This window comes from Cyprinodon tularosa, unplaced genomic scaffold, assembly GCF_016077235.1.
Source record: "Cyprinodon tularosa strain WSP-4 unplaced genomic scaffold, ASM1607723v1 ctg318, whole genome shotgun sequence".
Classification (NCBI taxonomy): domain Eukaryota; kingdom Metazoa; phylum Chordata; class Actinopteri; order Cyprinodontiformes; family Cyprinodontidae; genus Cyprinodon; species Cyprinodon tularosa.
This window is the reverse complement of record NW_024039028.1, coordinates 1,545,108-1,617,196: the sequence shown is the minus strand read 5'-3', so window position 1 is coordinate 1,617,196 and position 72,089 is coordinate 1,545,108. Positions and strand designations below refer to the sequence as shown.

Here is a 72,089-nt window from a genome sequence, read left to right as displayed (position 1 = left end):
TGGGAAACAAAGTCCAGTGGATTGATTTGAACTTTTTAGGAACGACTCTGACCTGAATGACTGAGAATATTCACCTGCATAATGTTTACAAAAGTTTTAATGAGTCATCCTAAACTCTGCACTGATGATAACAGTCAACAAAGACTGAACGCAAGAAAAAGTGTTTAAAGCTTTATCTATCTATCTATAGCGGGTCTGTAGCAGAAAGGCGTGTATTCCTGAAGCAGGAATCCCACTCCTGGAGGACTCTATAGGGACATCAATGCTGTTCCTCCTCTCATTTGACCCATCTAACCTGTATATCTAAAACGCACGGCGATCCATCGTGGTTTTTTGGCTTTTTTACACGTGAGAAAACATTCAAATTGAACCATTCTTTATTTTTCCCTCACTTGGGCTTCAGATTGCAGCGTTTTATAGAGCAGCAGGTACAGAGCAGCTGTGCCCTACATGTATGTCACCCACAGAGGCGTGAGGACTGTGCCAGGCGATGAGCTCCCACCGCCCGGATTATCTGTCATTTAGTGGTTTATCAACGTCAGAGCATCCCGCCATGCTTGTGTGAACAGCGGATTTTTCTGTTTTATTAAGTCATTAATTTCTTGTGGGTCATTAGCTGCCGTATAGATTCTTTCTTTGATAAATGCAGCGGGGGGATTACTCACACAATGTGCTTCCTTCTAGTCCCACTGAATGATAAACAGAGACCCCCCCCCCCCCCCCCCATCACATTACCTAAATGTGCAGCGGGGGCGTCCATCACTCTCCGTTACAGGGGGAGGCGCTCAGTCACTGCAGCGAATGGATGACACATGATGGGAACAGCAACGAGCTTTTCAATGAGAGACCCCCCCACCCCACCCCCCCCGCCCCACCCCCCAACACACACAGGAAGCTAGATGGAAAATAAAATGTTGCTCTACATCCCTTCACATGTCATAAGGTTGAGTATCAACAGCGCATAATATCATGTTGTGATAAAGACCGGGACGTGACTTGAAGGACTATTTGGGGCATGGTCCGGGATGCATCAGCCTGACTCCACACTCCTTCAGGGTTATGTTTACGTACCAGAATAAAATACTAAATAAATGTAATTTCTCAGTTTCAATATGTGGCAGAAACAGCAGAGCTAAAACAATAAACAGCAGTTAAACCATCTGATTTGAAAAGTTTAAAATGTGGAGTTCAACTAGCTAGAGAGACAGTATTAACCCAGGGATTTAAACTGGCTTAAATTAACATTAAAAACTCTGTCAAGAAAAATATTTTGATCAAATGATTTAATTACTCAGCAAAATTTGCTGATTTGCAGATTTTTTGTTACTAACAGAGACTTGATGAAAATAACATAATAATAACACCACACCTCAAAATGACAATTTTCTTTATCAGAACAGACTGTTTAAAAAAGGGGAAGGACTCGTTGCTCTGATTGATGATTCACTCAAGTGTAGAGAAGTGATCCTGGGTGGCTTTGAATCTTTCTAATATCTGGCTATCCAGGTACTGGGAGCTGTGGAAGCCATGTTTGTGAATGATTACAGGCTTCCAAACTTTTTTAACATTTTGAATGAACGTTTTTCTGTTCATGAGTCTGAACCTTTTTTTTCACTTTTACCCGATGTATTCCAGCATCCAGCTGCCATGCACGTGGGCATTGTCAGTTTCACTATAGCTCTGGTGAATTTCAATGGTGAAGTCCTCTGGAAATCTTCAATAATTGTTGTTGATTGCAGATGTGTCTAGTAGTTCCCATTGATTTAGCTTGGAAAGCGGGGAGAATGGCGCTAGGCTTACCGCACCGTGACGTCACTGCTGGAAGATGGCAGGAGGGAGGGGCTACTAGATTTGGGCAAAAATGGCCGCTTCCAGACTCAGTGATCAAGACGCGCCAGCTACCGTTCATTCCTCCTGTCCGCTGAACTGCTGCTAGTTTTCCTCACATGCCTGGAAGATGTCTAGAGCTGCTACCACAGATGATCTCGCTCTCCAGATGAACGATTCAGATTAGCTAGAATGAATAGAAGGGGTAGAGTGTAGCCGCCTGGTGTAATGTATATTGGTTAAATAGTTTTATTTAAAAAAAACAAAACAACTTCCGTCCGGCGCGCGGATGACGTCATACACACTCTGCGTTGTTTTTAAAACATATAAACATAAAAAATCTAACGGCGGATGTCTGGGGGACAGTGATTGGCCTCCATGTTCTGAATGCTGGCATACCATAAAGAATAAATGATGAACAGTTTAGTTTGTGCCTTCAAGTCGTTGCCCATAGGAAGACGTTACTGGATATAACCTAACGGAATATCTTCAGAACGGCTCCAAATGACACTAAACTCATATGGGAGAGTAGAACATGATGGAATAACTGAAAATCAAGGACCCAATGTAAAAAAAACGGTGTTCCCCTTTAATACTTTGAATTTTCCATGTACTGAATTGTGCTAAAAGAAAAAAACTTTCCTTGCCTTTACAATAAAAAGATAAATTAAAAAGAAAAAGTTTTGAAAACTTCGGTATTCATTATTTACCAAAAAATTACCTGTCAGAGCCCATCCAGCCCCTCTAGGCCTCGACCTGTTAAAAGAGGGGTTTTTCCTCTCCACTGTCGCTACAAGCATGCTTAGTGTGAGGGATTGCTGAAGAGTCAATGAGTCGATGCAATCAGCTGGTTTTCCTTAGATAGAAAACTTTGATTCAATTTCACTGGATGATCTGGTGAACTGGAAAGTGACCTGAGATGACATGATGTGAATTGGAGCTATAGAAATAAACTGAATAGAATTGAAAAATGTTTTTGTTTTCATTATTTTAATCAATGATTAAAATAGGCTTCTTTCTGTTTTTTTTAATGACCATTAAGGCATATATATATATATATATATATATATATAAATGGGTCCTTGGATGTTTAAAGGGCTTGGTTTCCTAATAAATGATTCTCCTGCTTTATCAATATTTTTGTTATTCCTCTGTCTTAGATCTAATTTTCTGTGCTCCATTTGAAGCCCTGCCTTTTAATGCCGAGTGTTCAGTTCTGTTGTTTGGTCCAGAGATGGAGATCAGGGTTCTTGTTGGGGCTTTAGGAGGGATATTGATAAGCTGGACTGTCCTTTTGTACATTCGACCTTGTTCTCTGTGCCGGTTGCTTGCTCACGCTGATCCGACCTGCCCAATGCGTTGTTTGGTTTATTGACTGACACCCTGCTGCATCTGCATCGGCCTAAACAGGTTTTTATTTTTGATCGGCAGCTCGGTAACGACGGCCGTCCTGTCCAGGTTCTTTGCTCTGATTTGTTCTTTGGCTCTACTGAAACAAATGGAAGATTAAAGGGAGCTTTTATTGCCTTGCAGCATCAGTAAATATGATCTAAAGCAGACCTGCTAAATATTTCATGATTTTCGTCTCGCCTCGGTTTATTTGTTAATATTAAGATCGCAGGAAGACCTAAAGAACAAACATGGGAAGATTTCAGATTTATCTGCATGGTTCCTTTTTCACTAGAATAATATGTTCAGGAGGCATCAATTAGTTTCTAAACTCAGTTTATTCTTCCTTAGATTATTTATTAGAACCTTATTACAGTCTACCTAGAACTGCATTTAATGATTGCTGTATCTAATGCTCTTCTAGTGGCTTTCAGATGTTTAATTCCTGGAGGGTTTCTGCTTACATAAACTATTGCAATAATAATCATAACATCAGAGAATCCAGATATGTGCATGATCTATTTATTAGGAATGAGGCGTATGGCTGTCTTCATCCACACCCAAAGCATTGCAAGCTTGCAAATATTTCCAGCAGACCTCGGTTATGGATCAGAATTACGATTTCACTGAAAGGCATCAGCTCACGGTGTCATAAGCAGGACAGATGGACGCAGTACACTGAAAAAAATAATGCAACCACTTTTGGCATTTACTGAATCATATTTAGTTACTTTTACACAATTGTTTTATGTCCTACCCTGCTCACAGGAAATAATTGTAAATGCGGATGCATTCTTTTTTAAAGTGTATTCAAAGTGAGTCAGACAATGGGAAGTTTCAAAACGTTTAATGACAGAAAATGATCAAACAGAACAGAACAGAAACGAGGGCTGCTGCACCGCCCAGTCACTGATACTCTGGAGAGAGAAACACAGGTAAGTGACCACGATCACCTGACAGGAGATGATTATCCGAGTGAGTCACTTACCTGGTTTAATGGTTCAGTCCATCCTCTCCGAGGAAGGCAGGATCAGGAGATGGACTGCCAAACGAGATGTTGCTCAGAGCCGTCCAAAGTGTCCCTGATGAAAATGTCATGATCCCAGCTCTGATACCTGGTCGGATTACTAATAAAACACACCTGCTTAGCTCGGCCCAGTTCTCATTACCGCTCATCTGATCCACCTGCATTAGTCTCTATTTAACCAGCCTTCAGACCAGTCATCAGTGCCAGATTATTTCGGTAGTGTGTTGACTACCTGATCCTGACCTGCTCTCGCTCTGGACGTCTGAGCCTGCCTCTTCCCGTCTGATCTGTTTGCCTGATCTGTCTTCTGACTCCCGCTTGATCTCTGCCTGCTTTACCGACCGGAACCGTTTCTCGTACACACCATCCTGTCAGCCCCACTGTGACCTGACTCCACCTTGGATTATCCTTCTGTGCCTCACCGGATCTCTGATCTCCTGGGTCTGACAACCCACCATGTCACCAACATTGGATTTGGCTTCGCCCTCTGGATCATCCTGCCTTCATCCAGTTCTGATCACCTGGCTGTCCTCCAACCTCCGTTACATCAGCATCTGGGACTCTCTGTGCAGCGACCGCCTCCTCATGTTGGCAGACTGTTGGACGGAACCATCCTCTATATCTTGACTCAGACTGAACGATAACACCAAGTTAGTGACTCACACGTTCTTGATCATTCACCTCCAGAAAGACCTGGTCACTAACCTGCCGTGTCCTCCTGCAAATTTTAATCTAAAAATCTCCAAGGTGTCTCTGTGTCCAAACTAGAAGGTGTAAAAATAACTTGTTGATCTCAGATAATAAATTAAAAAATCTTGGAGTCATTTTTTATCAGGACCTGTCATTTAAATCAAATTTAAATCCATAAATCCAAGTCATGCTCAGTGTGAGGGATTGCTGTTGAGTCAATAACTTGATGCAATCACCTGGGTTTCTGACTGGATGATGGATGGATGGATTGAAGTGCCTTGATATGTCATATGTTGTGATTTGGCGCTATATAGAAAAATGTAATTGTTTAGCATTATTCACACTAATAGCAGTTTTTTCTCAATGTTCGCCTGTCATTGGTCACTTGACATTTTAACTCTTCCACAAAGATTATGCATGGACCTTTAGGGCCGTAAACCCTGATAATCATTTTGGACATAGTGGCCGATGTCCATGCTGATATTAACATACCCACTGGGGCAGGAGGATACAGGTTTGCCCTGTTGGCTGAATTTCCAACCTCCGCAACCCTCCCCCATCACAGAAACTTTCCAAGGCACACCCACAGGATATGCGGTCCTGCTCCCCATGATGACAGAAGAACTACTCCATGCTTGTTTCTTTCTCTTTCTGGCTGATTTCAGGCCAGCCGCCTCAAAGAGGCGCCACCATGGACAGCCATGTGCCAAGAACTGGAATCTGCAGACTGATATAAGGCAAAGTGAACCTGATGGTGATTCAGAACCAAATTTCAGCATCCTCATGGAGATGGCTGTTTGTGCAGAAATGTTATAGAAATTTTTTAAAATGTAAAATTTTAGAATGTCAGCTCTCAGGTGCCTGATGAGACTGGAGGGGTGGAGTAGAAAGAACCCTCCTGCTGTAGCCTTCTATGCTAAGCTGATGCTGCTGGAGGACAGTCCAGCCTTTCTAAAATGAAGATCAGCAAATTTTACAGCTCTGAAAGATTTTTCAGCTAAAATATTTGTCTGTCTTGTGATTATTAATCATTTCATGTGTCTATTGTTGTATAAATGAAGTTAAGGAGATGGGCCGTATATGTACGCCATGTTGACATCACATTTGATTACAAAATATGACCAAAGAGTCGTGTAGGAGTCCCCTCATGTTCTGCTCTAAAGTAGTTCATAATAATTTTACCTTATTCCAAAGTCTTCAAGATAAAGTTTGGTTCTCAAACATAAAATCCAGTCTGAACTGTGATTCATTGTTTTATTTCATGGATTATTTGTGTTCATAGTAGCTTAGTTTGGTTGAGTTTCACTAGTTTAACCAAGAGTTTTTAACTGAAATAGGTTTGAGTTGGAGTTAAATGGTTTTTCGTTTGTCAATTATTATGTTTTGAATTGAACTGTGGTGAATTTATTCATAATTTGTTCAGAGTTGTCTGTTTGACCATGATTAAAGCTTGATTTACCCAATCATTTATTGTTCAACCAACCAGTTGGACGTAGGTTCACAGAACAATATATGACAATCTGAATATTATAAGTAATTAATATATTCAACACCTCTAAGAAGTGGGTAATAAATAAATCATAATTGCAAAACACCTGTGATATTTCACCCAGCTCTCTTCACCACATCATTAAATATAAAAACAGCTTCTATCTCAGCATTAGCCAATAAAAAATCAGTGGGGTCCAAATAAAGAAAATCATCAATCAGTAAAGGTCAAGAGACATTTTTAATTATAATCTGTTACTTTAAGCAGAATTTAACTCTGAAATAAAATAAGGTTTTTATGCATCCATGTTTTACATTGAATTTTTTAATAAAAAATATAATAAAAAAAATCTAAATTGCTTTTTGAAGTGGAAAACAACAATATTTCAGTTCGGTATATATTTCCTGACTCACTTTGTTTTCTCAAACCCCTGAACTGATGGTTTGTTATTTTCTTTCTTTTTTCTGTCTTAATGTTGGCAGTGGGCTTTAGGCTGCCCTGCAAGGCTTTAAACCTGGGTTTAACCAGAGACTAAGCCATTCTCAAGCACATATCAAGGAGCTCATTTTGAGCCTGGATCCAAATTTATTGTTGATTCTGTTCATGGTGGAGAATCCTGCTTCACAGCAGCAGGTTGAGCCAAACATCCTCTAAATGTGCAGGGTCATCTTTGAGCACGCCATTTCACTTTTCTTTCACCAGTTCACCGCAGTTCTTCCAGCAGTCCACACTTTCTCTGCTCTCGTTTTCTTGCCACAGGTTTGCCTGCTGTGTCTAAAAGTAGCAGCAGTGTTGCAGGGTATAATACTCACGTTATCCTGTTAATATTGAATCTAATTGTTTTGATCATCTGCATTAATTTAGTTTGGTTCGGGGTGTGGAAGGAATGATTTCGGTCCTTTGTCTGGAAGGGATGCGTTGGCCCCAATATCAAAAGAGTCCACTAGGGGGACTAGTGCGCTCTTCTGCATGTTCAATAAAAGAGTAAGTGAAAGTGCACTGGTTTCATCCCTGCTGTTTCTTTTCTTACATTTTGTCCTTTTATAAGTGCTAACAGCAGCAGCAACCCAGACTGACAGCTCATTGGCTAAATTACATTACGTGCAGCCTGGAGCCGGTTCCAGATGGCTTTAGCGTAAAAACAGGAGAAGCAGCACAAGTGAAGTTAGACACTGCCGTTGGACAACATGCAGTAATTTATAAATGTTTTAAATCAGGTTGGGTCCAGATTAGCCAGCATCAGGATTAGTCCGGATCCGGACCCTGGCCGCTATGGCTTGACCTCTGTTCTATCTGCTTCCCGGTTCCTGTTGGTTGTTGGACTCAACATAGCAGAGCCCTGATTCCTAGTTACAGTTAGATTATGTTGTTTCCCCTGGTTATTCTTTTTGCCTTATTTCCTTTCCCATTAGCTCCTTTCTAGTTGCTTCTGTCCACACCTGCTCCCTATCAGCTGATTACTCCATTCATTGTTCTCTCCTCTGCAGTTCCTCGTTGCTGGATTGTCTTCATTTCTTCATGTTTGTTTCTCCCAAAGGGTCTCCTAATTTTGGTTCCTGAATTCTCTGACCATTATTTCTGGAAATATGTTCTGTACCACTTTCCAAACCATTAAAACGGCAAGAAGCTTCTCTGCCTTACGTCTCTGCTGTTGGGTCCTAAAAAACTCCACAGATCCTGACAGAATTGGAAGTTCTGCAGGAAAAATGCAGTTTCTCCAGCTGAATAGATGGAATGTAGAAAAACTTTGTATTGTGAGACGTTAACAGAGGCCTGAAGGGTGAGCAGGCTTTACAACATTATATAAGAAAAGACATAGCACCATGGTCAAAGCCATGAAACTGTTGGTTTGCTAGCTCCTCCATTTGTGTTTGACTCATTCTGTTTAGTTTGAATTATAAATTAAACCTAATGTTATTTCTAATCAGCAGCTCCACAGAGACACAGTCTGCTATGGTTCTGCATTAAGGTGAGCGAGGTTTATAGCTATGAAAGGAGCAGAATCCTGAGCTGCTCCATCTCCTCTGACCGTCTTCAACGTCCAAATCTAATCTTGATGATAATGTTTCATCGCTGTGAAAAAGGCCAGTAAAAGAACTTAACGTGAGGGTCAGGTCATGGCTGAACGATGGTCCAAAGAGCTGCAGGCAGACGGTGACCTCAGCAGGAAAACGCTGCCGCCGTCCCTCCTGAGCTGCACTATTTCCCCCTCTGACAGACACGCCGACAATAAATAACTGTATGAAAAATGAGCAGGCAGAGAGAGCACAGTAACCTGCTGAACTTCAGAACCCCTTCCCATTGATTATGGAAATATCTCTGGCGCTGACCCGGGCTATTATGAGACGTAAGCATTGATTAAATGTGCAGAGGAAAATACTTTGGCAGTTAAATCAGCCGCTCATTTATTTAGCTTCCCTTTGACCGCCGTTTAAAGCCGGCGGCCGTTTAACAGGATTACATTTTGTGTATAAAGATGCAGTTTCTGAAAATAGAATTAAACCTGCAGCCATGTGAATGCTGAAGATGATGACCCCTGACCTCTGACCCAGGAGAGCGTCTGGTCAGAAGAAAAGGAACGTTTAAACCCTTCTCCCTCTTCCCCTTCCCCTCTTCTCCCACTGGTTCTGCTCAGACGCATCAAATCATCCATTGCTGGGATCAATACCCTCTGAGGCTGACTTCATAAGTAGGTCATAAGAAGTGGTGCGGATATTAGCGCCGGATCAAATGAGTCTGACTGGAGTTCACGCCTCAGCGTCAGACTCTGCTCTCTAAGAGAGCCACCATCCTGACATTTCCATCGATACCAGCAGATATTGATAACTTTGTCTGAACCTGTGATGTTATAAGCAGAGCTGCTCTTCTGCTCCTCTCCAGGAGCCGCTTTTAACACACATAAGGTTAGGTTAGGTATCCCGCCCACCCTCCTCCCCCCAGGTAACGAATGTGTCACTGAACAGATCTTCAGTTTTAACCTTTATTTGTTCTTAGAAGGAGCAAAAGCAGATGATCCTGCTCACATGTAAGACGTTCATTAGAGCAGAAATCACGTGATCTGGAGATCTGGGCCCAATGTGTGACCTTTACTAACAGCCAACCTGGAGTTTTAGAGGAGAAAGGAGAGAGGAAGCCTTAAAGATGACTTTCAATTCATGGGAAAGAGGAAAAATACTGTTCAATAAATGATATGTGTTGACATTTGTGTCTGAACGCCTGTAAATACGTTAGCAAAGCAGCTAACATTTGTGTCTGAACGCCTGTAAACACGTTAGCAATGCAGCTAACATTTGTGTCTGAACGCCTGTAAACACGTTAGCAATGCAGCTAACATTTGTGTCTGAACGCCTGTAAACACGTTAGCAATGCAGCTAACATTTGTGTCTGAACGCCTGTAAACACGTTAGCAATGCAGCTAACATTTGTGTCTGAACGCCTGTAAACACGTTAGCAATGCAGCTAACATTTGTGTCTGAACGCCTGTAAACACGTTAGCAATGCAGCTAACATTTGTGTCTGAACGCCTGTAAACACGTTAGCAATGCAGCTAACATTTGTGTCTGAACGCCTGTAAACACGTTAGCAATGCAGCTAACATTTGTGTCTGAACGCCTGTAAACACGTTAGCAATGCAGCTAACATTTGTGTCTGAACGCCTGTAAACACGTTAGCAATGCAGCTAACATTTGTGTCTGAACGCCTGTAAACACGTTAGCAATGCAGCTAACATTTGTGTCTGAACGCATGTAAGCATGTTAGCAATGCAGCTAACATTTGTGTCTGAACGCCTGTGAACACGTTAGCAATGCAGCTAACATTTGTGTCTGAACGCCTGTAAACACGTTAGCAATGCAGCTAACATTTGTGTCTGAACGCCTGTAAACACGTTAGCAATGCAGCTAACATTTGTGTCTGAACGCCTGTAAACACGTTAGCAATGCAGCTAACATTTGTGTCTCAATGCCTGTAAACACGTTAGCAATGCAGCTAACATTTGTGTCTGAACGCCTGTAAACACGTTAGCAATGCAGCTAATATTTGTGTCTGAACGCCTGTAAACACGTTAGCAATGCAGCTAACATTTGTGTCTGAACGCCTGTAAACACGTTAGCAATGCAGCTAACATTTGTGTCTGAACGCCTGTAAACACGTTAGCAATGCAGCTAACATTTGTGTCTGAACGCCTGTAAACACGTTAGCAATGCAGCTAACATTTGTGTCTGAACGCCTGTAAACACGTTAGCAATGCAGCTAACATTTGTGTCTGAACGCCTGTAAACACGTTAGCAATGCAGCTAACATTTGTGTCTGAACGCCTGTAAACACGTTAGCAATGCAGCTAACATTTGTGTCTGAACGCATGTAAGCATGTTAGCAATGCAGCTAACATTTGTGTCTGAACGCCTGTGAACACGTTAGCAATGCAGCTAACATTTGTGTCTGAACGCCTGTAAACACGTTAGCAATGCAGCTAACATTTGTGTCTGAACGCCTGTAAACACGTTAGCAATGCAGCTAACATTTGTGTCTGAACGCCTGTAAACACGTTAGCAATGCAGCTAACATTTGTGTCTCAATGCCTGTAAACACGTTAGCAATGCAGCTAACATTTGTGTCTGAACGCCTGTAAACACGTTAGCAATGCAGCTAATATTTGTGTCTGAACGCCTTTTTTACATCAAATGCACTTTAGCATTTGATGTAAAAAAGGATGTTTCTGAAAACGTTTTTTTATAAAATGTGCTTTACTGGAGGCATCCATGTTTGTCAAAGAACACTACTGCCACCTACTGGTTAGTGACATTGTCACGGTGCGGTATCGGCTGTTGATCAAGTCCCAGTGCTGTATCTGGTGTTTGTCACAACGCGCTATTATCCAAGTCATCTTGAAAACATTCTTCTTCCAAATGTTGGCTACATATTACGGGTTTTTTCTCTGGCCAGAAGTTCGATGGCAAATCCTCCCTCTTCAAGTTGGCGATCCAACGACCAACCCGTCCGTGGAGGATCAGGAATCAGAAAGGTGGAATAACTCTTTTTTTCACTTTTACCCGATGTATTCCAGCATCCAGCTGCCATGCACGTGGGCATTGTCAGTTTCACTATAGCTCTGGTGAATTTCAATGGTGAAGTCCTCTGGAAATCTTCAATAATTGTTGTTGATTGCAGATGTGTCTAGTAGTTCCCATTGATTTAGCTTGGAAAGCGGGGAGAATGGCGCTAGGCTTACCGCACCATGACGTCACTGCTGGAAGATGGCAGGAGGGAGGGGCTACTATATTTGGGCAAAAATGGCCGCTCCCAGACTCTGTGATCACAACGAAAAATCCTTTTTTTTTTTTTTACTGATTAACGCTCAATTCATTAAATCGGCGCAAATGCTTTAGTTTAGGGTAGAGATAATGCTGATGCTGACTGGGGTTCAAGGAGACAGAAGCAGACATAGAAAAAGAAGCATAGATACAAAAGGCAACTGTCAACCAGCTCCACAGGCGGCCCCGTCCAGGAAACGCACAGCCAGGCAGACGAGCTCCGAGCCAGCTCCCATGTCAGAGGATGAAGAGAGCACATCCAGTTAGTCACAGTCAGAGAAACAGGACTACACTGGAAAACAGGCCAAGCTCCAACATCTAGAAACAAAGGTGTTGATGGCAGCAGCACAGCTGATATTTCTCTCCAGGATGGAGTCACAGCCAAACAGGAACAGACCAGATGAAGCTACTATGAGAAAAAGCAGAGAGAGCAGAACGTTAGAGATTGAACTAACAGATTCTGCAGAGTGGGAGAATAGAGATAGAATGAAGCAGAATGATGAAAAAGGGGTCCCTATGTCCTCCAGCAGTCTAAGCCTATAGCAGCAGAACTATAGAGATAGCTCAGGATAAGTATTTAGGATCAGGTTTAAGAACATTTCTCCAATGTGAAATAAATAAAGTTAAGTTATTATTATTAATATCAGAAGGTCTGTTTCTTCACCACGAGGCATTGCGTTATGGCTAGATCTGACTTTATTAAGAAGCTGCGTCAATCGTCGCTATCCAGCTTTCTGGTAGTTCTACTGTTCTGCCAGCAGATGGAGCACATTTTTGTTTGTGTCTGCTCTTTATGAAGACATTACCAGGATGAAGGGCTCGGTGTAAATAACTTTATTTCATCCCAAATGAAGGGTTTCAGGTCTTTATTTGTACAGTCATATAACATGACTATAACACTTTAATCAGCTGGAGCAGCAGAAAGATATCAGCACCTCCATGAGGTGCAGGACAGACAGGACCCTGCAGCTCTGAGTTATGACCCAGAGTCAAAGGAAAAGGCCTTTTTGGAGCCGATTGTTCCTGGGAAAGTTGGTCTACATGAGAGAGAGCTGTCAGCTCTGTGTGGACAGAGCCAGAGATGGACTGCTCCACACAAGGCAGAGATTGTTCCTTCTCCTCTCCTTCGATTCACTACAAGACTATAATGCTGCGTTCCCATGGCCGCTGAGACCCTGTGTTGGTTTAGTGATGTCATGAGTAGGTGTTAATGCCTCCTTAGTTTAGCTGCTGAGAAGGAACCTGTCTCTTCTCTCAGATTTCAGATTTTCACAAACCCTTAATACCCACTGTGGAGCAGTACCGTCTTATTTTGACCACCGGATGATAGATTTATAAAATATAAATAACTAACCGCATCACAAAAGTCAGGATTCAGAAATAGACAGAAGACTGGATAAGAAGGATAAAGTCTAAACCAGGAAGAATATGAGGAATACTGGAAATCCTGGTTAGATTCTAAGGACCAATGATCTGCAACTCTGAGATTGAGGAGACAGCTGTTGTCCTGAAGCTGCTTCGGTTTGTTATTATTGTTGAGATTTCAACCTGTTAAATTACTCGTTTATTCACTTCTTTAGAGTTCTTCTGGCCTCGGAGGAGGTCACAGAAGACCTTGAGTTCCCATCAATACATACGTTTGGTGACTTAAGGTTTCATCAGTGAACTCTTGAGGTAAATTCATAAGATCTGCCTCTCCTGGGAAGGTTCACTGCGGTTCCATGATTTTTCCTGCGCAGAACGTTATTTTTTAGGTTAAATCTGGTCGGTTCATCATAGTCCTGGTTTAGTCCAGAAAGACTTGTTGAAAATTGGACTGTTTGGTTGCTCTGATTTTGTCCCACTTCAACCCAATAATAGACGCTGAAACAATCTGAAAATATTGGTTTTCAGCTTTTACTTTTCAACCAAATACAGACGTTGGTTGGACATAAATCGTGTTTTCTTTTCAACCAATGTTTGCTGAGTGGGTGGATCATACTCTGGTTCTCTGGGGCATCAGATCAAGTGAAACTTTTAGACTGAGATTTTAACAACTTTGTTTTCTTTGTCGCACTTTGACTTCATGACGTCAGTCAGATCCATACTCTACTGGTCAGAAAATGATCAGGTCTACAGAGCTACATCATTTAGACTGAACATTGTAATGTTTTTGGTTAAATGTCATGTTTGATGAGGCAGACACCCTGTCTACTTTTAAGGCTAGGCTTAAAACTTTCCTTTTTGATAAAGCTTCTAGTTAGAGTGGCTCAGGTTATCCTGAGCTATCTCTATAGTTCTGCTGCTATAGGCTTAGACTGCTGGAGGACATAGGGACCCCTTTTTCATCATTCTGCTTCATTCTATCTCTATTCTCCCACTCTGCAGAATCTGTTAGTTCAATCTCTAACGTTCTGCTCTCTCTGCTTTTTCTCATAGTAGCTTCATCTGGTCTGTTCCTGTTTGGCTGTGACTCCATCCTGGAGAGAAATATCAGCTGTGCTGCTGCCATCAACACCTTTGTTTCTAGATGTTGGAGCTTGGCCTGTTTTCCAGTGTAGTCCTGTTTCTCTGACTGTGACTAACTGGATGTGCTCTCTTCATCCTCTGACATGGGAGCTGGCTCGGAGCTCGTCTGCCTGGCTGTGTGTTTCCTGGACGGGGCCGCCTGTGGAGCTGGTTGACAGTTGCCTTTTGTATCTATGCTTCTTTTTCTATGTCTGCTTCTGTCTCCTTGAACCCCAGTGGGCCTCAGCAGATGGCCGCTCACACTGAGCCTGGTTCTGCTGGAGGTTTCTTCCTGTTCAAAGGGAGTTTTTCCTCTCCACTGTCGCTACAAGCATGCTTAGTGTGAGGGATTGCTGAAGAGTCCATGAGTCGATGCAATCAGCTGGTTTTCCTTAGATAGAAAACTTTGAATCAATCTGACTGGATGATCTGGTGAACTGGAAAGTGACCTGAGATGACATGATGTGAATTGGAGCTATAGAAATAAAGTGAATAGAATTGAATTGATGATCAAAAAAGAAATCAGGAACCAATAATCTGTGTTTATCCCTTTTTCAGCTCAGAAACAAATAAATCCGGATTATTCTGGATGTTTTTATCAGAGGATATTGCTGATACGGACAGCAGAACCAGTGTTGGTCCTTTCATGGCTCCCCGGTCCGTCTGCCAGGGAGTAATGCAGATCTTCACACATTCCCAGCTATTTGGGCTCCATCGCTCTTTCCCAGCCACATTCTAATGGCTCTATAAAGTCTGGTGACCTCAGCCTCTCACATTTACAGCCAATGACTTTAAGTGTGTCCAATCCAATCCGCAGGTATTTATTGACAGAGAAGTGCACAGCCTCCCACTAAGTAAATTGAAATCGCTGGCCTCCCATGGGATGTCATTTCAGCTGCTGGCCAGCTGGGGGTGGGTGGGGGGTGGGCGGTTAGAGCACAATCACTGAGGGATGTTTAGCATATTTATGCGTCATAAAGAGCGCTCTGCCCCGAACCAATGACTTTAATATTCTCCTAATTCAAACATTAAACAAGGGATTTCTGTAATTGCTCAGAAGCTGAACCCTGCTTGAAGCTGCTAAAGCAGCAGCAGGCTTCAGGGCGCTGGTGGTCATGATGGGGGCGCACCAATGCAGCGTTGAGGCCTGGTGAAGATGAGGAAGACTTCTCTCACACTGTGTGAATGACCGGCCGGTGCAGAAAGATGATATGATGTCAGACACCCTGCAGCCTCCCAGACGTGGATCATCATTATTCAGACAGACTCCTGCGCAGCTTAGCCATGATGCATAAATCAAAGGATGATGAATGCAGCTGATTGGTCTTTGTTCTGAATGTGCATCATGGGCTGTTCTAATGCAGAAAGATAGATTCTTATGTAAAAATCAATAGAGGATATTCTCCAGCAGGGTGTCAGCGTTTAGTGTTATGGATCTTTTTTGACAGAGAGCGGCTGGAGCTTTAAGCTTCGAATGTTATCGTTTTGTCAATCGATAAACGAGCCACTTCTTTCACCATCTTCACTCTTCAAGCGGCATCCATCTTCTCAAGTACACCTCGAAGGCTAACGCCCAGTTCCAACATTTCCCCCATGATTCCTAATCCCATTTATGCTTTTATTGCTGATCAGGTAGGTCTGCGTTCTCTGCGACGTTAGGAAAGGTCGGCTGCTTTTAACTAGCTAATAATAATCTCTCGTTTTTGAGAGAATACTGAAAAAAGGAAATCCTTAAATCCTATAAATTTAACAAATATTATATATAGGTCATAAACAAGAATAATACCAGATAATCAGATACAATTTGAAAATGTAGGTTTAGAGAGATGGAGGTGGTAGATCTTCCAAAACTGTCAGTTAAACTGTTATATTAACCTAGAAATGAAGACGTAGATAGAAATGATCCAACCATGAGAGTCACAGACATTATTCACTGATTTTTCATTTGTTCTTCCCTCCTTCCAGCAGAAGAAATCCATCGATGCAGCTGAGTCCTTTCCTTCAGTGTCAGTCCAAAGAGAGCCAGCTAGCACATCCAATTAGTCAGTCAGAGAAACAGGACCACACTGGAAAACTAGACCACATGAAGCTACTATGAAAAAAAGCAGAGAGAGCAGAACGTTAGAGATTGAACTAACAGATTCTGCAGAGTGGGAGAATAGAGATAGAATGAAGCAGAATGATGAAAAAGGGGTCCCTATGTCCTCCAGCAGTCTAAGCCTATAGCAGCAGAACTATAGAGATAGATCAGGATAACCTGAGCCACTCTAACTAGAAGCTTTATCAAAAAGGAAAGTTTTAAGCCTAGCCTTAAAAGTAGACAGGGTGTCTGCCTCATCACACTTCATTTTTTTTAACCATAATTTTTTTTTTAACAGTTTTTACTTTGGTGATAAAATGATGGGGTAGTCATGATCTGATATCAATAAAAACGACACAAAAAGAAAACCTCTTCATTAAAAATACACAGTGACCATCCTCTTCATCCTCTTCATCAGGCTATCAAACATCACCGGAGCGTCTTCAGTCAGAGGCTCCTCCAGAGCCGCTGCAGCACAGAGCTACAGGAGATCCTTCCTGCCCACACCTTTATAAAACCCTTTGGGATTAATAAAGTTTTGTGGATCTGATTCCCATTTGTTGTTCAGAAATAAAACGACCAAAAGGCCGGTCCATCCTCTGGAGGTTCAGTCCTGCCAGCCGGTCTGAGGGATGCAGACAGTGATGTAGACATTAATGGTGCAGAAACGTCCTCCTCTCTGCTCCTTATTGTTTTATGAAGCCTGCACAGAGACACGCCGTCCGATCGGAGATTGATTGAGCCGCTCCTCTCCATTGATTCTTCTGCATGCGGTTCTGCTTTCTGCACAAACATCAGAAATGCAGCCAGGAAGAAAAACAGAGCTAAACACTTGGGTTTTATTTGTGTTTATTTTCCTCACTGTGACAATCAGAAGAGTTTTTTATTGGTTTCATGGATTATTTGCTCATTATGCATTAATCATGGGGCCCCATCTGAAAGGTGGCGGCGCCACAGAGTGAGAAACAACCGTTCTGATCTCAATTAGATTCTGCCTCTGCTCTGTCTGCCCATAAATCACCTTTCCAAAGTGAAATTAACAGTTACTGGAGCGCGTTAATACCCCCAGTCAGGCAGGAGGGGGAGGCACTGAGTGGAACCACATTATGAAAACCTCCATTTGTTTGTCAAATATCAACATCTCAGGTTTCCCTGCTCCTCTTCCTCCTCCTCCTCTTCCTCCATCTGTACAGCTGAGCCTGGCAGGGAGAAATCTGAACATCCGCCAGCAGCAGGTCATCACTGAGCAGCTTCTGAGCTCCAAGCTCTACGCCCTGAACAGGAGGCAGCATTATCTACAGTGAATGAAGTTAGTGGATTCTACTCTGTGTTTATTATTTCAGTCATATTTCTACTTCGGTTTAAATGATTGGTTTGGTTTTTGAGATTACTAAAGAGAAAGGAGGAATAAAAACATGGAATTAATAGAACTTTTGGAATAAAAATGTAAAAACTTTTTATTTCTTTATAAAAAAAAAAATTCTATATTTTTGAGCAAGAAATTTGATTTTCTGTTTAAATATAACATTTGTGCCAAAAGTGGGAGAAAATGAAATTTGGTTTATGAGCCGTTTTACTATTTTAGATGAAATGTTTTGTGGTAGTTGTTTTATGTTTGGGATATTTTGTTAGTTTTTAATTTAGTGCAGGGTTTTCATTTTATCTGTAATCAGCCGGAAAAATCTGCGTATTTTCAAACTGAAACAAAAATGTTGTTTTGACAAAAGGTTTTTATCTAAACGTCCGCATCCTATTAAACATCTTTCCTCCCAGCAGCTCAGAGACGTGATGTCTGCCAGCAACCAGCTGAGGAAGGCGTCTGCATGATGCCCTGCTCTCCGTTTCATCTTTATACCGTCCAACAGTTCCTGCAGAGACTGGAGTCACACTTTATTTCATTTAATATGTTTTTATGTTTTTAACAAAGTAGGTTTTGTCTTGCTACTTGCTGTTAAAATAAATTAATTTCTACACTGTGGGAAAATAAATTATGGTTCTATTCTATTCTATTAAGTTCTATTCTCTTTGATCCTATTCTGTTTCATTTTATCATATCATATTCTATTCTAATCTATTCTATTCTATTATATTTTGACCTAACCTGTTCTATTCTATTCCATTCTACTCTATTCTTTTCTATTCTATTATACAATATTCTATTCTATTGTATTATATTCTCTTCTATTCTATTAAGTTCTATTCTCTTCGATCCTATTCTGTTTCATTTTATCATATCATATTCTATTCTAATCTATTCTATTCCATTCTACTCTATTCTTTTCTATTCTATTATACAATATTCTATTCTATTGTATTCTATTCTATTCTATTAGGTTCTATTCTCTTCTATCCTATTCTGTTTCATTTTATCATATCATATTCTATTCTAATCTATTCTATTCTATTATATTTTGACCTAACCTGTTCTATTCTATTCATTCTACTCTATTCTTTTCTATTCTATTATACAATATTCTATTGTATTATACTGTATTCTATTCTATTCTATTAGGTTCTATTCTCTTCTATCCTATTCTGTTTCATTTTATCATATCATATTCTATTCTAATCTATTCTATTCTATTATATTTTGACCTAACCTGTTCTATTCTATTCCATTCTACTCTATTCTTTTCTATTCTATTATACAATATTCTATTGTATTATACTGTATTGTATTGTATTCTATTAAGTTCTATTCTCTTCGATCCTATTCTGTTTCATTTTATCATATCATATTCTATTATATTGTATTCTATTATATTGTATCATATTGTATTCTATTCCATTCTACTCTATTCTTTTCTATTCTATTATACAATATTCTATTGTATTATACTGTATTGTATTGTATTCTATTAAGTTCTATTCTCTTCGATCCTATTCTGTTTCATTTTATCATATCATATTCTATTATATTGTATTCTATTATATTGTATCATATTGTATTCTATTCCATTCTACTCTATTCTTTTCTATTCTATTCTACTCTATTGTATTCTATTCTTTTATATCATATCATATCATATTCTATTCTATTCTATTCTATTCTATTCTATTCTATTCTATTCTATTCTATTCTATTCTATTCTATTCTATTCTATGCTGTTATGGTTGATAATAATAACTCACAGCATCTCAGCCCTTCGTCCTCCAGATGTTTCTTACATCTTCTTCTTTGTCTTATTCCTGGTCGGTACGCTCAGGTAGAGTAAATTAGCTTCAGCTATAAAGCTAATGTATATTTATATCGTCTTTATGTGAAAAATATGTTTCACTGTGAAAAACAATCAATCTGTTTGAAGTGTCTCCTCATCATATTTATTGTTGTTTGATGCTTTCCAGCTCGCTTTGCTGTTTGGTCTGTGAAAGCCGCACCTTAAAGGAACCTCTGTCAACCTCTCAGTGTGTCTGTCAAAGGTCAGAGGTCAGCAGCATTCTCCTGTCAGGTGTCCCTTGAGTCATTACCATTTTAATGTCACACTTCCATTTATCTGTGCTGTGAAGGACAGAGGCTTTAAGCCTGCGTCCCGTGGGCTTCATTCCTTCTCTCCGCTGTCAGACGGAGATGAATCGGGCTGCTGTACAGTTACAGGTTCAGGCTCTCCTCCTTCGCTTGGTTTTGCTTGGATGTCCAGTCCTGGACACTTATATCTAGCATTCAACAGACAGAATTCTATGAATGTAGATCTTTGAGCCAGCTGATGTTAAACAGTTTCGTAAACGCTGGTACTGTCCAGGATAGATCACACTATTTCTAAAGGTTCCTACTTTGAAGTAAGTTGTTGGTTTTAATGCTGTTTCAGAAAAAGTTCTGCTGCTTTATAATATAATGGTTCATGTATGAAGGGTGCATCGCCACCATGTGTTTAGAAAGGTAAAAAATGTACAACTACATGCTTGTAAAAAGCAGAAGGCGCTGACCAAAGTGCTGAAAAAAAGATATGAATGATTAGAATAAATAAAGACATTTAGAAAAATATACATTAGTTAAACTTTTTGAAGAGTTTCAGTCTGGCTTTAGAGCTCATCATAGCACTGAAACAGCTCTGGTGAAAGTCACTAATGATATTCTCATGGCCTCAGTTATGGACTTGTATCTGTGCTCGTCCTGTTGGATCTTAGTGCTGCATTTGATACAGTTGACCATAATATTCTTTTAGAAAGACTTGAATATTTTGTTGGAATTAAAGGAACAGCACTAGACTGGTTTAAATCTTATCTATCTGGGCGAATTCAGTTTGTTCATGTTAATGATAGATCTTCAACACACTCAAAGGTTACCTGTGGAGTACCACAGGGATCAGTGCTAGGACCAATTCTCTTACTTTATACATGCTCCCAATTGGTAGAGTTATTAGACAGCATGGGATTAATTTCCACTGTTATGCTGATGATACCCAGCTATATCTGTCTATAAATCCAGATGAAGCTAACCCATTACATAGATTACAGGCATGTCTGAAGACATAAAAACCTGGATGACTCTTAACTTTCTGCTTCTGAATGCAGACAAAACAGAAGTTATAGTCTTTGGACCAGAGTCTCTGAAAAAGAAGCTGATTAGCCAGTCACTTCATTTGGATGGGATTAAACTGATTTCAGATAATAAAGTAAAAAATCTTGGTGTTATTTTTGATCAGGACCTGTCATTTAAATCCCAGATCAAAGAGGTTTCTAGAATTTCCTTCTTTCATCTGAGGAATATTGCAAAAATGAGCAATCTCCTGTCCAGGGGTGATGCTGAGAAACTAGTCCATGCATTTGTTACTTCAAGGCTGGACTATTGTAATTCTTTACTATCAGGAAGTCCACAAACTGTAGTTAAAAGCCTTCAGCTGATCCAAAATGCTGCAGCCAGAGTTCTAATGAAAATTAAAAAGAGAGATCATATCTCTCCTATCCTGGCTTCTCTTCATTGGCTTCCTGTTAAATCAAGAATAGAATTTAAAATCCTCCTTCTCACATATAAAGCCTTAAATGGCCAAGCTCCATCTGATATCAGAGATCTGATTGTTCCTGATGTTCCTAACAGAGCACTTCGCTCTCAATCTGCAGGTTTACTAGTGGTTCCTAGAATTTCTAAAAGTAGAATGGGAGGCAGATCTTTTAGTTATCAGGCTTCTCTCCTGTGGAACCAACTACCAGTTTTAGTCCGTGAGGCAGACACCCTGTCTACTTTTAAGGCTAGGCTTAAAACTTTCCTTTTTGATAAAGCTTATAGTTAGAGTGGCTCAGGTTATCCTGAGCTATCTCTATAGTTCTGCTGCTATAGGCTTAGACTGCTGGAGGACATAGGGACCCCTTTTTCATCATTCTGCTTCATTCTATCTCTATTCTCCCACTCTGCAGAATCTGTTAGTTCAATCTCTAACGTTCTGCTCTCTCTGCTTTTTCTCATAGTAGCTTCATCTGGTCTGTTCCTGTTTGGCTGTGACTCCATCCTGGAGAGAAATATCAGCTGTGCTGCTGCCATCAACACCTTTAATTACAGACGATAGCATGGACATAATTTTTGGGGACATGTCCCCTGGATGTTTTACTGTCCAAAAAAAATGTTACGCTACAGTACACAGACATTTGTCATGCACTTGGACCATGCGGAAAACTGCAGGTATAACTGCAGCCTGCTTCCCTGTGTTTAACCTACAAGCTCCTGATTGGCGCACCGTGTTTCTTGTGTGATTGGCTTTCACCGCTGTCACTCCTGACAGCAAACACCTGACAGGCCACTGAATCAGGTCTGTGATTGGACGGTCAAACAGACTGAAGCACTTGCATCCCCACCTCTCCTGAAATCAAAATGTTGTCAGTCAATGATAGTCTGGGGCCTATTTTTCAGTGTTCAGTCCTGTTTCTCTCCTAGACTTAACTGTAAGCTCAGCTGGGACTAACTGGATGTTCTCACTTTCATCCTTTGATAGGAAGGATGCACTACATCTCCAGGCCTACATGCAGCCACATCTTTAGCACACACACAATATCCATCTGTGTGAGATTACTCTGGTCTTTCTCCAGGAAAAAAACAAATTATTTACAATTGAAAATGAATTCTCAACCTGGAAGGGAAATCAGACATGCTGAATTTCTAAAGCAAATTGTTTCAACTTCAAACAATTAATAATTCAGTTTCGTATTATAAGATTCAGCTTCAATTAAGAGGAATTCAGTCTGTTTCATTTCCAGTTGCACAGATTCACTCTGAACAATTAAAATTTTACAGTTTTAATTTCAGAAAACTTTATTTGTTTGCTCCTTTATCAGATGATGAGACATATTCTGTTTTTCTCGGGATGAATTAAAAGCTGCAGCCGAAGATCAAAAGTTGTTAAATAGGAAAAAGACTGGGAGAGAGGTACAATCTAAGGAGGAGATAAAGATGGAGCTGGAGATGGATTGTTCCCTAAACTCTGATAATTTTCTGCTCTTGCATCTGTCAGGATGTGAACCACAGCAGCAGCAGAAAGCTGAGGGGGAGAAAGAATCCCCATTCATAATTAATGACATCGTTTCAGCGACACTATTGACTAAACAAATGCATAAATCACACAGGCCTGAGTCAATAGACACCAAACGGTTTAATCATGTTCCGAGTAATGACTACAGTTCCCATAATGCCATAACAGTTTGGAGCTGCTGATGTGGATTAATGTGCTGTCAGGAGGAGATTGAAGTGAAAGGAGACATGCTGCTGCTGTCAGGGCGCTGGGATCTGATTGACAACGACAGCAGGGGGTGAACCCCCCCCCCCCAGCGTTTTTATGTGGAGTGGCAGGTGAAAAGTGGCTGTCAAAAAATGCACTGGATATTTGCTGTTTTGTTTATCAGCCGGCTGGCGCTGAATAAAAGTGCAGGAACATGTATAGGCTGTCCTCCTGCCTTTTCATCTGCTCTCTAAATGGGTCTGGGGATTGGAGAGTGCAGTTTATCCCCTCCATTCTGCCTGACAGGGAAACCATTTAAAGCCGGCTGCCGAGGAGACAGCAGTCTGTCACCAGAGACAGCGCTCAAATCAACTCTTCACATGCTGCTGCGCGCCGCGCCTCCTGCCTTCACATCAGCTCAGCCTGGAGCTGCCAGCTGTGTACAAATGGGCCCCTCCACATGGAGACGCTTTTTTCTCTAAAAGTCACCATGAGCGTCTGCTGGTGACACAAAAAACAATCTCATTGCATCCCTTTGATCTTCTATCTCTGTCTGCTCCTTTTAGAGAAAACTTAGAAATCAGTCTCGTTACTAAGATGTTAGTATCTTTATTTTCTTCTTTTACAAATAAAGCCAAAAGTTTTCAGTCATAAATCATTCAGAGGGCATTGAAGTTTAAGGAGGTCTTGCTTCTCTCTCCCACCTCCACCTGTTTCTGTTGATCAGCCATTCTGCAGACGTAGCTCCTTGTCAGCCTGCATTTCTCTTTCCGTAGCAGAGTGAAGGAGGGACGGCTAACTTCTTCGTTTTCACCGGATCAACCTTCCTACCAGACTGTGTTTTCTGCCCTGTGACCCAAAATGTCTTGCCTGGATTTCCCACATGTCTTCAATTAAATTCTATTCAGTTTATTTCTATAGCTCCAATTCACACCATGTCATCTCAGGTCACTTTCCAGATCAACCAGATCATCCAGTCAGATTGATTCACAGTTTTCTATCTAAGGAAAACCAGCTGATTGCATCGACTCATTGACTCTTCAGCAATCCCTCACACTAAGCATGCTTGTAGCGACAGTGGAGAGGAAAAACTCCCTTTGAACAGGAAGAAACCTCCAGCAGAACCAGGCTCAGTGTGAGCGGCCATCTGCTGAGGCCCACTGGGGTTCAAGGAGACAGAAGCAGACATAGAAAAAGAAGCATAGATACAAAAGGCAACTGTCAACCAGCTCCACAGGCGGCCCCGTCCAGCTCATACTTGGTGTTTTAGGAACTTGGGAGATGGGAACTGAAGGAGAGTTTACAGATACGTTATCCCTGCTACTTTGTCCTCCTTGCCTGGGCTCTGGCTTCCTTTCCTCCACAGGACGTTGTATCCATGGAGCAGTGACGTGCGGTGAGGTTCATAGCTGGTGAGGCACTGACGTCATCAGAATCAGATTTGCAAATAGATGCATAGATTGACAGCAGTTTACAGGTTATGTTTCACTTCTGCATCCTTACACATACAAACTGTAGCTCACAAAACACACATTTCCTTAAAAAACAAAACAAAATAAATGTTATTACTGTCTTACCTTTACTTATAAATGAATAGAAGTCCTCCTTATCTTCCTTCAGTTTTAAAAGTCTCTCTGTCTCAATGGAGATCACTGCCAGGGAAGAAAGCCTTCCTTGATCCGTCCTGTTCCTGCCTTATGTTTTCAGTCTCTTGAGCACCCCCTGCCATGAGGCAAGAGAACTGCCTGCCTCACCTCGAACTTGTTCTCTGCCGTTTATAATCGCTCATTACACGAAACACGTTACACAAACACAGTTGGTGACAAAAAGCTCTGTACATTATATACATAAGCCAAATTATTAGAAATAAGTTCACATATTACATTTGTTTAAACCATTTTATTGACGCCGTACAGCAACATGCTCTCTCCGCTTTGCAGCCAGCGCAGAGCCAGGGGTTGCGCAATCCAAGGTGAGGCAGAGCTCGCTGCTGCCTCACCGGCATCGCTTCCAAGCATTTGAATGGGAAAATAAGAAAATTCAGCGATTTTGAACAAATAAAAATCGAAATTGGTGAAGCTACATGAAAAATTAATATTTTTTAGTACAAACCACCGGATGAATATAACAATTTAAATTACTTTATGATTATATATTTTCTTTCTTTCCATGATGGCTGGTGAGGCACTGCCTCACCTGCCTCCCCTGACCGCACGTCACTGCCATGGAGCGATGGTCTTAGCTATGGCCTCAGCATCACTGTCAGAGGGATGTTGGTTTGATGAATCCATCTCCTCCTGACTCTCCAAACAGTCCCGCCCCTCCCCCGTCCTCTGCCAGCCATCTGGGTCACAGGTTAATGACATGGTGTGGAACGACCAACAGACTCTTTGATAAGCAGTCATTGTCCCCCTCCCTCTGTGCGTCCGCATCGAGGATGATGAAGACATGTGGTGTAGCAACAGAAGGAGAGGAATGTGACGACTTACACTCGGCTTTGTGGGAGAACAAGCATCCAGGCCCGCTCACTGAGAACCACCAATATTTATTCATGATAGAGAGAAAGTACTGGTTTGTTGGCACAAGCTACTTCATTTACATTCTCTTATAGACTGTTTGCTCCGGTGTGGGAGCTCTGTCTGTCTACCAATAGATGAACCTGTCCTTCTCACTCCTTTTCTCTGTCATCCACTCAGCAAAACTCTTTTGTTTTCAACAGAAGCTTTTCTCCATGTTAGAGCAGCAGTAATATTCTGCTAAAGAGCTGTAACACATGTCAGCGTGAACCAGAACTGGGCATTCATCTTCTTGTTCTCAGGGGCTGAAGCTGCTCTATATTCTGCAGACAAAATAAATTATTTTATCAGTGAATGATGCCTGTCTGTGTTCGATTCCTCCAACGTCCATCAGTTACTAATGCTAGCTCTGTTCACAACGGTTTAAGGATATAGTCAGGAAACGACAGAAGGAAGGAAGGGAAGGAAAGAAGGAAGCGAGGAAGATGGAAGGAAGGAAGGAAGGAAGGAAGCAAGGAAGATGGAAGGAAGGAAGGAAGGAAAAAGCAATGAAGGAAGAAAGGAAGGAGGGAAGGAAGCAGGGAACGAAAGAGGGAAGGAAGGAAGAAAGGAAGATGGAAGGAAGGTAGGAAGGAAGGAAGGAAAAAAGCAATGAAGGAAGGAAGGAAGGAAGGAAGGAGGGAAGGAAGGAAGGAAAAAAGCAATGAAGGAAGAAAGGAAGGAGGGAAGGAAGGAAGCAGGGAACGAAAGAGGGAAGGAAGGAAGAAAGGAAAATGGAAGGAAGGTAGGAAGGAAGGAAGGAAAAAAGCAATGAAGGAAGGAAGGAGGGAAGGAAGGAGGGAAGGAAAGAGGGAAGGAAGGAAGGAAGAAAGGAAGATGGAAGGAAGGTAGGAAGGAAAGAAGGAAGCAAGGAAGGAAGGAAGATGGAAGGAAGGATGTTAGGAAGGAAAAAGGCAATGAAGGAAGGAAGGAAGGAAGATGGAAGGAAGGATGTTAGGAAGGAAAATGGCAATGAAGGAAGGAAGGAAGGGAGCAAGGAAGAAAGGAAGATGGAAGGAAGATGGAAGGAAGGATGTTAAGAAGGAAAAAGGCAATGAAGGAAGATGGAAGGAAGTATGTTAGGAAGGAAGCAATGAAGGAAGGAAGGAAGGAAGGAAGATGGAAGGAAGGATGTAAGGAAGGAAAAAAACAATGAAGGAAGGAAGGAAGGAAGAAAGGAAGGAAGGAAGGAAGAAAGAAAGATGGAAGGAAGGCTGTTAGGAAGAAAAAAGGCAATGAAGGAAGGAAGGAAGGAAGGAAGGAAGGAAGGATGTTGGGAAGGAAGGAAGGAAGGAAGGGAGGAAGATGGAAGGAAGGAAGGAAGATGGAAGGAAGGAAGGAGGAATGAAGGAAGGAAGGCAGGATATTAGGAAGGAAAAAAGCAATAAAGGAAGGAAGGAAGGAAGGAAGGAAGAAAGATGGGAGGAAGGAAGGAAGGCAGGATATTAGGAAGGAATAAAGCAATGAAGGAAGGACGGTAGTTTGGATGGAAGGAAGGGCAGAAGGAGGACAAGAAGGAAAGAAAGAATTAATGAAAGAAGGAAGGAAAGCTGGGGCACAAGAATTGGGGACACAAATAGTGTAGAAATAAAGGATGGAAGGAAAGAGAATAGAGGTAGGACACAAGGAAGTTAAGAAGAAAGGAAAGAAAAGAAATAAGCAACTAGCAAAAGTAAGAGCAAAGAAAAGGAAAGAAAGACAGGAAGGAGAGAGGAAAGAGGAAAGGACACAAAGGAAAAGGAAAGGAAAGGCTGCAGGGAAGAGAGAAGCACAGTAGGACACTGGGAATATTTTCCTCCTCTGATTCTTCTTTTCCAGGTAAATCCTGACCAGTGTTTGTCCTTTACTGGGACCACTTTAAACCCAGTTAGACACAGAGCAGCTCAGGTTCTTCACTCATTCAGCGTCTCATTGTCTCTCCCTCTGTCACACAGCTTTCATTCTTCTCTTCTTAAAGCCTCCTTTGTTCACATTCAGCCTCCTTCATGCTGTCAATTTTAATCCCATTTTTTTCTGATTTAATTTGTAATTAATTTATTCTTTTAATGATTTGTTTTTAAACCAATTACTACTTTAGAATTTTTTCACCAGAGAAAAAGGCACATTCAGTTCTTCAGTGTGTTGCTTTAATCCACAATGTTTGGATAAATACTTTATTTTCTCTTTTAAAAGAAGATTTAAAGAAATCAGGGAGAATTTAATTTGAAGACATTTAACTTTTCTTTTGGTTCAACAAAAGGATCTCTTCCCAAATTCAATAAAAATTAATTTAAATAATCTTTCATTTATTAGTCAGCAAAATAAAAAGATAACTTTATAATGCTATTTCCTGATAAAACAACCCTAAAAACAACATAAACACAATTGAGATATTTCCTCATTTGACATAATAAAATATCTAAATCAACTCACAAGAAGAAAACACCTTAGGAAATGTTTTTTTTTTATGATTTAAAGAAGCTTTTTGTTTTACTCAGGAGAAACAGAGAAGAAAGAAATGTTGTGTCCCTGCAGCTGACCCTGTGCTTTCGTGGGAACTCACCTTTCCTCAGAAAGCTGTTGATGATAAGAAAGGAATGATTGCCCTTTAGTTTAAAGAGCTGAACACTTAATCACTCTCCGATATGAAGAGGCCGCAGATAAAGCGGCCGAAAACCGGCGAGGCTCTAAAGAGGAACGCTGAGTCTGCGTTAATGTTGACCAGTGGCAACAACTGCACAGTTTCTCAGCACTTTTATCTCAGCATGGCCATTCATTAGCCCGCCCGCTGCAGGACTGCTAATATTTCATTTCTGGTTTGTAGAGCCCTAGTCGCAATGTTGGGAATGATAATGGCAGCATAATGACACCTTCCCTTTAAGTTTAATGCAATAGAATACAAAGTTAACAGGATAAACCGGCCTGCTTGCAATTTTTCATTTATTTTCTCCGGCATTCATTTTGAAACTCCAACTTAGTCTTTCAATCTGAGTCTCGATTCCATTCCAGAGTAAAAGCATAGAAAAAGTCCCATGAAAAGATATGAATGTCCCAAGTCCAAATGACAAACAACAAAACCTCCAAATGTCGAGTCTCAAACTATTTATTTCACTAAATATGACAATTATTCTAAAAATAAATAATATTTTCCAGAGATCTTACACAATTTTTCAAACTTATAAATAAATTCACTGAGTCTGGGAGCGGCCATTTTTGTCCAAATCTAGTAGCCCCTCCCTCCTGCCATCTTCCAGCAGTGACGTCACGGTGCGGTAAGCCTAGCGCCATTCTCCCCGCTTTCCAAGCTAAATCAATGGGAACTACTAGACACATCTGCAATCAACAACAATTATTGAAGATTTCCAGAGGACTTCACCATTGAAATTCACCAGAGCTATAGTGAAACTGACAATGCCCACGTGCATGGCAGCTGGATGCTGGAATACATCGGGTAAAAGTGAAAAAAAAGAGTTATTCCACCTTTCTGATTCCTGATCCTCCACGGACGGGTTGGTCGTTGGATCGCCAACTTGAAGAGGGAGGATTTGCCATCGAACTTCTGGCCAGAGAAAAAACCCGTAATATGTAGCCAACATTTGGAAGAAGAATGTTTTCAAGATGACTTGGATAATAGCGCGTTGTGACAAACACCAGATACAGCACTGGGACTTGATCAACAGCCGATACCGCACCGTGACGTCACTAACCAGTAGGTGGCAGTAGTGTTCTTTGACAAACATGGATGCCTCCAGTAAAGCACATTCACATGGAAATTACTCTGAATTAAAAACACTGATCATTTATTGAACAGGATGGAATCATTTCAGATTTAAAGAACTTTCAGAAGTTTGAATTCTGAATATGAACGGATTTTTCCTTTAAACTCTGAACTTCATGTCAGACTAAAAACAACAGCTTGTTTTCTCTGTAAACAGTAAGTTTACTCATCAGTCATTCACAGTTGTTTGATGCTGTTGTTTTTTTGGCAAATATCTTAATTTGCTTAACTGTTTACAGGAAGGGTAAAAAATAAAACTCAATTAAGTTTAAAAATCCCCCTAACAGGCAAAAGCTGTGGTGCCAGTTTCAGCCTATTTTATAATAAATGTTTTCAGAAACATCTGTTTCTACATCAATACGCGTCAAAATAAAGGTAGGTAAGATTGTTATAATGCGCTAATTCAGATGGTGTTGTTTGAACCTTTATAGAACCTTCAGGTGGATTAGCTCTGCTAGCTTTAGTTTGATGTCTTTTTAAGAGAACTTTAGCTGCTCTGTTTAGGGTTTATTTTTCGGATTCTTTTTATTTATTTTATGTCTCTGATGCATCTTTTTGCCCCTATTGCCAAACTGGAAGGATTGTTACTAAAAATTGTTTTCTTTTTGGACACTTGCTCTGATGCTTTACCAAATCAAGCACAGAAAGCTGATTTTTTTTTTTTTACACCTAGTAGCAAATCATGCATGGATGCCTCCAGTAAAGCACATTCAAATGAAAATTACCCTTAATTAAACACATTTATCATTTATTTAACAGTATGTAATAATTTTTATATTTTTCACCATCCTGGAGAGAAATATCAGCTGTGCTGCTGCCATCAACACCTTTGTTTCTAGATGTTGGAGCTTGGCCTGTTTTCCAGTGTAGTCCTGTTTCTCTGACTGTGACTAACTGGATGTGCTCTCTTCATCCTCTGACATGGGAGCTGGCTCGGAGCTCGTCTGCCTGGCTGTGTGTTTCCTGGACGGGGCCGCCTGTGGAGCTGGTTGCCTTTTGTATCTATGCTTCTTTTTCTATGTCTGCTTCTGTCTCCTTGAACCCCAGTGGGCCTCAGCAGATGGCCGCTCACACTGAGCCTGGTTCTACTGGAGGTTTCTTCCTGTTCAAAGGGAGTTTTTCCTCTCCACTGTCGCTACAAGCATGCTTAGTGTGAGGGATTGCTGAAGAGTCAATGAGTCGATGCAATCAGCTGGTTTTCCTTAGATAGAAAACTTTGAATCAATCTGACTGGATGATCTGGTGAACTGGAAAGTGACCTGAGATGACATGATGTTAATTGGAGCTATAGAAATAAACTGAATTATTTAAATAATTTCAGAAGCTTGAATTCTGAATATGACCAGACTTTTCCTTTGAAAAAGAAGAGAGTCTCGAAAATGTCAGAAAAACTGCAGTCGTGTGAGAATTTTGGGGAAGTTTTGATTTTGAGTTTTATAGAGATTTCAAAAAAGTTAAAATCAATCCACTGGACTTTGTTTCCAAGTTTGAAGACGCTTCTCTTCCATCCAGGAAGCTTTTTCAGTTCGAAATGTCAGAAATAGCGTTTAGTTCCAGGCTTTAGCACTACAGTTTATACAGTTGCCCAACAAAGCCTTGTTTTTCTTTAGAAAACATGGAATTTGAAACCGGCGAATTGTTCCGTCCCTTTGGAATGGGGGTCCTTTGGCTTCCTTTGGTGACATCATCATGCAGAGTTAGCATTGATGATGTCACCAGTGACATTTGGCATTTGACTCCCATCCCATTTAACAAAAAAGGAGGGTCAATCAGCTGGTCGGACCTCCTGATGGTCAGACCTCCCGCTGGTAGGACCTCTCTATGGTCACCTCCTACTGGTCATCTTCCGTTGGTGAGACCTCCCGCTGATTGGACCTCCTGCCTGTCACCTCCTGTTGGTCAGACTTCCCGCTGGTCATCTTCTGTTGGTGAGACCACCCGATCCCACTGGACGGACCTCCCACTGGTCACCTCCCCCTGGTTGGACCCCTCACTGGTTGTGATCAGTGAGGCATTCCCACCGCCAAAAAAAGCAGATGTTTTGTTGGTTTAAACAGTTTTTTTGGCCTGTCTGTCTTATTTGACCTCAATCTACTATTCCTATCAATGCAGAATACTTTTGTTTCAGAACCTGTCATCCAGAGGGTGAAGCCAAAGCCGGTGTCAAAGACTCGTCAATCGGAGCCAGGAGATCAGAGGTCTGAAGAAGTGCTGAAGGGAAATCCAGAACGGAGTCGGGAACAGTTCCAGGTTCGGTTAACAGACAGGCAGAAATCTGGCAGGAGTCTGATGACGGGTCAGGCAATAGAACAGAACTGGAACAGGCAGCCTCAGAGGTCCAAAGGCAGAACGGTTCAGGATCAGGCAATCAGAAAACACTGGTATTCCAGAGAACTCTCACCTCAAGCTTGAATAATCTGGCTCTGATGATTGGTCTCAAGGCTGGTTAAATAGAGGCTGAAGCAGGTGGATCAGATGACTGGTAATGAGAAATAGATCGGAGATAAGCAGGTGAGTTAAATGAGTAATCAGACCAGACATCAGCGCCAAGATCATGACAAGTAAGACTTTTTAAAAAGCAATGTGTGAGCTTGGCCATGTTATCTTCACCCTGAGGGAACCATTTCCCAGAAATATGCTACATTTTAGGGATTTAAAATGTTTGAGGACATCGGAGACTGGTTCCAATTAGGAGACGTGGTAAAGATTAGGGTCTGGGTTAGGTTATAGAAATTAATACAATATGAATGGAAGTCAATGAAAGTCCCCGCAAAGATGGTGTCACACAAAATGTGTGTGTTTAGAAAATGGTATCCTGGACGTGGTCCAGTCAGATAAATGAATAGATCTAATAGTTGCACATGACTGCCTATGATGAAGGACAATCAGTAGTGATGAGGCGTAGGGCAGTGAGTACCTGCACCACGTCAGCCGCTTTTTATTTACACCTCAAACACATCATTCTCCTCCCTACCTTCCCATCGTTAGATCCCCTCCTTCCTCCCCAGATATATTGCCATTTAAACATGACAGAGAGGCCATGGAGGTGGCCATTACAATAATCCATCATGTCTGGTAGTGGTCGCATCCAGCCTTGCGGTAAATCTAATCTAAGCAGGGTCAGTTGTGTTTTGCCGTGCTGCGTTGTGGATGCCTGGTGCGTCGGGTTTCTTTGTCATGTGACAAAGCTGACACATGTGACAGCAGACAGAAACTGGGAGGCCATTGTACAGTTAAATACCGTTATCAAACTCACAGCTTATTGGAAACCATCTCTGCCATAAATCTGGTCCACAGCTTCAGATGTAGGAACTGATGTTGATGAAGATTTGGCCATACTTTACACTTTAAAGGCGTATCTAATAAGACAGTTTGTATTAAAAAAATACATCTGTGGCCAGTAGGTTTTATGAGCTTTATTGCGTCATCATCTAATGTGGCCAAAGTAAGTAGGAAGATGAACTTTGTTTAATCTAGTGTCATTCTCATTTGTTCATTAACAGAAATAATCAATTCAGTTTATATATTTAGCAATTTACAACACATGTCGTCTCAAGGTTCTTAACAGACGATACAATCAGATTAGTTAAGTATTTTCTATCAAAGGAAACCCAGCCGATTCCGTCCAGTCATTGAATTTGTGGCATTCTTTACTCCTACATGAGAATCTAGAGGCTGTAAATATTGGCTTGAATTATCTTTGATTCTGCAGAAGTCGCTCAAGGCAGAATGGAACCTGCCAGTTGGGTTGTTGCACCAGGGTATACCAGGGTATAAACAAGGGTACCTTGTGTACCCCTGGGCTTGAACGGGTCATCAACTGGGAAGCACCAGTCATGGATGTCAAAAAAGACGCCGGGTTCCTAATGAACATTATGTTCACAGTGATCATACAATGAAGCAGGTTCATGGTCAGAAACAGCAGCTGCATCTCAGCCTGGTTGCTTAAATCTCAGTTTGTTTCATCTCTGCAAATCCTCCCGGTTTTCTGTCTCTTTCAGCTGGATATTTCTCAATATAATTTAAAAAGTAGGTACTGAACAGAGGTTCCTGCTCTGATTAATATTTGCATCTTGGAAATAGGTTAGAGAGTTTTAGTCTCATGAGAAACAAATCTTTCCACTGATTCAAATCTTTGCAATTTCTACTTTAATATGTAATCTCTGCCCTCGGGTTTCTGTCTCTGAATCAAAACAGACATTTTTCCTCATCTATATCTTCTGAAACAGTAACTACATTTCACAAAATAGTCAGATTACATTGATAAAACCTGTCATGAATATCTTTGTAGGATCTAAATGAACCTTTTTAATTTATTAAATTATGATCCTCTAATGTTTGGTTTTCTGCACACACTGTAGAAAAAGGAAAGTTGGCAGAACTCAGAATGTTAAGGCAACAAACTTCAGCAATCCTTTAAGTTTGGGACCTTAACGTAATTTTTTTAGCTTTGCTTTGAGGTTTATCAAACTTGAATTCTGTTATTGTAACTTCAAATGCTGATTTTTCCAAATGTAAGAGAAAGCACTCTTGGCGTTGATGGTTGCCCGTTTCATTTACTCCTGTTCACCTGTTTAATTGGCCTGGTTATGCTTATCTTTCCTGCCTGGTTCCTGCTGCTACTGATGCTGCCTGTTTGCCTACCGTCAGTGCCAGATTATTCCAGCTGATCTATTAATTGTTCTGTGATTCTGACCAGTTTTCTGTCTCTGGATATAAAAGTTTTTGCTCCCCGCCTTGTTTGCTCTGTCAGTTCTGTTTTTGGACTGAATTCCTGGATTCTGCTGGTTACTGAACTTGAATTGTTTTACTGACCTCGGCTTGGATTATCCTCCGGTACCTCTTCGGCTCTCTGACCTTCTGGTCTGTAAACCTGATTCTCATTTGACTTCGCCCGGATTTTCTCTTATGGACACAGTTCGGCCCTAATCCGCCCCGCTGACGACCAGCCACACACTGTACTTGTTAAATAAAGCTTGTTTGAAAATCAGTCTGCTTTCAATATTGTGTCCAAGGTTCCCAGGTCGTGACAATTAGAGGTGACTTAGAGAAGGTAAGGATTAAAATACAAATTTTGAACTTGATCTTATTAAGAGCTTATTGAACTTAAGTGGTAAAATGTTTAATCTATTCATTGCACAGAATGTACAATATTATTTCGATTGGCAGTCTCTCTTTAATATCAACTCAACTAAACTCAACTCAAACTTTTTTATAAAGCACATTTAAAACAACCGGGGTTGACCAAAGTGCTGTACAGGAATCACAGTTAAGGAACATAAGATAAAAACTGGAGGAAAAAAACACATAAACACATAGAAATGGAATAGGGTAAATGTTTCAATTAAAATACATTTAAAAATAAAAAAAAATATTTAAAATAAAATGTTCCCAAATGTCCACTTAGACATTATTAAAAGCCAGGGAGAAGAAATGTGATTTTAAAGAGGATTTAAAAACCTCAAAGGAGCCTGCTGATCTAACATGCCAAGACAAGTTATTCCAGAGTCTCGGTGCCATAAAGGCTCGATCACCTTTGGTTTTAAGCCTGGTTTTAGGCATCGCCAGTAGCAGCTGATCAGAGGATCTCAGTGTTCTGGTCGGGGCATGAATTTGGAGAAGCTCGGTCAAATTCTGGGGGGCTAGACCATTAAAGCTGAAGTCTGTAAGTTTTTAAAAATCATTTTTTTGTCATATTGGCTAAAACTGTCCCTATGCCCAGACAGCAGTACATGTGATATGTAACCTGTGAAAAAAACTGCTTCAATTGGTCCCGCCTACTGCCTGTATTGCAATCCGGAAAGAATAATTCGGGACAAGACAAAACAACCAATCACAGCCAGAGGAGCGTCTGATGGAGTGTCAATCACAGCTCACACGTGCTGAATCCCGCCCCCTCCCTCTCACCGCTGAACCTGCCGCTGCCGCCCGGCTGCTGCAGTCAGGAGGACGGGCGTGGAAGTCATGGCGGAGCGACAGCCACCAGCGAAAGAGAAACTGCCCTTACTGCCCCTGCCGACAACTGCTTACACGGCAAAGACTTCAAAAAGAAGATGTCAATGGAAGAGCTGCCGCGTACGCTGCTCGGACGCTTCTGGTCGCATGCGGCAGCCGCGCAGGTGCTGTGAGAGGGGTGGAGCTTGGAGGTGGGGCATGAGTGAAGCAGAGAGGGTGGGGGAGTGGCGTGAAACCTGTTTTTCTTCAAATTTTCAGTCGAAGTCTGCTCTCTTCTCAATGTGACAGACTGCAGCTTTAAGAGCTTTAAAAACAAACAATAACATTTTAAAATCTATCCTAAAAACAACCGGGAGCCAGTGCAGTGAGGCTAGAACAGGTCATGTGGTCACGTTTAGGTGTGCCAGTAAGGAGACGGGCAGCTGCATTTTCCATCAACTGCAGACGGTGTAAAAGTGAGCGGTCCAAGCCTGCATATAAAGAGTTGCAGTAATCCAATCTTTTATTTATAAAAGCATGGATTACAGTCTCCAGATCTTTTTGTGGCAGGTAACCTTTCAGTTTTGATAAAATTCTTAACTGATAAAAGCTATTTTTTAGGACCGAACTAACCTGGCGATCAAATTTCAACCTGTCATCAAATATTACACCTAGATTTTTTACTGATGATTGAATGTTAGGTGTAAGAGGGCCCAAGAAGCCAGGGGGACAAAAACTGTTAGAAAATGACATGATGGAGTTGTTGGATGTTGATGCTAAAGGGAAGTAGATCTGGACGTCGTCAGCATAACAATGAAAAGAAAGATTATGGTTCCTAAAAATTGACCCCAGTGGTAACATATACAGGAGAAAAAGAATAGGTCCAAGAATGGAGCCTTGGGGAATCCCAGAACGGAGAGGAGCTGAAGATGAGGTGAATTCGCCTAGCTGCACAGAAAAGAATATCAATTTATATTGTTAAAATTAAACATCAAAAGAACCTATTGGGGTTCATCCCCGTGAACGAGAGGGTTGCCTCCCTTTGCATACGTCTGGGGGGACGGGTTCTAACTGTTGTTTGTGCTTATGCACCAAACCGCAGTTCAGATAACCCACCCTATTTGGAGTCCTTGGGGGCATACTGGAGAGTACCCGTCCTGGGGACTCCTTTGTTCTTCAAGGGGACTTCCACGCTTACGTGGGCAATGACAGTGAGACCTGGGGAGGGGTGGTTGGAAGGAATGGCCCACCTGACCTGAACTCCAGTGGTGTTCTGTTGTTGGACTTCTGTGCTCGTCATAGATTGTCCATAACAAACACCATGTTAAAGCATAGGGGTGTCCATATGTGCTCTTGGCACCAGGACACCCTAGGCTGTAGTTCAATGATCAGCTTTGTTTTTTTTTCCATCTGACATGCGGCCGCATGTCTTGGACACTCGGGTGAAGAGAGGGGCAGAGCTCTCCACCGACCACTACCTGGTGGTGAGTTGGCTCCAATGGTGGGGGAAGATGACAGTCAGACCGGGTAGGCCAAAACATATTGTGAGGGTTTGCAGGGAACATCTAGCAGAGTCCCCCATGAGAAGGAGCTTTAATTCCCATCTCCGGCAGAGCTTTGAACATGTTCCAAGGGAGGTGGGGGACTTTGCGTCTGAGTGGACCATGTTTCGTGCCTCTATTGTTGAGGTGGCTAGTCAGAGCTGTGGTTTCAAGTTTGACGGTTCATGCCTCGTGGCAACCTTCAAACATACTGATGGACACCAGCGAGTGGGGAAGCTGTCAAACTGAAAAAAGAGTCCTATCAGGCTTTATTGACCTGTGGGACTCCAGAGGCAGTCCCAGCAGTCAAAGCGGCAGGTGGCTCGGCTGATCGCTGAGTTAAAAACTCGAGCATGGCAAGAGTTCAGAGTGGGCATTGAGAAAGACCTCCATATGGCTTCGAAGCGATTCTGGTCCACAATCCTGTGTCTCGGGAGGGGAAAGCAGTACAGTACAAACAGCATTTATAGTGGGGATGGGTCCTGCTAACCTGGACTCAGGAAGTTGCATGTCGGTGGGCGGAGCACTTCGAAGACCTCCTTAATCCCACCAACATGTCTTCTATTGAGGAAGCAGAGCCTGGGGGCTCCGGGTGGTGTTCTCCCATCTCCAGAGATGGCAAAAGTACTCACTTTCCGTACTTGAGTAAAAGTACAGATACTTGTGTTAAAAAATACTCTGGTAAAAGTGGAAGTACTGATTAAACTTCTTTACTCAAGTAAAAGTAACAAAGTACAGGCTTGTAAATTTACTTAAAGTATAAAAGTAAAAGTAGAAACCACTTTTTTCATGCCGTTGCCTACATTTTAAATGGATGTCTGCCAATAGGACTAGATCTCCGTTTTGTTCATTTTCAATCATCTCGTCGTCCATGCTACTATGCTAACACCACCGCCACCAAGCTGCAATGATTTGCCGCGAATGAATACCAAAGAATCTGTTGATTCATCTTGTAGTGGTGCGTCAAATGCAACGTAGATTCCCATCCAATTAGATTGAATTTGGTATTGATGACGTGAAAAATAATAACGGTAACTCCATTGAAATTATTCAAAACTAAAGTAACGAGCCAATTTTTTAAAATGTAAGGAGTAGAAAGTACAGATATTTGTGTAAAAATGTAAGGAGTAGAAGTAAAAAGTCGCCATAAAAATAAGTAGTAAAGTAAAGTAAAAATATTAGAAAAATCTACTTGAGTACAGTAACGAAGTATTTGTACTTCGTTACTTCCCATCTCTGCCTATCTCTGGTGCTGAGGTCACTGAGGTGGTTAAAAAGCTCCTCGGTGGCAGGGCCCCAGGGGTGGATGAGATTCGCCCTGAGTTCCTTAAGGCTCTGGATGTTGTGGGGCTGTGTTGGTTATTGCGGCTCTGCGACATCAGGGGCAGTTCCCCTGGACTGGCAGACTGGGGTGGTGGTCCCTTTATTTAAAAAAGGGGACCGAAGGATGTGTTCTAACTACAGAGGAATCGCACTCTTAAGCCTCCCTGGTAAGGTCTATTCCTAGGTTCTGCAAAAGAGGGTCCGTCTGATAGTTGAATCTCAGATTCAGGAGGAGCAGTGAGGTTTTCATCCTGGCCTTGGAACACAGAATTGGATCTACACGCTCAGAGCCAATCTTAAGAAAGAAAAACACATCAACATAAGTACTTCTTAAGAACAAAAGTTAAATCTTGTTTTTGTCCTAAATAAATCCCTTTTAATGTTCTTAAAATAACCTGTTCTCTGCACATTGAAATGGTAACATTTCCCCTTTTTTGTTCTTCGTGTTGGTAAAGAAAAAAAAAATACTAATCACATTTTATTTGACATTCTGGATAGGGTTGGGAATTGATAAGATTTTCACGATTCCGATTCCCTTATCGATTCTGTGAAACGATTAAATTCCTTATTGATTCTCTTATTAATTCTGTAAACAATGAACTTGGTGAGTGCACGGTGACATTCGTCTACCTTTGCCTGTGGCATTCTATTTCTGCCTGCCTCGGTGAGAACAGAAAGCACTGAACGGGAGCTGCAGCCTCCGATCCAGCCAGGCTACCTCGTCACAGTCATCTAAATCTAATGGAGAAGGAATCCGTTAACTAAAAAAGCATTACTGTACAATTTCGGGAAATAAACTCATCTCCCCCTGATTTAAATAAACGACCGTCACCTTTCTCTCGCTCCCTGAACTGTGGAGCAACTTTTTAGCACGTTTAATAGACGTAGACTTAGACGGTACTTTATTGATCCCTTGGGAAGACTCCCTCCGTTAATTAAGGTTACCAGCAGCTTACAGGGCAAAAAAGTATTAAGTTAGATTAAGTTAAAAATTAAGCAAAATCCAAATACAAATAAATATAGAGTTCACATTTAACAGAAAAAATAAAAAATACAAGTGTTGCTACTCTTTCCCTCTTCCCCCTGTCCTGTGTCGCCTCCTCGCCCCCAGTGAGGCGTTGTACAGTCTGATGGCGTTGGGGACAAAAGAGTTCTTAAGTCCATTGTACCGGCAGCTGTCTGTCACTGGTCAGGCTCCTCTGGCTGCTGTTGTCCTTGATGTCCATCAGTTTATTCAGTGTCCTCTCCTCTGCCACCGTCACCAGAGAGTCCAGCTTCATGCCGACCACGGAGTTGGCCCGCCTGATCAGTTTGTCCAGTCTGGACGTGTCCTTCTTGGATGTGCTACCTTCCCAGCACACCACGGTGTAGAGGAGGACACTGGCAATTCCAGACTGGTAGAACATATATAGTAGTTTGCTGCAGATGTTAAAGGACCGCAGTCTCCTAAGGAAGTACATCCTACTTTGTACCTTCCCGTACAGGTTGTTGGTGTGTTTTGACCAGTCCAGTTTACTGTCCAACCACACCCAAAGGTACTTGTAGGAGTCCACGGCCTCCACCTCAGTTCCCTCTAGTACGACTGGTCTTGGCTTTTGTCTGGGTCTCCTAAAGTCTATGACCAGCTCCTTTGTCTTAGAGGTGTTGAGCTCCAGGTGGTTTGTGTGGCACCAAAGGGCAAAGTCCCCCAACAGATGTTGATACTCCTCCTCTTTGTCATCCCTGATGCATCCGACTATGGCTGTGTCATCAGCATACTTTTGTATGTGAAAGCCCTGAGTTGTAGTGGAAGTCAGATGAGTACAGGGTGAAGAGAAGAGGGGCCAGCACTGTGCCCTGAGGGGCTCCTGTGCTGCTGGCCACAGTGTCAGACATGATGTCCTTCAGCCTGACATACTGCGGCCTGTTGGTGAGGTAGCTGTGGATCCAGGTGAGCAGGTGCGGGTCCACTCCCATGCTGTATAGTTTGTCCTGGAGCAGAAGGGGCTGGATTGTATTAAAGGCACTGGAGAAGGATCCTCACTGTGCCACTGCCCTTATCCATAATAACCTCAAAGAGAGGTAGAAAATTTGTTTATTTCCAGAAATGACATCTGATTTACTAGGAACCACATTAAGCACAGATAGTGATATAAAACTAGCTACTAACCACCAGAGTTTCCTTCCATGCCGGTCGTAACTTTAGCTTCTGTCCGGAAGCATCAAAAACACTGAATTCTTTCAAATGTATGCCATGTTGTGTGCGCAGGTGTTTCTGCATGCTGGATGTATTTCCTCCCGCGGATGTAATTGCCACTTTGCAATGATTGCAAAGCACCTTTTTGCCATCCTTCTCTTCCTTAAAATGAAGCAAAACTTTCGATTGCTTCACCCAATGGGACGTCATTTTTTTATTTGTTTTGCTAATCTAGACTAATGCCTGTCACGTCGTCGTACTTGCTTACTGAATGCCGTGTGCATTACTTGCGTGAAAAACCTAAAGTAAGTCATGCTGCCCAGCTAGGCTCTGGTGCTGCATGGAACCGTTAAGCGAGCTGCCAAACAGTGCCATGGAATTGGAACACACGGAACTGGTTTTGAAAAGGAACTGGTTTTCTTCCCCATCCCTAGTCTTGGATGAGCAGCTGGCAACTTTTAGAGCTCTGGCATTGACAGCATTAATGTTGCAAATAACATTTAAACTAACACTTGAAATATGTTATAAATTCAGAAGGGGAGTGGTGGCCCAGTGGTTAGGGCATGGAGCTTGGAATCCTGAGGTTGTGAGTTTGAAACCCACTCCCAAAGACTGCAACTCTGGCTCTCTGAGCAAGACCCTTAACCCCCTGATTTTCTCCATTGTGAGATCCATAAAGTTACATTTATTATCATTTACTTTATTAGAATCTAAAAAGGGGGAAAGGATGCAGCCTAGTAAACTAGCTCCACCCGCCAGTGGCCACAATCATTTTCCCCTGTGAGTGATCAAGCCTCAGTCAATGCCCCAGTCCCTAGAACTGGCGGTCCAATCCCAACGCAGAAGCAGAGCAGGAGTCTCTACGCTCATTCAATTTGAAGAAGGACGTATTCGCCGTTTTATCGACAAGCTGTTTGTTTACACTCCCCCACCAGCTTACTGCCGCGCTTCCTACATCACAATCAGGAGCGCTCATTGTTAAGAGCCTTTCAAACCATGTCTGTGCCTATTGGCCAAGGCACAGACATGGTTTGAAAGACAATGGGTTGTTCTCATCAACAACCAGTGTGGTCCTGTTTCTCTGACCGTGACTGAGAGGAAAAACTCCCTTTGAACAGGAAGAAACCTCCAGCAGAACCAGGCTCAGTGTGAGCGGCCATCTGCTGAGGCCCACTGGGGTTCAAGGAGACAGAAGCAGACATAGAAAAAGAAGCATAGATACAAAAGGCAACTGTCAACCAGCTCCACAGGCGGCCCCGTCCAGGAAACACACAGCCAGGCAGACGAGCTCCGAGCCAGCTCCCATGTCAGAGGATGAAGAGAGCACATCCAGTTAGTCACAGTCAGAGAAACAGGACTACACTGGAAAACAGGCCAAGCTCCAACATCTAGAAACAAAGGTGTTGATGGCAGCAGCACAGCTGATATTTCTCTCCAGGATGGAGTCACAGCCAAACAGGAACAGACCAGATGAAGCTACTATGAGAAAAAGCAGAGAGAGCAGAACGTTAGAGATTGAACTAACAGATTCTGCAGAGTGGGAGAATAGAGATAGAATGAAGCAGAATGATGAAAAAGGGGTCCCTATGTCCTCCAGCAGTCTTAGCCTATAGCAGCAGAACTATAGAGATACCTTGTTGCATCAGAAAGTGAAACTGTTTGACAGAAATTTCATTTTAGATTAACGTTGCAAGTCAAACAGCGTAGATAAACTCCTAGATCTTCTGTAACCTCACAGAAATCTATGTTAAATTCTTGCCACCTTAACCTTTATAAGGCAAACTGGTTTCTAAAGCAAATGGATATTTTCAAAATTTGGCGAAACATTCAGATGTTCATTTTGACCAAACTAGAAGCTGAATAACAAAGTGACCATCAGAATGGAAACATGGGAACTCTTCTAGAACATATAACTCTTCATGGAGCTATAATAAGGCTGACAACAAAGGCAGCAGCTTGGTGGTCCTGGTGGCCCCCAGCTGCTGCTTACAGTGGAAAGGAAGAAGCTCCCTGAGTTAACTCTATTTAACGTGTCCTGCAGTATCTGAAATGCATAAATATGTCAAGTGAAGAAGTCTTAATAGACCTGCTTAGGCTGGTAATTGCAACAGTATTGTTTCCTTCTGATTAAGACAAAAGTGTTCCCTCCAGACCCCCACCCCTCGATTGCTTCAGCTCCTTCATCTGCATTAGCCGCTGCTTTAATCTGCTCTCTACTCAGGTATTTAGAATAAATCAATGGGAATACATGATTGTTTAATGATTTCTGGAGGAGCTTCCTTCGACCACAGCTGCATGATTCCTGATGACTAATCCCAGTTTTAAACATTGATCCTAGGTGGTGGGAGGCCGAGCATCCTCACTGAGGAATGCTTGAATTAGCAGGCTACTAGCTAGGCATGCCAGCATCTAGCAGTGAGTAACAGATTCCTTCAAGATTACATTCAGTCTGGGTGGAAAAGGTCTGCTATAGGTCTGCTCATCTAGAAAAAACAGAAACAGTTTGTGATCCAACTTTAGATCAACTAAAAAATTCTATAAAAATAGAAAAAAACACCTTAAAGTTCCTGCCAAATACAAAAACACTGCTAAATCATACTGAAGCTCATCTTAAAATGATTATTTCAGTTCCGATAGATGTTTCTCCTTGGCTCTGCCTTTGCTCTATTGTGGTTCTACATTTCTTATACGTCATCCAAAAAGTTTATCCTGGGCTATTTTCTGCATTTGTGCTGCTATAGGCTTAGACTGCTGGAGGACATAGGGACCCCTTTTTCATCATTCTGCTTCATTCTATCTCTGTTCTCCCACTCTGCAGAGTGTCGATTCACATAAACATAGAAACATTAAAGTAGTTAATGAATGACTGACTTAATGCTTCATGCATATGAAGAAAAACTGCAAAAAGAAAAAGGGGTTAAACTTGAAGCGCTGCAGGTGCGGTGATCCATCGGCTGACTTGTACCTACAGCCTCTGCTGTTTATCTGCTTCAAAGCAGTGAAAGGTGAACTCATTATTCCTGCTGTTTGAATTCCTGCAGTTCTGGGGGCGAGGAGGGAGGGGTGGGGGCACCGTCCTTCCAAGCTTGTTGATGGACACTTTAATTACAGTGGAAGCTGATTAATTATGGGCCTGCCAGCTGCCACTTTGCCATGAACCTCCGCCCTCCTCAGCTGCCTGAAAAACAGGAGCATCAGGTGAACGCCATATCTGTGGTAACCACAGCTCGAGCTGAGAGAAGGTCACTGCACCACCAAAGGACATCAGTCAGGAATAAGAAGTGTTTTATTTACACCTGGGGCTCTTTAATCACACTTATAAGAATTTGCATAAAGCCTCAAGAATTTCTCTCTCAGACTAAATACAGTGAGGAAAATAAGTATTTGAACGCTATTCTGCAAGTTCTCCTACTTAGAAATCATGGAGGGGTCTTAAATTGATATCGTAGGTGCATTTCCATTGTTTATTTCTATGATTCGGCTGCAAATAAGTATTTGAACACCTGAGAGAACCAGTGTTAATATTTGGTCCAGTAGCCTTTGTTTCAGAGTTGAAACGATTCCTGTAGTTTTTACCAGGTTTGCACTGCAGGAGGGACTTTCTCCTACTCCTCCACACAGATCTTCTCTAGATCAGTCGGGTTTCTGGGCTTTTGCTGATAAAAACAGATTTCGAGCTCGCTCCAAAGTTTCTCTATTGGGTTTAAGACCGGAGACTGGCTAGGCCACACCAGAACCTAGAACTGCTTCTTCCAGAGCCGCTCCTTGGTTATCCTGGCTGTGTGCTTCGGCTCATTGTGATGCTGGAAGACCCAGCCTCCACCCATCTGCAATGCTCTATCTAGGGGAGGAGGTTCTTCCGCGGCATCTGGCAATACATGGCCCCAGTCCTCCTCTACTTGCTACAGATAACAAGCTCAGAGATTTCACACAGATTAGGGAGAATCTGGTCCTTACAGGCAGGCAGGGTCAGGTAAACAGGAAGACAACACTAGGTCAGGCTGGTTGGAGGTCCAAGGACAGAATCTGCAACAGACAGGCAATCAGAATGAGAAATGCTGGAATGCTCATGCAGGTGGCTTGAGACAATCTTCACTGGTAGCTGATTTGCACAGGGTTTATATGATATATTTACACCTTACTTTTAATTTAAGTGGAGTTAGTGGAAGCTTTAAAGCTATCTCTATCTCTGCCTGCAGGCCTTTGGCTGCAGAGCTGCATTTGACTCCTTGTCACCCCAGGCTCACACCGACTCCGGTCTTACCTTTGCGGTGCGGTGGGTGCGGCGCCGCAGTGATTTCAAGTCATTAAAAAGACGTAAACCTCTCTCACCGGCTGCTGAGCTGTCCGGCTGCGGTTACCGAGACACTCCGGCGCTGCAGAAAATTCAGCAAGAAAGCTATCCTTGCGGGGTGCCGGAGCCCTCCGCAACAAGCTCTCGCAAATATCCTTATTTGGGCAGTGTTATCGCGTGAAGTTACGTGAACTCAAGTGAACTTCTGTTCTCGCGAGTTAAATCTCCGGACCTGTTGCCGGAGCCGCAGAGCCGCACCGCACCGTAGTCAAAAGGGCGGTGTGAGAGGGGGTGTGCGGGAGTTGCGGTCTCCGTCGGCTCGGTAACCGCACCGGAGCCAGTGTGAGCAAGGGGTGAGTGCTTCTGAGGAGGAAGGGGCTTGTTCCCTCCCTTCTGAGGATGACTGTTTTTCAACAAAGCTTTTAACAACACGGAGAAAAAGGCCCTGATTTGTCACTAGTAACTTTTTAAGGAAAAAAAAAAGTCTAGAAGGGTCTGAAAAGTCTCTAAATATAGTCGCTCAGTTGGCAACTACAGTTCTACTACTACTTTAATAAATTCTAATTACCTATTTCTGAAGATTTTAAGAGAAACATATTAACTGTTTCACCTATTCTGTCACAGTTCTGGTTCTGTTATGTTTTCTTTTGAGTCTTCAGTTTTACTTTGCTCCATGTTTTCTAGTTTTAGTGGTTTAATTCTTATTTTGTTGTGTTCTCTGTTTATTTTTCAGTTTTCAGGTTGTTATTTGTTGCCCTCTGCTGCCCTCTTGTGTTCTCCGTTTCTTTAAGCTCCTTTCCTGTTCTGCTCTGTTCACACCTGCTCCCAATCTCCTCGTTAGTTCTCGCTTTGTTTCAGTCTCCCTTAAATACTCTTCTTATGCAGTTCCTCAGTGCTGGTTCCTCGTCTAACTTCCTCCAACTCCGTCTCTCTGTGTCTACCTCGTCATGATTTATTTCCCCTGATGGTTTCTGGTTCGTCTAACTTTTTTCTGTTGGATTCCTGCCTCAGTTTTTTGTTTACCTTTCATTAAATCAACAAGAAAACCACCTCTGCCTCCATGCCTCTGCATTTGGGTCCTCAAACCACAACCAAATCCTGACAAATTCAGTACAGTTCACTCTATTTCTATAGCTCCAATTCACAACACATTTCATCTCAGGTCACTTTCCAGTTCACCAGATCATCCAGTCAGATTGATTCAAAGTTTTCTATCTAAGGAAAACCAGCTGATTGCATCGACTCATTGACTCTTCAGCAATCCCTCACACTAAGCATGCTTGTAGCGACAGTGGAGAGGAAAAACTCCCTTTGAACAGGAAAAAACCTCCAGCAGAACCAGGCTCAGTGTGAGCGGCCATCTGCTGAGGCCCACTGGGGTTCAAGGAGACAGGAGCAGACATAGAAAAAGAAGCATAGATACAAAAGGCAACTGTCAACCAGCTCCACAGGCGGCCCCGTCCAGGAAACACACAGCCAGGCAGACGAGCTCCGAGCCAGCTCCCATGTCAGAGGATGAAGAGAGCACATCCAGTTAGTCACAGTCAGAGAAACAGGACTACACTGGAAAACAGGCCAAGATCCAACATCTAGAAACAAAGGTGTTGATGGCAGCAGCACAGCTGATATTTCTCTCCAGGATGGAGTCACAGCCAAACATTACAAAAAGAAGGCCAAGCCTGAATGAAGATACTGGAAAAACAACTAAAATCATTTTAAAATATATTTGTAAATTTTAAATAAAAAACTGAATTGGCTGCAGAGACGGCTTCAAAGTAGCTTCCCACCATCAGAGGGTGAATGCAGTTTGAAACACTTCAGTCTCTTCCTTTGAAAAGCAACTTTTTCCATTAAACAGACAGAAACGAATTGTGTTTCAAGAACTGAAATACTTTGTAATGATGTCAGTTTTCACTTCTATAAAGATAACATTAGCTCTGCCCTCACGTTGTTAACGCGTAGGTCAGACGCCATTGGTCAAATACCAAATAGCATGTATATATAGTATACACACACTGCAGAGATGCATGCAGAAAAATGCTGAACAGGAATTGACTCAAGAACTGTTAACCTAAACGGTAAAAATATGAACTTTTGCTTTGAATTTAAAAGAAGCTTGCAAGAAAATATATTTAATACGTTTAATTTATTGCTACAATTTTGCTTCCTGTCAAGAAACTTAGTTGGAAATTATTTTCAATACTTCAAATGCTTGAAATTTTTACTCTTTTTTGAAAATCAGGGTTAATAATAGTCTTAATTTTCTGCTTCTGAATGCAGACAAAACAGAAGTTATAGTCTTTGGACCAGAGTCTCTGAAAAAGAAACTGATTAGCCAGTCACTTCATTTGGATGGGATTAAACTGATTTCAGATAATAAAGTAAAAAATCTTGGTGTTATTTTTGATCAGGACCTGTCATTTAAATCCCAGATCAAAGAGGTTTCTAGAATTTCCTTCTTTCATCTGAGGAATATTGCAAAAATGAGCAATCTCCTGTCCAGGGGTGATGCTGAGAAACTAGTCCATGCATTTGTTACTTCAAGGCTGGACTATTGTAATTCTTTACTATCAGGAAGTCCACAAACTGTAGTTAAAAGCCTTCAGCTGATCCAAAATGCTGCAGCCAGAGTTCTGATGAAAATGAAAAAGAGAGATCATATCTCTCCTATCCTGGCTTCTCTTCATTGGCTTCCTGTTAAATCCAGAATAGAATTTAAAATCCTCCTTCTCACATATAAAGCCTTAAATGGCCAAGCTCCATCTGATATCAGAGATCTGATTGTTCCTTATGTTCCTAACAGAGCACTTCGCTCTCAATCTGCAGGTTTACTAGTGGTTCCTAGAATTTCTAAAAGTAGAATGGGAGGCAGATCTTTTAGTTATCAGGCTCCTCTCCTGTGGAACCAACTACCAGTTTTAGTCCGTGAGGCAGACACCCTGTCTACTTTTAAGGCTAGGCTTAAAACTTTCCTTTTTGATAAAGCTTCTAGTTAGGGTGGCTCAGGTTATCCTGATCTATATCTATAGTTCTGCTGCTATAGGCTTAGACTGCTGGAGGACATAGGGACCCCCATTTCATCATTCTGCTTCATTCTCTCTCTGTTCTCCTATTCTGCAGAATCTGTTAGTTCAATCTCTAACCTTCTGCTCTCTCTGCTTTTCCTCAGAGTAGCTTTGCCTCGTCTGTTCCTGTTTGGCTGTGACGTCATCCTGGAAAAAAACATCAGCTGTGCTGCTTCTATCAACACCCTTGTTAATAGATGTTGGAGATCGGCCTGTTTTCCAGTGTGGTCCTGTTTCTCTGACCGTGACTAACTGGATGTGCTCTCTTCGTCCTCTGGCATGGGAGCTGCCTTGGAGCTCGTCTGCCTGGCTGTGTGTTTCCTGGACGGGGTCACCTTCTACAGCTGCTTTTTGTATCTCTGCTTCTGTCTCCTTGAACCCCAGTCGGCCTCGGCAGATGGCCGCTCACACTGAGCCTGGTTCTGCTGGAGGTTTCTTCCTGTTAAAAGGGAGTTTTTCCTCTCCACTGTCGCTACAAGCATGCTTAGTGTGGGGGATTGTATTTGAGTCAATGAGTCGATGCAATCAACTGGTTTTCCTTAGATAGAAAACTTTGTATCAATTTGACTGTATGATCTGGTTGAACTGTAAAGTGCCTTGAGATGACATGTGTTGTGAATTTGGCGCTATATAAATAAACTGAATTGAATTGAATTGAATTGAATAACTAAGAACCTTTTTTTAATATTTCCCTCTGAAAAGGGCTAAACAACAACAACAAGTTAGGAGACATTTCATGTCTCTTGGTTTTGGTGTTGCAGATTGGACATTGAAGAATGGAGGATTCCAGCTTCAGCTACTATAACACATCCTCCAACGATGGTGACAGTGACACTGATGAAACCAGCAATATAGTGGTTTGGATAATCATCGGCACTGGACTTTCTTTGAATCTGGTGGCCATATTTGTCGTTTCATCAAAGGTGAGTACATCATTGAATTTAATTTATAAAAAAAAAAAACAGCAATTCCCTTGAAAGAGACAATTCAAAGAGCGGGTAGAGACAGCGAACGTTCGGTTGCATTGTGCTGTTGACTCTATCACAATCCCTCACAGCGATCGTGTTAGAGAGCAGAGGAAAAAAACTCCACTGTAACAGGAAGGAACTTACAGCAGTGTGCTAGCTGAGTGAAGCAGGGGTCCCGTCCGCAGTGTTGGTCCTGAACGCGTTCATTGAACGAAAGTTCATGAACTCGTTCATATTTTGGGCGAACGTGAACTCAACGTACTGCATTACTGCCTGGTGAACGTTATTGTGAACTCGTTCATTCTGGTGTCTGTGAACGGCACGCTCTCTCAGTTCAACTCCGTTCAATAGGTTGCCAGATTTCTATAGAGCCCTCCAGGCGAAACCCCAGCTAAATCACACCGTAAACAAGCCTTAATATGTAGTGGGAAAAACACCTAATCTGGCAACAGCAGCTACCAGCGTCGTAGCCTACAGCCGCGTGCGTCATCAAAACAAAATGCAGCGTGGAGGCGACCGTGGAGGCGACAAAGCAGCAGTATGATCACTTAAAACAGGTTTATGACCAGGTGGTCGGTGAGGATGATGGCAACAAGTTTGCCCGCCGGCTTTCAGTAAAAAAATCTGCACTTCAGTAACCTTAAATTCCTACCTCAGCCTGGTCCCTCAGTTTGTGTCAGTAAAATGTTCTTAAGGGTTTTACTATCCATGTAACTTGTTTGTTAAACCTGCCTGGTATAATTTTCCAGGATTCCTTTTTAGTATGTACTGAAATGGAATTTCAAATGGAAAAAATTATTAAAATTAAAAAAACATTTGTACCTTAAAGACTACTTTCCTGTTTTTCTTTTAATAATTCCTCTTAAAAAAGACCATTCAGTGAATGGACAGCAACAAAGCGTTAAAGCAACAATGGGGAAATGCTATCCCCTCAATGCTAATGTAAACCCAGGCGCGCTGGAAGCTGTTTCAAGCGAGGGGGGCTGATGGCTGGGTTGGAAAACACGTGACGTCATTATGTTGAGGGCTGTGGCTGACGTTTTTAACATAATATTGTAGGCCTACATTTATCGCCACAAACTGCCATTTAAAATGCATCAGAACAAAGCATGAACATTTTAAACTTTATTTCTTCTCTTTTAATCATTCAAAACAAACAACAGCTCCCAATCAACAGGATCAGGAACACTTGAATGAAACATGACCTAAATATAACCTAAACTGAGCATTGAACGTCTTGAAAGTCCATTCGACTATGGATATGGGGAATGATTTCATATCTGAAACAAAAAACACACAAAAAATTAACTAATTTCATATTTTATCACTAAATAGCTTAATACAGACCTAATAATTAGTGATATGCAGCCTTATTCTAGCGTATAGGGGAATTAAAACCATTTCTCACCTCGAAATAGTCAGAAATACGTTTCTGCTGCCTATTGCTAGCCATGCCTAAACGAATGTGAGGTGGCGGAAGCTTCCGGGGGAGTAGCCTAGTTTTTTATGAAATATTAAAATAATGAATCATTAGTTTATATCTTATACACAGCCCATCATTTTAATCCCATATCAAACACAGTCTTTTAAAAAATAAATACATAAATAATTTCATGTTTTTAAGTACAATATTATGTTACTCCACAGCCCCCCACCATGGGGGGCTGATGCTATGACGAGGGAGGCTGCAGCCCCCGCAGCACCCCCCTTCCCGTGCCACTGTGTAAACCCTGGTTGGATAAGGATTCAAAACTGGATATGAAGATGAAATCTGACGCACAGTTTCAGAGTTACAACTGATAAAATAATTGCTGTCTGTGGTTCTACAGTAGGCTATGGTGGAATTGAGTAATATATGAAAAAATAAAAGAACTATGAACTAGTTCATTTTTTGGAACTGTGAACTTAGTTCAAAAATTTGAATTATGAACTGAACTAGTTCATTTTAAAATGTGTGAACTGAACTTTGAACTAGTTCACGTAGAAAGAGAACTTTCCCAACGCTGACCGTCCGTGATTTCATCATGAGTTGTTTTTGTGCCTGAAGTCAAACAAGTTAAATTCAACCTGCAGAGACACACAGAGAAAAAACCCAATCAGAAAACTTTCAATTTATTTCTAAAGCTAACACTTAATATTTTTCAAATTATTTTTATCTAAGGAAAACCAGCTGATTGCATCGACTCATTGACTCTTCAGCAATCCCTCACACTAAGCATGCTAGTAGCGACAGTGGAGAGGAAAAACTCCCTTTGAACAGGAAGAAACCTCCAGTCATTCCACTGTCACAGGTACAGAGCTACACCCTAACCCTGAGATTAAGATTAAGCTCTACTATGCCTTGCTCTGCTTCAGTCTTATTTCTTACCCAACATTCGTAACAAGAGTGAGGTGACAGCAGCATCCCAGCAGGAGCTCTAAAGCTCGTTCTTTGGTTTTTAGAACATAAAAACATGGGCAACAGCAGTACAGGCCACTGATCTCCTCAACAGTAATTGGTCAATGTGTGAATTCATAATGACGTGTGAGTTCTTCAGTAGACAGATATAGATGACCTAGTTTACCTAATTTCCTGTGTTTTCAGTTTCTGATGACTTGACTGAGTCTATTTTCTAATCTGGTATCAGCAATGTCCCGGAACATAAACCACATGGAGCTAAAAACAGAGCTTAAGCACAGCAGCTGCAGCAGGTGAACTTCTTTGGACGCGATCGTCTAAAAGTAGAATACCTCATATCTCAGAAACAGATCAGTAGATGATGGAGCTTAATGAGGGGATGGTGACCTCTGGAAGAACTGACAGCATTGATGAAAGCAGCAGCAACAAAAATGTTAACCTGCTCAAACCTGGACTGATGAAGCACTAACCATTCAGTCCATCTGCAGACATAGAAAAAGAAGCATAGATACAAAAGGCAACTGTCAACCAGCTCCACAGGCGGCCCCGTCCAGGAAACACACAGCCAGGCAGACGAGCTCCGAGCCAGCTCCCATGTCAGAGGATGAAGAGAGCACATCCAGTTAGTCACAGTCAGAGAAACAGGACTACACTGGAAAACAGGCCAAGCTCCAACATCTAGAAATAAAGGTGTTGATGGCAGCAGCACAGCTGATATTTCTCTCCAGGATGGAGTCACAGCCAAACAGGAACAGACCAGATGAAGCTACTATGAGAAAAAGCAGAGAGAGCAGAACGTTAGAGATTGAACTAACTAATATCAAATAGAGGTAAAATTAATGTCGACTTTTGTAACTATTTAATTCTATTCTATTCAGTTTATTTTTATAGCTCCAATTCACATCATGTCATCTCAGGTCACTTTCCAGTTCACCAGATCATCCAGTCAGATTGATTCAAAGTTTTCTATCTAAGGAAAATCAGCTGATTGCATTGACTCATTGACTCTTCAGCAATCCCTCACACTAAGCATGCTTGTAGCGACAGTGGAGAGGAAAAACTCCCTTTGAACAGGAAGAAACCTCCAGCAGAACCAGGCTCAGTGTTTATTGTTTAGCGTTTATAGAAGCGTTTGCTTTTCATGGGGCTGATTGTAAATCTGGTTCTTTAACCCAAACACCAGACGTAATCCAGACGTCGGCTTTTAGGCGTCTGTCTGTCTGTCATAGTCTGGGGGCTGTTAAAACCGGACTGTTTGATCGGTCTGATTTTGTCCAACTTCAGTCCAATAATAGACGCTGAAAAGACTTTTCAACAATCTAAAAATGGCTTTTCCCCTTTAACTTTCCTACCAAATGTAGACGTTGTTTGGAAGTAAATCATGTCGTCTCTTCAACCTATTTTGCTCAGTGGGTGGAGAAAGAAATGAAATATTTCTATTCTGTTTTTCAAAAAGAGTTATTTAATCTTTCTAAGACGTTGGGAAGAATGCACCACCTTTTTATTCTGCTTTCCCTGCAGGTGAAAAGCGACCAAGTTGCTCCGGTGTCTATCGTCAACCTTCTGATTTCTCATCTCATCCAGTACTGCAGCACCATTCCCTTGATGCTTCATTTTCATGCAGTTACTGTTGTCTTCGATTTTGGCTTCACAGCCAGTGTTGCATTCATGGTGTGTGTTTCCATTGAAAGGTAACTATTAGTATTAGTGTGTTTCACAGTGAAGCATCATTATGGTCTGACCACATATGTCTTGTATTTTAGGTACCTGGCTGTTGCCAAACCGCTGTGGTACAGATTCAGGCAGAACATAAAGACCTCTGTGATGGTGTCTGTGATGGTCTGGATGTTCTCTCTAGTTTTCACCCTGGCCTCCTTTTCATCTGGAGATCAACAGACAAATAAAACCACCTTGGCTGTGTTTCTTCTCCTTCCATTTCCCCTGTTCATCTTTTTCCTAGCTGGGACGGTCAAAGCGTTGTCGGAAGCTCGAAGCGTCCCTGCTGATGAGAAACGTCGAATCATTGCGATCCTGGTCATGGTGTTGCTCATATATGCTGTGCTTTTCCTGCCCATCATAATCTCTCTACTGTTGCCTCGAAGAAGCCCTGTTTTCAAGAAGATGGTTTTGATCTGTGCTGTTCTCAGTCCTCTTGCAGACGCGGCGATGTTTGTTTTGCTGAGAAAAAGTGTAGTAGACAAGCTTTTGGCCTTGTTGTGTTGCTGTAAAACGCTGAAGAATCAGGAGATCAACGGCGCTGATAAGGACAACCCTACGGCCGTCTCCACTGAAACAGTTTAGGTTCCACTGCTCTGCTTCATTTCCTCAGCTATTGCTGTGGACGACCTGCAAAGAATCAGCTTTTAATGATGGATTTTCAGCTAAATATGATTAATTAAATTAATTGAATATGATTAAAACCAATCAACTGGTTTTCCTTAGATAGAAAACTTTGAATCAATCTGACTGGATGATCTGGTGAACTGGAAAGTGACCTGAGATGACATGATGTGAATTGGAGCTATAGAAATAAACTGAATAGAATTGATGTTTATTTCCTTCATTGGACCAAATAAAGATCCCATGAGATTGAGATTATATTTGCAATGAAACCTACATATAAAATGAAATAGAATAAAAAAATATAAAGGAAATAAACAAATGCTAAGAAGATAGGGTTTTCACACTGACAGATAGTGTTGGATAGTGTTGGAGGTCTTTGGCTCGATCGTTTACAGCGGACGCAAAAATGCTGCTTCATTTCTGATGCTCGTCCACATTAGATTAGAGCGTCTGATGCTTCTGCTGCTCCTGTGTTCGATGCCAGAGAGCAGCTTTGCTATATTAGCTGTGATCAGCGGGTAGAAAGTAGTTAGAATCTATGTTGAAGTGAGAAAGTCCTCCTGAAAACATGGTCTGTGCAGTCAGTTCATCCAGATTACCATCCTGCCTTCAAAGATTATTTCTCTGTGGGAGCCGCTCAGACCCCCACATACGGCGCTGCGCTGTCACTGGGAATCCCCAGCAGCAGCTGCCTCAGGCCCGCTCGCCTCTTGGGGGTTTTCCCCTCCTGTTGGTGGCGGCTGGAAGTAGATGTTAGCGTTTTTCAGGTCTGTGCTACAAACTGCAGGCAGCAGGATAATAAAAGCCAACATATTCTGCCGGCAGGTTTCTACATTTGAAGTTAATTTAGGCGTTAATAAACTGTTTCAGAGGAGTGATCATAGCGCTCTGCATCAGCAGTGCTGCGTCTGACTCCCTGCCAGCTCCCAGATCAGCTTCTCTCATTGGTTGATGAGGCGCGTCCAGCAGCTAAAGTTACATTTTTCCAACTCCAGCAGCTGCTGCTTCTGATGCGCCTCAGATTCTCAGAAGCTCATGACGCTCCTGCTGTTCTAAACATGCTGCAGGACCTTTTGATGCACTTTGATGTGATCTGTTTCTGTTGCAACCTTCTCTGTCACTGGTTGGAGCTTGTTTGTGCACCTAATGCTGAGAAAGTTTAAGTGAAAAACAAACAAATATCTGTACTTTAACAACCTGTAACTTTCTGCTTTTGATTCTGGTGCTTTGCAGAAATGAAGAGATGTGGTTCAAGGAAAGTAGTTCTAAACACTCCGAGAGGAAGAAGGGTTCAATAAAATGACAATTTAAAGATTTTTCATTATTCTGGAGCAGAATTTGTTATATCCAGTGGTGTCTAAAGTTCACACATCTGTTACTTCACTAAAAGTATAGATACTGCAGTTTAAAAACACTCTGGTAAAAGTTGAAGTATCAACTTGACCTCTTTACTCAAGTAAAAGTGAAAAAGTATGAGCTCCAGAAACTACTTAAAGTATAAAAGTATAAAGTAACCTTTAAAAAAAACATCCAGATGCCGCTATATGAACTGAAAGCTCAATTTTTGACTATTTCTATAAATTCTCTGAGATAGGGCCATGGATGAGGGAGGTCTTGTTGGTCTCCGTCTCCCGATACGCTCTCGCCTGTGTCCGACCTTTCAGACATTTCAACATCTTTTTCTGAATCCCACATTGTAGCATGGCATAGACAATTCACGTTAGCAGTTTGAAGAACACCTGCTAGCTTCTGATGATTTCCTTTAGCTAACCAATGAGTGTTTGCCTTCTATGACTCATCCAATCACACTAGTTTTCACTAGATGTGGGCGGAGCCAATGATCTGCATTGGATGGAGCACATGACGGGAAATAAAGATTTAGAAACATTAAACCAAGAGTAACGAGTAACATTTGATTTAAAAATGTAAGGAATAGAAAGAACAGATACTGGTGTGAAAATGTAATGAGTAGAAGTCAGAAGTAGGAGGAAAATAAGTAATGGAGTAAAGTATAGATACCTAAAAAGTGTACTTAAGTACTGTAATGAAGTATTACATAGTTGCAGATCTCCCATCTTACCTGTTTGAAGGTCACATCATCACATCCAACTTACTTTTACAGGATCTGCAATAAGATTCTCTGTTTATTTCAGGTTAGTTAAAGAAGATGTGCAGCAGTGTTTCATTTGGTTTATGAACTTATCTCCTTTATTTCTTTTATTTCTCTGCTTTTTCTTGAAAAGGACATGAAAGAGTCAGTGTGTGAAATGCTTTTAGAATATATTTTCATATCAACATGATGCAGCTGTAGTTTTCAAATTAGTCTTTTTCTTTTCTGTTACCAAGACATTAACAGAGACTAATTCCATAAGTGCAGTTTTTATGTGTTATGGAGGATTTATTCCAAGTCAGAGGAACTTGAAAAATAAGTTGTTTTTTTTAAACTTCTTTAGGTAGTCCCCCTGTGTAGACAGATAATAATAACTGTCCAATAACATACAGGTTGGCAGATGTTTAACCCGACATGGAGGTAAAAACTAGATTAGGATCAGTGGATAATTGATGCAGAGCTGAAGAGGCAGAGATGAATTCTAATTAAATTTAATGAAAAGACGTAAGAATACAGAACTTATAATCCAGAACCGATCGACAAGAAACTCAGGAACAAAAAAAAACAACTAGGAGGCAGTCGGGATGAAGAAACCAAAAGAATGAGAAGAATGAAAAACAGAACAAAGATTGGAGTATAAGTCGATTGGGAGCCGATGTGGACAGAGGGATCTAGAAGGGAGCTGGGAGAAGGAGACTGACACAAGGGGGCAACAGAGAGTAAACGTGAAACACATCAGTGCCCAAATACAACCAGAAAACAACTAGAATGACACAAAATGGAAATAAAACCAACCAGTCAGAAAATACAGAATGACATAAATCAAAGAGCAACTCAGACCTCAAAAAGAAAAACTTCAACAGAACCAAAGAGTCCAGAAAGGGCAGAATCATGACGATCATGAATATGATAAACATTTCTAGGTGGCAGCAGGTAGAAATGGAAACTAAAGCAGAGATTGAATAAACAGATACCAGGAGTTATCAAACAAAATGAGGCCTTAAAGCTGTGACTGTCACTCTCCACACAAAGGCTGCAGCCTATCAAACACAAGATGGGAGACGTGGGATCATCTCAGCCAGCTCTGACAGCGAGAGGGACGGTGAGTGGAAACCAAAGCCACATTAAATCCTTGAATAAATCATTAATCACAGATCATGTGGTCATTAGCCAATAAAACTGCAGTGTAATCTGCTGGAACCGGGGAACTACACTGGAGGAGGGCTGAAATCTGGGATGGAGGTCTGCAGACCCTTCTGATCCGTTTTCTCTCCCGGTCCTGGTCGCAGTCTTGATCATCTTGAAAGGCCTTCACAAATTCTATTGAGGCCAGTTCAAGATTTTGCAGTTTAGTTAAAAAAAAAAAAAATCAAATAATGATACAAAATCATCACCTGCAGTTTCAGTCTCTTTTATTTCCACTTTATATATCAGAATTTAGGCAAAATATAATTAAAACGGTACCTCAGTGATAGTTACAGCTAGGGGTGTAAATAATAATCGTTTTGTATCGATGCATCGATCCAACAGCCGACGATCCGATGCATCGATACGTCCGCAAGAGAATCGATTCATGTTTTTTTTTTCCTCCGGTCTATTTTTATCCATTTGCTCCTGGGCGTAATTCTCCCTCCCGTGCTGCGGCGGCGCTAAACCTATTTTGCCCTCCTACCTTGCTTCCTGGTTATACTCTTACAGCAGTGTGTTGCAGTGAGCTTGATGCAGACATTTTTGATTTATGCTCAATATTGAAGCGTGGTCTGGGCTACACGCTGTGGGTCTAGATACGGCCGAGGCGGAGAGGAAGTGGGGGCGAGTTTAGTCCGACGACGGAGGGACATGAGGGCCAAAAAGAGCGGAGATTCAGGTGGAAAAAGGGTCCCAGCGTTCTCGCGCACCTCGCTCTTCTAGCGGGTCAAACTTCACGAGTTGTTTTCCGCAATTTCGGTCATAAAACAAAACAAGCCGGCCTCCTGTCTGCGGCGCTGTCTGCGGTCAGCTACAATTTGGGAGAGGAGCAGCGGCGCGTCTGTGGAGGGGGCGGGACGTCTGGAGCCGAGGTATTGCATTGCACTGATTGCACTGATTTAGTGCAGTATTTTTTGATGCAAGGCCTTTCAGAATCTATAACGCAGGGGGATTATTATTTTTCAGTGAATGAGGTTTTAATAGGAATAGATGGAGTACAACTTTTCTACTTCTGTTATTTGCTGTTGTTTCTCAAATAAAATGCATAACGATGTTACAGCTTTCATTGGTTTATTTCAAATTTGAAACTTTGTCTAGCAGGGTTTGCGTGTCTGGCTGCTGCAGCCTTTCTGACTCTTCTTTATTTGCTTTTCAGAGAAGCTAGGCATTGTTGGTCCTCTACTGTCCTCACCATATCTAAAAAAGTAGACCTCCATGTGTCAGAGGGAGACTCCTCACAGACGACCACCGAACATTAATGCATCATTCACACTAACAGGGATGGATCTAGAAAAAGCTAGGCAGCGTGGAAATGCTGCACTTCATTGATTTAAAAAGGTAATGCTCTGATCCCTAAATAGAATCAATAAAACTTTAAACTGTTTTTAAACTTTTGATTGTGTCATTTTCTCCTGTAGGAAAGACAACTTTTAGGTTTAGTTTAAGATAGAAAAAGAAATGGAAAATGTTCATCTTTTCTGGAAATTTACCCAACTGAAATGACAGAGGCTGAATAATTTCCTCAATGACCTTTTTAATTACTGTCATATCAATGCCATCATAGTCAGTTGACCTCTTGTTATTACATTTATTGACCATATCTATAAATGCCTTTTCCCTCATAGCAGTGAGAAACATTAGATAAGGATTTCTGCTGATTAACGTTTCATTCAGAGCTCCAGTTGTTGTAGGATCCCGGATCTTTTCTCCCAGTTTGCGTCCCACACCCCCAAAATATTTATTGAAAGTATGAACAACCTCATTCCTCAAGTTTGTTATCATTATTAATACATTTCAAATCCCTCATTAAACTTTTTATTTGGTTGAAAAGTGAAAGGTGAAGAGCTGTAATTTCCAGAAAACTGGGTCTTTTCTTGTCTATTATTGGACTAAAGTGGGACAAAATCAGCCCGACCAAACACAGCCCAACTTTCAACAACTATTTCTGAACTTAATCCACACAGCAAAAAATCTAAATCTAGATAAGTCATTTTTTTCTTATAATAAGTCCATTTGTTCTTGAATTGAGGAGGTAAAAGAGACATTTTGCCAATGGAACAAGACAATTTACACTTAAAATAAGAAAACACAATTGCATTGTCTTATTTCAAGTGCATTTTATCCAATTATCTTATTTTAAGAGTAAAAATACTCATTCCATTGGCAAACTATTTCATTTACCTGCTAAAATTAAGGGTGAATACACTTAATTTAAGACATTTTGACTTATTTTTATATCGTTTTTGCAGTGCAGACTATGACGGAACGACCGCATTTAGCCGCATCTAGCCTAAAAACCAACGTCTAAATGAATTCTGGTGTTTGGAGGGATAAACTTAGACATTTATAGTCATTATCAAGCGAAAAGGATTCAATATTAGCCACTATATTAAACTCTTAAACTCCTTTTCCTGTCGTTATTGTTGCCTTCAATCCGACCCTCCATGCACACACTCCGCCCTCCTTTAGAGAAGGACCAGGCTTGCCTGTTTGCCTTTAGAGCCCGGGGGTCAATGAGACCGAATTAAAGGACAAAGTCTGTTTACCTCATTGTAAGCCTCTCACTCATGCAGTTATTCTAAATGTTTGACGGAAACATTACAGAATCTAACCTGAACTTGTCAGTAATGATCATTTTGCCCCAAGCTGACAGAAACTGAGAGTGCAGTTCTTATCAGGATTAAGAATATTCTAATCTTTATTAGCCTTATTGGACTTTAATCAAAATTGTCCTGTAATTGGTGTCTGTGATTAGATTAGTTGGAATGAAATCAAGCCGCCCCCGCCCCTTTAAAAGGATTAGAGCAGGTTAAAAGATGGTGTTCAATCTAGGCAGGGAATGCAAATGCAATCTAATAGAGGGGGAAAAAGCATGTGATGGAGAAAACCCCCCCAACTTGTTTGGAATGCAAATCGGCCCAACTCGGTTTTATGCTAATAAAACAAGAGCAAAACATTTCAATGTATTCTAGTCTTGTTACAGTCAAGCTAAAAGCTTCTAAATCCCTGCCATTTACCAAATTAAACTAATTTCATGTGCTTCCAAAAGGCACATCTGTAGGCTGACGTTGGTCCCCCGGCCTTTGAGAAGTGAGCTGCGCCAAAGCATTCAACATCCCATTGATCCTTGAATAGTCATGCCTGTCAGGCAGCCATATCAACCATTATCATTCTAATTTTACTGCCTTTCTTGGTCCCTAATCTAATTTGCAACGATGCTGGAGCGTTTCGCGAGGCCACTGCACTTTCTTCAGAATTTCAACAAGGGTATTAAAAGCTCCCCAATTTCCATTAATGAAGTACACATTTAATTACGGGAGGAGTCAGACAAGTTGGACACTTGGAGGAGGAAGAGATAAGGTGGGAAGCTTGATAGGCCAGAAAAAGAAGAAAACATTCAGCTCACAGTGATAAACACGCAGCTAGAGGTCAGAGGAGCCGGCAGAAAGTCAGTGTCTTAGTTTGATTAAATTCCTGGTGCCTTGATTCCTCTCTCCTTGTGTCTTCTTCACCTCTTCCTCAGATCACCAACGTGACAAGCCAAGAAAGAAACAGAAGAAAGGAATAAAAGTTGTGTAAACTGGAAAACGAGAGCGCGGATGCTGATTTTATCTTCTTTCCGTTGTGCTGAAAGCTCTCGTTTTGTTTTAGGAGTTTAAATGGATATTCTTTGAAATTTTACGGCATTGTAAAGGTTTATTTTGTATCTTGTCAGTATTTGAAACAAATGTGTGTTTTATTTGTTCCGAGCCCACACATTCTTATTTGGTTTGCAGATTTTGAAATGAGAACATCTTGTTGTACCAGTAGAGGACAAAAAGGTTGTTTGGCCAACTTCCATCAGAGCTGATAGAAATTATTGTGGGAACCATTCACTCTCTGCAAACATTTTCTCCCTCCTGGTCAGAACAAATCATTTTACCATCTTACCACCCAGAAGTATCTTTGAAACAGAACCGATGCAAAGATAGATGAGTCTGTCACTGAGGCAAAACAGGAAAAGAATGTGAAAACACAAACAGGACACTGCAGCTAACATTTGTGTCTGAACGCCTGTAAACACATTAGCAATGCAGCTAACATTTGTGTCTGAACGCCTGTAAACACGTTAGCAATGCAGCTAACATTTGTGTCTGAACGCCTGTAAGCACATTAGCAATGCAGCTAACATTTGTGTCTGAACGCCTGTAAACACGTTAGCAATGCAGCTAACATTTGTGTCTGAACGCCTGTAAACACCTTAGCAATGCAGCTAACATTTGTGTCTGAACGCCTGTAAACACGTTAGCAATGCAGCTAACATTTGTGTCTGAACGCCTGTAAGCACATTAGCAATGCAGCTAACATTTGTGTCTGAACGCCTGTAAACACGTTAGCAATGCAGCTAACATTTGTGTCTGAACGCCTGTAAACACGTTAGCAATGCAGCTAACATTTGTGTCTGAACGCCTGTAAACACGTTAGCAATGCAGCTAACATTTGTGTCTGAACGCCTGTAAGCACATTAGCAATGCAGCTAACATTTGTGTCTGAACGCCTGTAAACACGTTAGCAATGCAGCTAACATTTGTGTCTGAACGCCTGTAAACACGTTAGCAATGCAGCTAACATTTGTGTCTGAACGCCTGTAAACACGTTAGCAATGCAGCTAACATTTGTGTCTGAACGCCTGTAAACACGTTAGCAATGCAGCTAACATTTGTGTCTGAACGCCTGTAAGCACGTTAGCAATGCAGCTAACATTTGTGTCTGAACGCCTGTAAGCACGTTAGCAATGCAGCTAACATTTGTGTCTGAATGCCTGTAAACACCTTAGCAATGCAGCTAACATTTGTGTCTTAACGCCTGTAAACACGTTAGCAATGCAGCTAACATTTGTGTTTGAACGCCTGTAAACACGTTAGCAATGCAGCTAACATTTGTGTCTGAACGCCTGTAAACACGTTAGCAATGCAGCTAACATTTGTGTCTGAACGCCTGTAAACACGTTAGCAATGCAGCTAACATTTGTGTCTGAACGCCTGTAAACACGTTAGCAATGCAGCTAACATTTGTGTCTGAACGCCTGTAAACACGTTAGCAACGCAGCTAACATTTGTGTCTGAACGCCTGTAAACACGTCAGCAATGCAGCTAACATTTGTGTCTGAACGCCTGTAAACACGTTAGCAATGCAGCTAACATTTGTGTCTGAACGCCTGTAAACACGTTAGCAATGCAGCTAACATTTGTGTCTGAACGCCTGTAAACACGTTAGCAATGCAGCTAACATTTGTGTCTGAACGCCTGTAAGCACATTAGCAATGCAGCTAACATTTGTGTCTGAACGCCTGTAAACACGTTAGCAATGCAGCTAACATTTGTGTCTGAACGCCTGTAAACACCTTAGCAATGCAGCTAACATTTGTGTCTGAACGCCTGTAAACACGTTAGCAATGCAGCTAACATTTGTGTCTGAACGCCTGTAAGCACATTAGCAATGCAGCTAACATTTGTGTCTGAACGCCTGTAAACACGTTAGCAATGCAGCTAACATTTGTGTCTGAACGCCTGTAAACACGTTAGCAATGCAGCTAACATTTGTGTCTGAACGCCTGTAAACACGTTAGCAATGCAGCTAACATTTGTGTCTGAACGCCTGTAAGCACATTAGCAATGCAGCTAACATTTGTGTCTGAACGCCTGTAAACACGTTAGCAATGCAGCTAACATTTGTGTCTGAACGCCTGTAAACACGTTAGCAATGCAGCTAACATTTGTGTCTGAACGCCTGTAAACACGTTAGCAATGCAGCTAACATTTGTGTCTGAACGCCTGTAAACACGTTAGCAATGCAGCTAACATTTGTGTCTGAACGCCTGTAAACACGTTAGCAATGCAGCTAACATTTGTGTCTGAACGCCTGTAAGCACGTTAGCAATGCAGCTAACATTTGTGTCTGAATGCCTGTAAACACCTTAGCAATGCAGCTAACATTTGTGTCTTAACGCCTGTAAACACGTTAGCAATGCAGCTAACATTTGTGTCTGAACGCCTGTAAACACGTCAGCAATGCAGCTAACATTTGTGTCTGAACGCCTGTAAACACGTTAGCAATGCAGCTAACATTTGTGTCTGAACGCCTGTAAACACGTTAGCAATGCAGCTAACATTTGTGTCTGAACGCCTGTAAACACGTTAGCAATGCAGCTAACATTTGTGTCTGAACGCCTGTAAACACGTTAGCAACGCAGCTAACATTTGTGTCTGAACGCCTGTAAACACGTCAGCAATGCAGCTAACATTTGTGTCTGAACGCCTGTAAACACGTTAGCAATGCAGCTAACATTTGTGTCTGAACGCCTGTAAAAACGTTAGCAAGGCAGCTAACATTTGTGTCTGAACGCCTGTAAACACGTTAGCAATGCAGCTAACATTTGTGTCTGAACGCCTGTAAACACGTTAGCAATGCAGCTAACATTTGTGTCTGAACGCCTGTAAAAACGTTAGCAAGGCAGCTAACATTTGTGTCTGAACGCCTGTAAACACTTTAGCATTTGATGTAGAAAAGAATGTTTCTGAAAACGTTTTTTTATAAAATGTGATTTACTGGAGGCATCCATGTTTGTCATAGAACACTACTGCCACCTACTGGTTTGTGACGTCACGGTGCGGTATCGGCTGTTGATCAAGTCCCAGTGCTGTATCTGGTGTTTGTCACAACGCGCTATTATCCAAGTCATCTTGAAAACATTCTTCTTCCAAATGTTGGCTACATATTACGGGTTTTTTCTCTGGCCATAACTTTTTTTTCACTTTTACCCGATGAATTCCAGCATCCAGCTGCCATGCACGTGGGCATTGTCAGTTTAACTATAGCTCTGGTTGTTAGGAATCCAGTTTGCGTTGGCTGTGTTTTTTGTTTTCCTCCACCACCAGGTGGCGCCCGGTTCTCGTTGGCCTTCTCACACACCTGCGGATGGTTGCCTCATTACCAGAAGACTCTTAAGCTGCTGACTGCCACTACCTCGATGCCAGAGTGTTTGCCAGTTTTGGGTACTCTAGCCAAGCTGAGTTTTGCTGAATCAAACAGAGTTTTTGTCACCTGAGTCTTAACCTTGTTTTTTGTCTTTGCCTCTCAGCAGGAAGTCATCCTGGAAACTGGATGTTTTGAACCTTCTCCCCCTGGAAGGATGCTCTGAGCATAAAACTGAGCTGAGGATTCAAACTGGTGGTTTGGATCTACTTTTCCCCAAGGATTGAGCAGGGGATTCATCTCCACAAGAAACCATTCAAGTGTCGCAGGAAAACTAAGTGGCAGTCAGCTCCTCCGTTCCTCAAGGAAACACCTCAACCTGGGTAAACCCTGTCCGCCCTCCAACGAGCAAGTCTATTACTGGAACAACCCACACCGACTGGATTCAACGAAAGACGCGTTTTCCTGGAAATGTGAGTCCCGTTGCCTTTATTCCCTTCGTCAAATCAAAGACACAAAGTTCCCACTGAGCCTGAACTAACCGCAGAATCTTCCCCTTCACTTTTCAGTCCCCGTTCGCCAGTGTTCAGAGCAGCACTGGACTCCTCTCTACCAACTCACAATAAACCTGTTAAACCGTCCCTGGTCTCTCTGTTTTGGTTTTCTGCATGTGGGTCAGATCTTTGGATAAATCATGACACTGATGAATTTCAATGGTGAAGTCCTCTGGAAATCTTCAATAATTGTTGTTGATTGCAGATGTGTCTAGTAGTTCCCATTGATTTAGCTTGTAAAGCGGGGAGAATGGCGCTAGGCTTACCGCACCGTGACGTCACTGCTGGAAGATAGCAGGAGGGAGGGGCCGAGATGGCAAAAGTACTCACTTTCCGTACTTGAGTAAAAGTACAGATACTTGTGTTAAAAAAATCCTCTGGTAAAAGTGGAAGTACTGATTAAACTTCTTTACTCAAGTAAAAGTAACAAAGTACAGGCTTGTAAATTTACTTAAAGTATAAAAGTAAAAGTAGAAACCACTTTTTTCATGCCGTTGCCTACATTTTAAATGGATGTCTGCCAATAGGACTAGATCTCCGTTGTGTTCATTTTCAATCATCTCGTCGTCCATGCTACTATGCTAACGCCACCGCCACCAAGCTGCAATGATTTGCCGCCAATGAATACCGCCGAATCTGTCCATTAATCTTGTAGTGGTGCGTCAAATGCAACGTAGATTCCCATCCAATTAGATTGAATTTGGTATTGATGACGTGAAAAATAATAACGGTAACTCCATTGAAATGATTCAAAACTAAAGTAACGAGCCAATTTTTTAAAATGTAAGGAGTAGAAAGTACAGATATTTGTGTAAAAATGTAAGGAGTAGAAGTAAAAAGTCGCCATAAAAATAAGTAGTAAATTAAAGTAAAAATATCAGAAAAATCTACTTGAGTACAGTAACGAAGTATTTGTACATCGTTACTTCCCATCTCTGGGGAGGGATTACTATGTTTGGGCAAAAATGGCCGCTCCCAGACTCAGTGATCGCGACGAAAAGTATTGTTTTTATTTTTTTACTGATTAACGCTAAATTCATTAAATCACAGCAAATTAGTTTTAGGTGTAAATAATGATCCATTGACTATTTATTTTCCTTTAACGCTCAGCTTGTTATCTTTCAAGCTTTGGTCAAAGCTGACACTCTAACCATGTTTCCTGGTTAATAATTCAATGTAACTTTTTCCATTGAAAGTCTGCGTAAAAAAAAGGGAGAAATCCTAAAACATGTCTCCTTTACAGGGTGGCAATCTGGGAGAGGAAGGAGGAGCAGGATGAGGGGGTGTTCCCTCTTTTTGTGCTACAGATGAGGGGGAGTTTAGGTTTAGGTGAGTTGGGCCCAGTCTGTGTGGTGGGGATGATGGGAGGAGGGGTCCAGACAATGATTTGTGCTTGTCCGCAGTGAAAAGCCAAAGTTATAAATTCATCTATTTGCTCTCTGCTGACCTGGGTTCAGCGCCGGCTCGCCCACAATGCATCAGGCTGTCACACGGCTGAGGAAAATGTGAAGGAAGAAGAAAGACTACCAGATGCTTTATTGTCTCTGTAATTTCCACATAATTAGCCGGGAAGAAAAGTCCCTGCTCTGGTTTAATCACGCTGAATGAACTTGAAGATTACCATCCTGCCTGACACCAGGACCACCAGCCCCTCTCCCCCCTCCCCACATGCTGCTGTGCCCCAAACTGGGCCACAGCACAGTTTAACTGTGCGTGACTACAGACTGTGAAATTGGTTAACACACAGCGAGCGCTGACCTACCCCATGCTGACTGCTGATGTAGTGGAACAGATGAAGCAGATCTATCTGTTAACACCTCCCAGCATTAAGCTGGGCAGCCTGACGTAATGAGGAAGGCTTTCATTAGTGAGGCGCAGCGCCGCACGCGGGACCATCGCAGCCACATTAGCTCATCAGTGATGTTTAATTTGCTTTTGATAATCCACGTGAAATTTGTCCTCAACTGATCAGCGTAATAGTTCCTAATTATAAACAAGCTCCCAATGAGTTAAAAGGCATTAAGATCAGGGAAAAAAAGGTGCAGCAAAAGGAGCCTTTATGTACAACCATTAGCGCTCTGATAGCGAGCTACACCCGTTTTTATCTCCGTAACTCAGAGCGGAAAAACAGCCACAGAGACATCAGACGGTTTAGACAGAGGGAAGCTTCAAGCTGAGGATGAGGAGGGAGCGGCGGCCAAGTGGTCAGGTTCTGACTTCCAGCCCCACTCCACAGACTAACACTCTGGGTCCCTGAGCAAGACCCTTAACCCCACACTGCTCCCCGGGCGCCGCACAATGGCAGCCCACTGCTCCTCAATGGGAGGGGTTAAATGCAGAGAGGGAATTTCTCCAGAGTGAGATTAATAAAGTTCAATTACTATTTTTGACCCAGACTTGTTGATCTTGTGGTTCTGGGACCTTCCTGGTCGGAACCGATGCTGAGCCGGGATGAAGAGGACCGGCTGACTGAGCCAGCAGTAAGAAATCCTGTTAGGAGGACACTGCTGATCACAGATTCATTCATACGTTTGTAAAATGATGAGAATAAAGTTGTAAAATTACGAGAAAAAAGTTGTATTTTGGGACAACTCTTACCAGAAGCCCTTTCTTCCCTAAAATGAGGAATGTGGAGCATCATGTGAAGTTATACTTTAGCATCGGTTCGTTAAATCAGGAAATCTTTTAGCAGCAGCATCAAACTGGGCAGGATGACAAAGTGGACTCTGGTTGCTGATTGGTGGAGCTGGTCGGCCGTCATCTGCTGGGCGGAGCTCCAAGCTTTCTTTCTGAAATGGGTTGTTAAATGATGACTTTATTCTCGTAATATTACGAATTTATTCTCAAAATAAAAAAATAAAAAGATCTCTAACCTGGCTCTAATACTCCGATGTTTTAATGACAATAAAAGCTGGGAGAAAAAGGAAGGTGAAGGAGGGATATTTAAAGGACTTGGTAACCAATGGGTGGCTGCTGTGTCAGACAGTAATGGGAATACTGGAGATCAGTCAACCACTCATTCCAAGCAGATGTTAAATAAAATGTAAGAAAGTATGTCAGTAATTAAAGGCATGATTACCTTTATGTAATAAAGGTTTTCTTTACTTGTTCTGGAGAGCATATTTTTTCTTCTGCTTGCCAACTGATTGCCAGGTGTCTTTATTTTCATCCTCCTGTGTCTTTCTCAGTTTCATTCATTTCTCTTTCATGTGTTTTATTCATTCTTTCTGCTTTTTTTTAATTTTGGAGTTTAACTCCTTTGATATTTATTTTTCATATGCAGAATGTCTGCAGAAGATCCGATCCGTCCCAGAAGCGCGACCTGTCCTGCGCAAACAGATATACATCCGGCTGTCCATAAATCAGATAATTATGGTTATAAAATTAATTTTTTATATCTATAACTCTATAAATAATGCTAATACACATCTTTAAAAAATGATTTATGATTTTTATTTGACAATTTTTAAGCCTTTTTACATTTTATTCGTTAAACAGCTTCTCTGACGTCATCATGGGGCGTGCTCAGAGCAGTCCGGCTAAATCTGATTAAATCATGTTTATCTGCATTTTAGTTGTTTCTTTCTTTAGATTTCGCACTATATACCAGAATGTTAACAGGGAAAGAAAACATAAAACTCAAAACGACTAGATTGATGTTTAAATCCAAAGCTGATAAAGATAGCCACCGGAAGTAGCGTAGGATCCCACTTCCTGTACAGATGAGGCACAGAGTGATAAAGGATTTAAATGCTTTTATTTTCTCAGGAAATACATTATTAACCTTTAACACATTATCTTATAGTACGCCTCCTATTTATGTGGAGGGGGAAATGTAATTTAGGTCTTTTACAAAATAAAATCCAGTGTAACCTGGTGTACGTACCAGATCTGCTCGGGGCCACGCCCTTTCTTATGACGTCATCATATGGCAACTCCACTCGTATTGCACCCGTTTGTTAAGGATCAGATCTGTTTTGGAGTCTCAACATATTATTCCATATATTTGCTATAATCTAACATTTCATTGGTGATCTAAAGTAGCCGAAAGTAGAAAACAATCATTATCCGTCTGGAAGGAAAGTTCTGCCTTCTGAGCTCTGCTATTTAACAAGGTTAAAGCTTATTTTTATTCTTTTTATTAAGATCTTAGGGCAGAGGAGGACAAATGGAACATCTTATAAAATGACTTTCATAGAGATTTGTGAATAACAAAAGTTGTTGGTGATACGAATTTAAAATAGCTTAATATGGCTAACTGAGCGAGCTAAAAGAGGCTAACATGTTAGCTACTGAGCACAGCTAGCTAGCTTACTTTTTTCACCATAAACAGATTTTTTTTTTTTTTTTCAGTTTTGTTATCGATCAGGTAAAACTTAATCGGTCATTAGACATGCTAACAGACGCTGCATTTTTATTATCGTTGTCTGGGCAACCACAATGTTTTACATCATGTGGCGCCTTTCAGCCAATCAAGTAGCGTAACGTCACTGGCAGGAAGCAGGACCCATAAGATCTGGTTGCTCCAGCGGCAACAAGTTCAGTTTACTGAACTCCTATGATGAACACTAGGAGGCGCGCTGGAACTCAACGCCGTCCCCCACAGACTTGGTTTATAAATCAGAGGCCTTGACGCCCAGAACGGGCCTGGTGTGAACGCAGCATCACAGTGACTACGAGCAGATGAGTCCTAACCCTTTAAAGCCCGATCCAAGAATAAAACAAAACAGAAAATACTTTTTTTTTGGTTTGAAGTCCTTATTTGGCCTTTTAACAAAATATGTAAAAAGAAAAATCAGAAATACATTTTTGATATTAATAATTTATTACTATGCGATAAGTCAAGATTATTTTTTGTGTAGTCTTCTACTGGCTGTTATCAGGTTTATCTGATTGTGCACAATAGGATTTTGAGCAAAGTTTTTACCATTACGTTATGCAAAAGGTGTCAGACGCAAAACATTTCAGAAACCGTATGTATCAAATATGATACATTTGGCATTACAGGGTTAATCTGGATCTGAATCTGATTTCTATAATTGGGGGATTAAAAACGCACATTTATGCTAGAAAATCTCCCAGAATGACTGAATAATTATCGTGATCACATTTCCTCTGCTGTGACGTAAAAAACCTTTTTATCTTCTGGATAATGGGAGGATCAGCTAATTGTCAGGTTCAGGGTGGATTCCTCTTCCTCTGTTTGCTCTGAGATGGAAACTTCTGAATCCTCTGTTTGTTTCATATAAATTATTTAAAAATGATAAAAACTAGAGAGAAATATGGATTCCTTGATATTTAGTGTGTTGTAATCATCTAGCAGTGGCGTGCACAGAGATTATCAGGGGCAGGGGGTCAGGTTGAACAAAGGGCACCTTCTACGTCACATGGAGCCGCTAACAGCCGAACATCGCCTGATGATGATTTTTAATGATCTTCTGCAGTCCTCACTGCAAAAAATAGAAATCCAAATAAGTTATTTTTTTTTACAATAAGTTAATTTTTTTCTTGAATTAAGGACGTAAGTGATTCACTTTGCCAATGGAACGAGGCTATTTACATTTAATATAAGAAAAAAACATTACATTGTCCTATTTCATTACTACTCATTCCACTGGCAGATCATCTTATTTACCTGCTCAGATTAAAGCTAAATACTCTTAATTTAATAAATGTTGACTTATTTCTAGATGATTTTGCAGTATAGGTAGCAATGCTACACTGCTGTCCTTATTTGAGTGGGTATATGAGACAATATGCAGATGAACTAAGATTTACAGTTAAAATATGAAAAAAGCAACAACTCTATTATCTTATTTCAAGTGCATAATATGTAATAATCTTATTTTAGGTTAAAATCTCTCATTCCACTGACAGATCATCTTATTTCCTGTTCAGATTAGGGACATTCAAGATAAACCCAGAAAATTCATCTTGATCTAGACGCCCCACTTTAACTGGATAGAACTTTATTAAAGTTATTTTTATGAGTTTTGAACATTTGGCCTCATGTTTGCTTTTAAATGACATGTTTAACAGACTAGATTTAACTAGTTTGCTGTAGTTGTCCTAATAAATTCCCATAGATGTCATCAGGGAGTCCCTGACAGCGAATTACATCTATGAGACGCTTTAATGACATTTTTCTAATTGAATCACAGAGTTTTATTTTAAACCGTTCCTGCTAGAGGCCATTAAAGACATGATGCTGTGAACTAACCGGTTAGTGAAGGAGGTTAATACCCTAGTTTAGTTACCTGGATGGTTAGCGGCACTGGAAAAGATCGAAATCTAGGTAAGTCCTTTTTTTCTTAAAATAAGTGAGTTTTTTCTTGAAGTAAGAGGAAAGTGAGACACTTTGCCAGTGGAACAAGACAGTTTACATTTAAAATAAGAAAAAAAAAACAAATGCATTGTCTTATTTCCAGTGCTTATTATCTGATTATCTTACTTTCAGAGAAGAAACATTCACTGGAAAAACGATCTTGAAATAAGTAAAAAAAAAATTTAAATTAAGTGTATTTATCCTTATTTTGAGTCGGTAAATGAGATAGTTTGCCAACAGAATGAGTATTTTTACTCTTAAAATAAGATAATTAGATATTATGCACTTGGAACAAGACAATGCAATTATGTTTTCTTATTTTAAGTGTAAATTGTCTTGTTCCATTGGCAAAATGTATCTTTTATCTCCTCAATCCAAGAACAAATGCACTTATTTTGGGGAAAACATTACTTATCTGGATTTAGATTTTTTCCAGTGTTCATTCCATTGGCAGAAAATGTTATTTACCTGATCAAATTAAAGGGAAATAAGCTTAATTATGTGATAATTTCTTATTTCTAGATCATTTTTTGCAGTGTGGTCCTTCACCATGGCAACGGTTGAAGGAGGCAGAGCTACATGGAGCCAAATTATAAAAACCTAGACTCTGGCTATGATTAGCTTTTATATTCATAAATGCTATTTTGGGCCAAAGACTCAAAAAAAAAAAAAAAAAAATCAAATTATTCAAGCAGGACATTAAATAAAAAAGATAATTTTACAGCTGAGGACTGAGGTCAGTGAGACACTTTGACAATGGAACAAAACAATTTATATTTAAATAAGAAAAAAACAAATGCAGTCTCTTATTTCAAGTGCATATTATCTAATTATTTTATTTTATGAGTAAATATATTCCATTGGCAGATCATCTTATTTATCTACTCAAATTAAGGTTAAATACTCTTAATTTAAGACATTCTCTAAATTCTATATCATTTTTGAATTGTATAAGAAATATAATTACTTCTTCCTACATCCAAACCATAGAAGCTGTGTAAAAAGAAAATGGAAATTAAAATAAAGAATAACCAGAAATTGTTGATCCCAAAGTGAGAAACTACTTAGAGAATGTCCAGCTGGAAAAATATAAAATAAAAATATAATAATAATATTATTAATAATATATGTAATAATGTATAACACATATATATGTGTTATACATTATAAGATGTTATTCTAGATTGCCGTGTCTCTGTTCAGCATAGATCTTGAAAGATTAGATTGAGGTTTGGGGGCACAATTGGGGGGAGGGGGGACATCTATTCTTCACTAAGAAGAACATTTGACTTAGAGAAAAAAAAAAAAAGTAAATGAAGGTGTTCAGACTGACTTTATTCTAGAAGAATCTAGAATAGATTGAAGAACCTAGAACCACCTTTTTATTTTCTTAAACAGCCCAGTCTGAATGCCTGAGAGAAAAGGGATTTATTCTTCTAAAAGGTTATAGAATAAAATATGACGGTGATGATCTGATTCTCGTTATTAATTAGGTTCAGTAGTTCTATAGCTGCTAACATGTTAGCAATATGCTAACTCTTGAACTCTTAGAGCAGCGTTCTCTGTCTTTAATCAGCTTTAGTTTTATTCCTATCAGATCTAAACACTAACCTGATGACCTCACAGTCACAGTGCTTCTGACCTCTAACTGGACCAGCT

General features: G+C 41.2%; 1 protein-coding gene across 1 annotated transcript; it reads left to right on the top strand.

Moving 5' to 3' along the window:
* The first annotated feature begins 17,493 nt into the window (after positions 1-17,493).
* Positions 17,494-53,413, top strand: LOC119788442 (G-protein coupled receptor 4-like). The gene is made up of 4 exons (XM_038292769.1): positions 17,494-17,610; positions 48,352-48,513; positions 52,478-52,647; positions 52,720-53,413. The coding sequence occupies exons 2-4, from the start codon at positions 48,367-48,369 to the stop codon at positions 53,255-53,257; spliced, it is 855 nt and encodes a 284-aa protein (XP_038148697.1). The 5' UTR covers positions 17,494-17,610; positions 48,352-48,366; the 3' UTR covers positions 53,258-53,413.
* Positions 53,414-72,089: the final 18,676 nt, after the last annotated feature.

Bases quoted from the DNA above. Each gene is read 5' to 3' on its own strand.
- LOC119788442 (XM_038292769.1), top strand. From the start codon at position 48,367: ATGGAGGATTCCAGCTTCAGCTACTATAACACATCCTCCAACGATGGT. The intron at 48,514-52,477 runs GTGAGTACATCA...CTTTCCCTGCAG, and splicing joins TATTTGTCGTTTCATCAAAG to GTGAAAAGCGACCAAGTTGC. The intron at 52,648-52,719 runs GTAACTATTAGT...CTTGTATTTTAG, and splicing joins GTGTGTGTTTCCATTGAAAG to GTACCTGGCTGTTGCCAAAC.